Source organism: Lichenostomus cassidix, chromosome 2 (genome assembly GCF_008360975.1).
Source record: "Lichenostomus cassidix isolate B80296 chromosome 2, HeHo_3.0, whole genome shotgun sequence".
Classification (NCBI taxonomy): domain Eukaryota; kingdom Metazoa; phylum Chordata; class Aves; order Passeriformes; family Meliphagidae; genus Lichenostomus; species Lichenostomus cassidix.
This window is the reverse complement of record NC_139482.1, coordinates 138,531,972-138,603,245: the sequence shown is the minus strand read 5'-3', so window position 1 is coordinate 138,603,245 and position 71,274 is coordinate 138,531,972. Positions and strand designations below refer to the sequence as shown.

General features: G+C 41.4%; 3 protein-coding genes across 4 annotated transcripts; 1 reads left to right on the top strand and 2 right to left on the bottom strand.

The window, feature by feature from the left end:
- Positions 1-12,203: 12,203 nt before the first annotated feature.
- MAL2 (mal, T cell differentiation protein 2) lies at positions 12,204-23,090 on the bottom strand. The gene is made up of 4 exons (XM_085053452.1): positions 22,956-23,090; positions 20,583-20,753; positions 16,355-16,513; positions 12,204-14,123 (listed from the first exon to the last, which is right to left on the bottom strand). The coding sequence occupies exons 1-4, from the start codon at positions 23,088-23,090 to the stop codon at positions 14,043-14,045; spliced, it is 546 nt and encodes a 181-aa protein (XP_084909578.1). The 3' UTR covers positions 12,204-14,042.
- Positions 23,065-66,083, top strand: LOC146442368 (uncharacterized). 2 transcript variants are annotated; one of them, XM_085053451.1, is made up of 3 exons: positions 23,065-23,492; positions 63,055-63,190; positions 64,145-66,083. In XM_085053451.1, exons 1-3 carry the CDS (start codon positions 23,065-23,067, stop codon positions 64,283-64,285), a joined length of 705 nt encoding a protein of 234 aa, XP_084909577.1. In that variant the 3' UTR covers positions 64,286-66,083. The 2 variants fall into 2 exon arrangements, 1 of the variants encoding a protein (XP_084909577.1); XR_014850238.1 differs by lacking the exon at positions 23,065-23,492 and adding an exon at positions 55,332-55,608 and having other exon boundaries at positions 63,055-66,083.
- COLEC10 (collectin subfamily member 10) lies at positions 35,446-57,533 on the bottom strand. Its single transcript, XM_085053449.1, has 7 exons — positions 57,301-57,533; positions 45,272-45,343; positions 43,821-43,892; positions 41,670-41,723; positions 40,626-40,721; positions 38,097-39,176; positions 35,446-37,827 (listed from the first exon to the last, which is right to left on the bottom strand). The coding sequence occupies exons 1-6, from the start codon at positions 57,446-57,448 to the stop codon at positions 38,785-38,787; spliced, it is 834 nt and encodes a 277-aa protein (XP_084909575.1). The 5' UTR covers positions 57,449-57,533; the 3' UTR covers positions 35,446-37,827; positions 38,097-38,784.
- Positions 66,084-71,274: the final 5,191 nt, after the last annotated feature.

Below are 71,274 nucleotides of genomic sequence, written 5' to 3'. Positions count from 1 at the left end.
GCAAAAGCCAAATGGGGATAGAGTAACGTTGCAATGGAGAGTTGGTTTTGTTCTGACTTGTGTGCAGAGCTGTTGGTGTAAGCCCCAGCATGAGCACTTGGCAAGGAAATTGTCCAAAAATTACTTGCCAGAGGCTTGCAGTTTATGCCTATATACATTTCTGTGGTGAAATTTCACACCTGCTGGCCAAGCCAACTTGTAGTTGGCACTTCATTGGAAGACTCCTCACAAAGGGGTGCCTGTAGCCTTCCTGAGACGCCAGTGCTGGAGCCTTTGCCATTGGCATCCCAGTTCTGCTTTTCATTCTGGGACACTCAGTGACTTGGAGCATCCCAGAGTCAAATTCATAATCAAAAACGTCTTTTTGGTATTCCACAGCAATGTGATTTTGCGTGGGTTTGCATCATATAAAATGTTGTGGCTGAACCCCAGCCAGGAGCCAAGCCCCAGGTAGGCACTCACTGACTCCCCCACCAGCAGGATTGGGGAAGGACTGGAAGAATAAAAGCCAGAACACTTGTGGGTTGACATAAACATAATATAATAGGGAGAGCAAAAACCATGTACACAAGCAAAGCAAAAGAAGGAATTCATTCACCCCTTCCCATGGCCGGGCAGGTGTTCACCATCCCCAGGAAAGCAGTCTCCATCACAGGTAATGGTGACTTGAGAAGACAAATACCATCACTCTGAATATCCCCTTCTTCCCCCTGCTTTATGTGCTAAGCATAATGCCATAAAATATGGAATATCCCTCGGGTCAGATGGGATCAGCTGTCCAGGCTTTGTCCCCTCCCAGCAGTGCTTGTGAAGCCCCAGCCTCCTCTCTGGTGGGATGAGGAGCACAAAAGGTTTTGGCTCTGTATAAGCACTGCTCAGCAATAAAAAAACATCTCTGCATTATCAACCCAGTGTTCAGCACAAATCCAAAACACAGGCTCATAGCAGTCACTGTGACGAAAATTAACTCTACCCCAGCCAAAACCAGCACATATGTGCTGAGCCTTATGAAAAATCATTGAGAAACTCCATGTGCAAATATATTTTTCTAATATTTTCTTCTAATGACTTCTGATTAACCTAGATAAGGAAAAGGTTTGGAAAAGCCAGAATGCATAAATGATTTGCATGCCTGTTTTCTGTCCCTAATAATGAAAACTTTTCCCTGAAATGTCTAAAGGCTGTCTGTACAATACGAATTTTGCTCAAATAAAAATCACAAAAGGACTGCTACTGGGGTCTGCAAAAGAGCAATGAGGTTTCAGGGGACAGAGCACAGCAGTCTATGGAGAGAGCTTCTTCTCATCACCATGAGGTCCTGCAGCTGTCAGGGAACATGCAGACATCCTCCAAGATAGTTCTTTGGGATTTTATGGTCTGACTCCTAGTGAGACAACAAATAGAGACCTTCTGCAGAGCAACAAGGCAGGTGTGAGCTCACTATATAGAGCAGTATGTCTTTACTAATGCAGTAAGGTGAATAAACAGCTTGTGCCTTGTTTAATAGTGCAGAACTTCTCACAGCAAGTCTTACAACTCCCTGCAGGCAGCTTCTGAACTGTAGATTTGTTTGCCTTACAAGAATTGTTTCCAGTAATGGCTGTCTGCAGACACATCCCACAGATTGTCCCACATGGTGATGTAATTCTCTGACAGTGAGTTCTGCAACAGTTTGAGGGAATAATTCACCTCATTTAGCACTGGTCTCTGCTCCAGGTCTTCCAGTGTAGCACAAAACCACATAAAATTCAAAAGCTAGACCAGATGCCAACAGGAAGAATGAAACAGGATATTTCCTACTAAGCTGCACCTCAGCATCACTGCTGGGTGTGGGTGAGGGGACCAGAGCCCTGACAGAGCAATCTGCTCACAGTCCTAGCCTGCAAGCACAGGGTGATGAGGGTGAAGCACTGTGGTGAGTGCAGCACCATGCTGTGGGAACTCCCCTGGAGATTAAACTGAAATACTGCACAGGACTGGTCAAATTAGGAATAGAAAGGGAAGCACAAGTAGCAGGTATTGCCTTTTAGACATTTGACTGGTGCTTGCACCCCTTTCCAGTGTATTTTGTCACATGGTACCTTTAAAATGAAGTGAAAACTAGCTATGGGCACCACAGTGTTTCCTGTCTGTGAACTGGGACACCTTACCTGTCTGATTTGGAACCCAGTTAGGAGACTCCAATTTAGGCACTGACCACCCATATTTATGTATGGCAACAGTGGTCATAATTTTGGCCTGTGAGGAGATGGCCCTTCATGACTTAAACAGAAAATGGGATTTTTAGCCTTTCACATGCTATACATGGTTTAAAAATGAGCTCACGTGGCAGGTTGCTACAGCTGATGCACCACATTTTCTTGTCAAAGTTTTCTGTTCCTCTGTGGATAAAAGTTGTGAAGGACTACTTGAAAGCTGAACTACAATCTACTCACCAAGTGGCAGAACAGCTTTCTTCCAGCATCCTAGAAAAAAACAGCAGTAAATCTCAGGCCAAGTGTCATATGAGGTAAGAGAGTCTGTCTGACATAATTTCTTTCTTAGACACTTTCAGTGTTGAAAGTCTTTAGACTTTGGCATTTCACCAAAATCCACAATCCCTACCACAAAATTAGAAGATATCTCAAAAAGAGGTCCCTTTCCAGGAATGACACAAACAGAAATTAATACAGTGAGAGGAAAAAATCTCCCACTGTTCAGGATAGATTAGACAGAATGTTTCCCTTTTAAACTTATGGAGTGCTAGGGATTTGATCTTAGAGAAATGATTATTTTCCAATTACAATTCTCAGGCCTGAGTTCTGCTCTTCCCACAACTGCTTTTTTCCCAGAAGTCACATTTTTCATATTTTTTCTTGCTTTCTTTGATACTGAACAAGATGAAACCAGAAGTCTGAAGAGGAGAAAAAATTAAGACACTTAGCTCTAAAGAAAGTCCTTTTCCCTCTTCTGCACTTACCAAATTTAGTAATTTACCAAAACTGCTATAAACACAACATTTTCTTCCCAGACAAATTCTAGCAATATTGACCATCATTCAGTTTGGCTGAATTTTACAGTATCCTTTTAGGCCACTTAATATAAAAGAATTTGCTCCTGCAAAAAAAATATGGTGCAGCTTTAGTTCACATTTCCAGTTCATTTTCTTGTGGCTTTCACAGAGATGAGCTGTTTTTCTATTCTTTGGTGAAGTTTATTACACTGTGGGCAGAACATCAAAGGGGAGCGCTGGACTGAGCTGTAGAGTGAGCCACAAAGGACACACTAGTACACTGGAACAGTCCAGATTTTTCAAATGTTAAAGATAGGAAATATTTTAAATCCTTTTTTACCCTTTCTGCTGGATGCTGCTCAGTGTATCCTGCCCACGTCTGTGGAGACAGAGAGAGCTGCCGGCTCCATTTGGGACAGGTACCCTCTGTGGGGAAACAGCTCAGAGTGAGACATGCCAAGCATCCTTGAGCTGGAAGCAGCAACCAGAGTGGGATGTCCAAAATTGCTGTCAGAAGCAGGCTCACCTGAGACTACCTTTGGGGACAAATGTCAGCACACTGTGTGCTGTCAGAAAAGTGGAAAATCCACTCAGGCTGATAGTGGCTGTGGGTATTGATAATGACGTAATTGTCCAAGGATTTGACCATCTTCTACAGCTATTAAAATTTTAACCTTAGCCTGCTAGGGATATTCTACAGCTCTTTGGTAATGGATGACAAGGACATGATGGGAAAATGATTATCATCACCTGAATTTCACTGATGGCTGTCAGCGTGTGAACACAACACCCCTGTATTCACTGTGATACAAATTCAGCATGTGTGTCTATGTTTGTGAGTTATTCCAGCCTTGAGGAGATCCAGCCGTGGTGTTTAAGGATCTCTTTTGACAATGGAAGAGGTGAGTTTAAAGACCTTAGGGGAATGAAAACACCAGTCACTTGGGAAAGCTTTCATCACAGGAGGGTTATATGAAAATGTGCAAAGGAAAGGACTTCTTCTTAGTCCTTGTTTTTGGTGAAATTCTTCTCCCTCTAGCTACAGGCTTTGTTTATGTGTGTTACCAGCACAATAGCATGAGCTAGAAGGTCACTTGTCTCCCTTTGGACTTACATGACATTACTGCTAAAGCCAGCAGGCTGGAAAATGGAAAGCTTTCCAGGTCTGCCTCGCCTCCTGTTAAAGACAATCCAGGAAGCTGTGCAGCCTCTCTGCTGAGAGTTATAACCCAGAGTTATACAGCATCCTGTGATTACTTTAATGGATACCTTTAATGCTACCCTTTAATGGATATTCAAATAAAGAACACTTTCTGAGGGAAGCATGGTATTGTGAACCTCTGAAACACTGGTGCTGGAAGTTTGTCCCCTCCATCTGCCCCTATATGCTTGTATGTCTCTCAGAGAGCCACTGGCCTTATTGTCAATTGTCCCTCACCCCTGATTGCTAGGTAAAGAAAAAGCATAAGGGTTCCAAAATAACCTTATTAAAGACCAGGTTGGATGCTCAGCTGATGTGAGCTGGCAGAGCTGAACAAGCCAAGACAGCTACCCCACAGCAGTAGAAGAAGAGGTAGCAGTAGTAGACAAGCAGCTTCAGACCCTTAGGGAAGTGGTACATATGCTCAGGGAAGAGAGGGACTTTAAAAGGGGCAAATACTTCTCTCAGAATGAAAAGCAAACCTCAGTCTCATTTACTTCAGAAAAATGGCATCTAGATTGTAATTGAGAAAATTTGGTCATAACAATATAAGCATTTTCCAGTGAACAATATAAGCATTTTCCAGTGATGATCATACAGCTGCAATTTTGTCAAGAAAAGGCAGTGCTGCTTCAGTGTAAAGGGGGCTTGTTGGGGTGAAGTCTTTAAAGAGGCTATGGCCACAGTAGGAAGCATTGCCTATCATTAAAGAAATGTAACACTTTCCTTTAAAAGGCTTTTTCAATTGCTTATGAGTTCCCAGGTTTTAAACCAATTCTCCATGCTGGTTGCTTATTTTCTGCTGAATTGTCTGGGAATGATTTCATCAAAAGTCATTCAATCCTTTCAAAAAGAGTAACTGGGAAAAACTGCTTTGCCTAAAGTGAAAAAATAATCCTATATCCATATTACTAAGCAGCTTCACATTTTACAAGGGAATGGCAGATACCTGACCACCTTCGAGGTCCCTCACTCAACACACAAAACAGTAGCATGTCCAGCAGCAGAGTGTAATTCCTGGGTTACCTGAAGTCCCACAGCCCTGCTCAAGTCACTTGGAGGATGACATCCCCGTCTTGTGTCTAACACAAGTGATGAGTCAGTTAAGCCTGAAAACAAGGAAGATTAAAACATGACACAAGGACTGTGAGAAGAGGCAGGGATGAAATGCCAGCAAGGCATACAGGGCCTGAAAACACTACACAGAGGAAACTGGAACTGTGTTAAAAGAAAAACTAAAAGATGGAGCAGAGGGAATGGCTGAACCAAGAGGGATGAGGAAGTGTGTTGGTGTGTGTGTGTGTTTGCATGCATGAGCATGTGTGTACAGGCAGCCCAGCCCTTGCAGAATCATAGAAGAAAAGGTAATGAACTGGGGAAAAAAAACAGGCCAGGAAGTATCTAGGAGATAACATGGAAATTTCATTAGCCTTTTTTCAATTACTTTGTACATATAATTAGTTTTGACAATCAGCTTTCAGCTTGTCACTGCTGAAAAATGTTTTTGGAGAGAATCCGAGAAGCATTACTGAAGGGTAAGGCAGAACCTCTTCAGCTGACTTGGGCATCTTGTATTGTACCTATTTACTGCTCCCAAAACTGTGTAAGAGCATGACCTGATTTTACCTCTTGTTTTCCCATTGTCTTGTGAAGGACCAGGAGCCAACACTGTTATTCATTTATACCAAATCAAGCAGCTCTATTAATGCTAGTTGCACCTTCTCCTAAAAATCTTAATTTAGCTGGCTTGATTTTAAACTAGCAGCTGGCCTCAGCCTGAGGGTGAACTCAGCATTTTGGTGATGGAGCAAGGACTGAGTGTGCTGGTGAGGCTGTATCCCACAGGGGAACCTTGCCAAGGGGAAGAAGTCCCAAGCTGCATGTAAGAGACAGCCTGTTGGTCACATAATGAGGTCTCCCTCATAATGAAACCCACTGCTCTGTTTCCAGTGGTGGCAAGAAGAGATGCTGTTTAGGAAGACCATGTGAGGGGGGTTATGTGCAGTCCTTTCCCCTAATATGCAGCATTCATAAGTGTTGGATTAGGGATATTAGAGGGTATGCTCCTGCCTTATCCTTTTATCATAAGGACATATGAATTTGTCTAATCCCTTTTTGAACATGCTAATACTGTCTGCCTCCACAAGCTCCTGTGTTGGCAAGCTCTAGAGGTTCACTGCTCACTGTGTCAGCAAATACTTTCTTTTATCTCTTTTAAACTGATCTTTTGGTAGTTGCCTCAAGTGTCCCCTAGATCCCATACAAGGTCCTTGTAAACAACATTTACATGTTTGGCTTAACCAGCTTGTTCATCATTTGGTAAATCATCATTGTCTCCTTCAGTCCTGAGTGGAGTCCCAGACTTCATAAAGCAGCAGCTTCAACATCTCAACCATTTTTTCTGCCCTTTACAAGAACACACCATAGGAATTTTTGGAGTTTTGTTTGTTTGTTTTTTATGTAGCAGTAACATTACACCCTCTGTCCTGTTCCGAATAACCTTCTTATGAGTTCCAACATTTTATTGGATTTTATTTGCCATTGCATACTGAACTGATGATTTCAGAGAATCATCAGTGATGCCTCAGAGGTCTCTTTCCTAAGTAATAACTCTCAGTTCCAGGTCTAATGTGGATAATTTTTTCCTAGATGCATTGCCCTGGATTTATCTATATTAAAGTTCATCTACCACCTTTGAGCCAACTCAGTTTGGTGATGTCTTCATGGTCTGCACAGAACTTGACTGTCTAAAAGAACTTAGTATCACCCCCAAACTATGCAATGACAGCGACCCTATGGTATGAGCTGGTTCAGTTGTCATTTTATATTAGTTGACCTGGTTAACTTTTATAACTCCCTAGGAAAAAAAAGTCTCCAAAACCTCCTTAAGGTTTGAAGGCTAGTTTCTACTTCTCTAACCTAATGGAGCTACATGGATTTCAATCACAAATGATTTGTAGAAGTCAATAAAGCCAATTGTGTCCTGCGGGGAGAAGTGTGAAGGATACTGTCTCCAGCTACCTCTTAGCTTTACAAAAAGGGACTTTGCATCGTATTTGTGGCCTGGGATTGTTCTTGATAAATATGAAATTTGTAATACAACCATAATGACAGAAGTATGAAGTCATGTACAGAGCTAAGTTGTTGCTATGTCTTCTTATAATAAAAAGATGAAAAAGCAAGCCTGGCTCTTTCAGATGAATCACCTAAGTTACAGCGAGTAGTCCTAATTGCAGTGCTGGGAGCTTTGTTTATTCAGGCTGAGGGATGCTGGCACGGCTGCCCTGCCTGGGAGCGACTCCCAGCGCTGCGGCTCCATCTGCCGGCATCCCCCTGCGCTCCGCTCGGCCAGGGCTGCCCGCAGCTGCTCTCTTCTCTTCGGGGGTCTTCTCTTACCAGAAAGGTTACAGTATACTGGATGGAAGTAAACTCAGAAGAGATCTCTTCTCCTGCCGTCCCTTCAGCCAGCAGACATACTCAGATCTCTGACAGGCCCCTGTGACTTGATGATAACGTAGAAGTTTTTCATCTTAGGAGCTTTATGTGACATTGCACCTCTTCTACCCTGCCCAATAGTGCCGACCCTAAACCATTCCCATGCTGTAAGTCAGGTCCTCCAAAATAATGAGATTCTATGAGTGCTGGATTCTTATCTTAGAGTCTTCACACTTTCTAAGGCTGCCATGGCCACAAAGCCCATTTGTCCCTTAAGAGCACCAGCAACATATCCCAGCAGCAACTCACCCTAGCAGCAGGATCCCTGAGAGAAACAGCAAATGACACAAGGCCAAGGAATTTGTAATTCCATTTGTTTCAAAGGTCAGCTCTACTTAGAGCTGAGGGGAAATTCTGCTCTTACTTCTATTAGAGTTTCTATTCTAGACCTGAAAAGAAGTTGCATTTATATAACTAAAAGAACAATTTGGCTTCTTGTTCACCATTAAATTTCTCTCTAAGGTAACTGTCTTTATCTAAGAACATTTGCTCCAGCTAAGACTCAGGCTCGTTGTTTGAAAATTTCATGATTGAATTTTCATTTTATTTTTTTCTTTTTTTTCATTTTTTTCCATTAAATTTTTATTTTAGGTCTGGGTACAGATCTTGGACTTGGCCCAGGAACAGCTGTCACTGCCATGGGTAGGTCAGGTGTATCTTAGGACTCAGATTATTCTGTACAAGTCCTCATCCTTTCTGTCCTGCAGCTCATTCTGGGTCCATGGTGATTGGATATAGAAGAACTATTCCCGCCCTGCTCTTAACTCTTACAACTAGTAACAAGTTGGAAAAGGGACCTGCAAACAATTCTCTTTCTCCTCTGCTCCTGAATTTTGGGTTAAAGTATCTGGTGATGATTCACCTTGCCTCTTATTCCAACAGCCCAAAGCTCTAAGCTGGCCCTACAGGTTCCCCAGGGCTTTAGATCCCAGGCCAAGGTATTTACAGTTTGAAAAACAGGTATATTAAGCAGCTAAGTGCTGCATTCAATGCCAGATTTTATACATGAAGAAATCATAGCCAAGTACTGAGGTCTTATGCTCCTTTTCTATCTGGTAGGCCTTCCACCCCATTTCCCCATTTGCCATAACATTGCATTTTGGTGGAATCACCTCAAGACCATCTATGCCCACGAGTGCTACTGAAGAGTGAATCATATTCCAATACACCACATTAGTTTTTTGAGTTGTCCAGCCTGTCTAGATCATGCTGCAGCTCCCTTTTTGCTTTCCAAAAATGGGGATGAGGCAGGGAAAAGGGCTGCTTTGGGCCTTACAGTGGCACACAGATGTAACCTAACTGGGGTGTTCACCTGGACCCAGGAATCTGGAAATACTTCCAGGCCATGCAGTTTGTGAGGAGTAAGACCTGTGGTAACATTAATTGCATTATTAAGTTATGCTAAAGTATGTTTTCCACTTTCAAAATAAACATGAAGAAAAATGGCTGTGATCCTTGTGTGGGACAAAACATGAGTCAGCAAATCTTCAACACTTCTATTTTGTATGGAAATAAAACACTTTTTGCCTCATTAGTTTGTTTGGTAAAGCTTATCGAACCCAAATCACTTGCAACGAAGTAATGTTAAAAGCCAATCATCAGTGGGCACTTCAAGCAGAACTGCTCAAGCAGGCAATCAGATCACTTGGAAATCCCAGCACCTTTGTACAGGGCAACACAACTGTGAGAGGCCCCAGTTCTGCAGCAGGAGCAGTGCAGGACCTTTAAAGTCCCTTCCAAACCCAAACTATTCTATGATGCTTTTCTCTTCAAGGTATGCAGAGCTTTTCTCAGGTTTGTTCTGATCTACTGTTTCTTGTATCGCAGCACTGGTCCAATGACAGAGACCACACTGTGCTGAAACGACCAGGAAAAGGTGTTCAGATGAGATAAAAATCTAGTCATTCCTTCAAGACTACTAATAACGCTGCAACCATAATCAAACCCAGGGCACAGTTCGTGCTTAAGAAGAACTGTAGCCAGGCACAGTAACTCTGGACATAAGTGTATGAATATTTTGTCCACAATCTCCAGGATCTTTACTGACATTTGCAATAATCCTATGGCAAGAAAGATGTTAAAACCACACCTAGACATAATCTAGTTTGATCATTGTGTTCCCTTGAAAGGTAACCTGACAGGTTAGTTGCCAAAACTTAGCTCAGGTTTCTGTACTGAAGGGTGCCGTGTCCTGGCAGGCTCAAGGCAGGTAGTGTTTTGCTAGCACCAAGAATTTAGGGCTCAAACATGTTGCATGGCAGGAAGCAGCTGAAACCTACAGATTCCTGAGGACCTTTATCCTCTCTTAAGATGCAGAAGGTAGATCAACACCTCAAACAGGAACTCCATGTAGTCTATTTACAATTGGATAACCAAAATTGGTTAGAACACCCGGAAACTATGTTTGATCTAGGAATGCTGATTTGGCACGTTAAACCTCCCTTTGACTCATAATCCTCCACAAACAGTCATTTTACCTTTTAACCCCATGTAACTACTTGCCAGAGAAACACCACCATGACCAAGACAAGAGTGTGGTCAGGTCACATCCAACCCACTACAGTGTTTCCTTCTAGCCCACTGTGGGCAGCAGTAGGGGCTGCTGCACAAGGCACCAAGAAACTCTCACTTGAAAAGCCAGGTTTCCTCTTCCTGCAGTTTTAAGCTCTCAACATAATTTTTTGACATCCAGATGGAGAAATTATGAATGTCAAAATTCTTTAGAGCTATAAAACAAATGAAAAAATACAACAAACAATTAGAGGAAGTACAACAGGAGTCAGCATTGTCATCTGGTTTTGGAAGCAAAAGAGACAGAAGACACAGGTCCACTAATTATCCAGTGCTTTTTCTTTTATTTTTAAGGGCACAGATTTGTGTAGTCACTGGTTCTGCCTCTCTCTTTTAAAAGCTGTGGTTTACAGCTGTAATTTAAGGCAGCATTTTACAGCAGTACAATGTTTTTCTCATCAAGAGTTATAACCAATGTACAGAGCCAGAGAAATCATGAGAATCTGAACAGACTGATCCCATGCAGATCAATAATCCTGCAGGACCTGTGTCACTTTGGATTATTTCCAGACATTCAGCAGAGTCAGGACTTCTGTGAAGCACTTGCTGTGTGCATTTTCTACCAAAATTCTAACAAAAGTTTAGCTTTCTAACATGTGCACTTTCAATTCTCTTTAGAAAGACAATAACTGCAATAACTGTTGCTTATCTCTGCACCCTTCCAAGAAAAGTCTCCTTTGAGGCTCCTTATTTACCAGCAGCTACCACACAGTGGTATCCAAAGCACCATGAAATGTTTTCTCAGAGTAGGGACCTGCATGGTACCTTAGATACTGCTGCACTGCAGCTTCACATCAGAGATATTTGACGAAAATAGTATTTGGCATCTGTGGTCTTGTTCCTTTCACCTAAACTAAGATAAATTATCTCCCTATAGCTGCCCCCCCCCCCCATCCCCCATGGCCTTCCATTTTTTGGAGAGCTCTAAGCTTGGGTCCTTCAAGGTCATAGGCTTGGAGGAATTTTCTTTCAATGAGATTTTTTAGAACCAGCATGCACATTTTCCCTGGGAACCCTGGCTCAAAGATTACATATTATTCCCATATCAGTATTTGCATACAGACATCCAGCATGCACATACCATTTCTGAGCCACACCTACCTTTTTTGCTCCTAGTATAAAGTAATACAAAACTAACTACTGACTTTTTTCCTTTTTTTTTTTTTTAAAGAACAGAACTGCATGTTCCAGTTTGACCATCCATAGATCTTCCTCCAGGTACAGCAAACATCTGTCCATACTAACACAAAAATTCTGTTCTTTCACTCCATTTTAGCTGTGAAAGTTGTTCTTCATGATGGTTTTTACCTTTATCTCTTCTCTGTCCTTTGTTTATCTTTGATACTTAAGAGGGAAAGTTCAGTCTTTCCTCACTATGCAAACAGTTTCCATGCTACGCTAACCACACGCTGCTATCTGGACTTCCAACAACTAGATTAAGAGACTTGCATAGCACTCACCAATCATGGGTTTTACACCTCAGGTTTACACTTGGAGGTTAGATACAAATGCCAACTAAGCTTGGACAGTTCTTTCATCAACTCCACGTGTGGGATTCATACTCTGGAGATTTAAATAGGCAAAACATTAAGATCTGTCCTCCATGATCTCAGCTGGCTGCAGACACTGCAGCTGTGGCAGTCAGTCTGTAGCGTGCAGGCACAGCCAGGCTGCAGGATACAGGAGAAACCAAACCAAAGATTAGCATCTGTTTGAAATGTTGTGACTGACTTAATTCTTCTCACCAATATTGACACAGTGTCACAAGGCAACGTAGCTGTGAAACTAGTTAAACATATATGAAACTAGCCCCAGTGCAACCGTGCCTTCTCATGAAATCTTAGCCTCAATTTGGTATGTCTAGCATCAGGTAAGTCAGAGTTGGTAGGCAGTTTTTTTGGTACTTTCCAAAGACAAAATTAATAACCAGACTACTGCCATAAATACATTAAGTAACTTTAATGCTCTTAGTGCAAGTCTTTGTAATATACTTTCTTTCATATACTCCAGTGTAAATGTATTTTATACAAAATGAAGTATTTTTAAAAGTAAATGGCTCTAGATAAAATGTTCACAAAAAGTTTCAATGCAATTAGAGAATTAGGAGAAAAAAAAATAAATCAGCCAGAGTACAAAATCTCTGGAAGAAAAAAAACCTTCAGAAAACAGATAGATGACAACATCCCATTGTAGTAATTCAGGACTGAGTGGTTCCATAGTCAGAAGGGTGCCACTCACTCCTGTGTCACCCATAAAAACCTGCCCAGGGTCAGCAGGGCACTGCTGAGGGTGGGTGCCCCTCAGAGATCCTTGTACCTGGTAAGGCTGACAAAGTAACCTCCATGGCAGACACCCTTGTTGGCTCAAGGAGAATGAGTAGGCCTGGGAATGAAGGAAATCCTGTCTTCCCTTACGCAACCACTGCTGGTCTCTGCAGATTAATCAGGTGCACTGGCAAGATGTAGTGAACAAGTTGTTTTACAAATGACAGGGAGCCTTTATTGTCCCAGTTTATCTTTTTGGCACTATTCACAAAAGCAAAAATTATTTACTAGCAAAATAAAAAAAAGCTTCACCATGTGCAAAACAACATGAGTGTCAGGGAGCAGAGCACAATGCTATCATTCAGTTCTGCTAAATCAATTTTCTCTAATATTGCATGTCATCATGCACCAGGATATTCAAGAGAGGCTCAATTAAACATCATTTGTGCGAAAAGCAAACTCCATAGTGGGTGGACCGCTTTGCATTCCACTGCTTTCAGTAAGATGTTGCATAGGCATCTGTCCAAATAGAAACACCTTTACAACACTGCAGGTTTAGAATGCAACAAATAACACACTGCAAGAATTGAGGTCAGACATTATTCAGTATTTGGTAACATTCCATTCAAATGATATTGACTCACATAATACCTAACAAATGCAGCATTTGAAGTAGTGAGAACAAAGCTGTACTCCAACAAAGTTAAACAGTGCAAAAATTCCTGTTAAACAAAAATATACCATGTATATACACACACAACACAAATGCACTGTTTTGTTTTGTAGTATAAATAGATCTGATTAAGCTAAATTCCTAAAATGAACAAACTACTGATTGACAGTCCCAGTTTTCATCTAGTGGAACACAATAAGCTTTAAGGATCAGGTGACCATAGCCAGAAAGAGCTGTAAAGAGAGTATAAAAAGATTTCACTGGATGGTTTTTTAAAATATTTTCTCTGTACATCCAAGTTAATAACATATATATATATATACCAAGTTGAAATACCAACTTAGTGTATATATATATACACTAAGTTGGTATTTCAAAGTCAGCTTGGGCTCTGATCATGCAAAGGGCAGCACACAGAACACCCATGACTCTACCAGGAGCCCCAAGGCTCTACCTGCGTGGAGTGCACTGTAACGCTGCAAAACACTTAATCCCAAGACTGAACAAGGGGGGAATTTTTAGCTGCCTGTGCAGTTAACATCTTGGCTTGGTTTCCATTTTCTTCCTCTTCTGGTGTATCACTGGAGTTCTGTTGTCTACAAATGACGTGTCTGTTTATCCCTAAACTCTTTAATACCCTACAATGAATACACAGTAACAGTAAGTATTAGAAAGGGAAGAGATGGAAACTTGTTTTCTGTTGAGGAAATCCTGATTAGGGGTTATTTGCATTTAAAACAGATTTTATGCAGAAAAAAAAAAGTCTCTCTGGAATTAAATTACAGTAAAACAGACAAGTAGCACTTAATTTGATCTGAAGTGGAATACGTGGGCATGAACCTCTCTTCAGCTGTTATTTAGCCTCCATCTCCTTAATGCCAGGGCTGTGCTGCAACCATAACAAATAGCTGTTGCAAAGGCAAAAATCTAGAGGAGCAGCAGAGAAAAAAAAGAAAAGAAAAAGTGAATCACACATATTGTTCTAAAATATTTTTCTATTCTAAATGAATATAAGAACATAAGCGATTCCAAATTACCTCCCCCAACCAAAATGCTTAATAACGTAAAGAGAGGTTTGGGATCCTCTGAAGTTTTCTCAGGAACTTCTCTGTAATAACCCCATTTTACTACTACCTCATGTTCCTATTTTTCATTTGCTTGCTTCAGCAGACATTTAGAAACAGAATATGAAATAGAATTTCTGCATAAGTTATGGTACAAAGTGAACATGTGTATGTACATTGTGTATTTCAGTTCTCTTATCTAAACTGATCAAACATCACTCTCAGATGTGTCCAACTGGATGCCTTTACCAGAAAACATCAAAGACATCCTTCTAAACAGCAGAACTCTTTTCCTTGCAGAAATACAGAAACAACTCCACATCTGGCCTCCTTGACCAGATATCCAGCCATTAAAACAACTTCCCAAGCAATGCCAGGGAAGTTGCTCCTGTTCAAGAACTGAATTGGATAGATTTGAACTGAAGTGTTAATTTGACTGATTAGGAGTTTTGAATAAATGTTATACCATAGAACCATCACCTGTAAAAAATGAACATATATCTGTTTCTAATCATGGTATATAAAAGTAATTTTAAAAGACAGAATGTTAGCAACTTTTTTTCTTTTTGTCATGTAGCCCATGGGACTGTATCAATGAAATATTTAAAAGGATTAAATATTTTTTCTGTATGTTTTGACTTCCTAAATATAGACCTTTCAAAAAATGTAAAGACACTAAAGACTACGTTTATCTCTTTCACCATTTTCCAGCATGTCTTGATTAAGATACTGAGGGAAGTTACATAAGTATCTTCTCCTCCTGTATCTTGACAGGTATTTGAGGGGCTTGAAGAACTGAATTCTCTCTTAAAAAAGGCAATATGGAAGCAAGAACCGTTTCTTGGAGTGTCCAGTATCCTGCTGTCAGACAAAATGACTGAAGTGACCATATATTCAGTGGTATCTGAACACCCTGAACAAGGACTGAAGAAGTACACTTAAGGGTAGAATCTGAAACGTTTGCTTAGTATACAGAACCTCCCTTAGAGTTCAGGCTCAGTTGGGACACCACCTCTGTCCTTGTGCCACATAGCCACCCAGGGATCAGATGTGCTCCAGGGTGTTACTGGCAGGTGGGTGATGATGAGGAACTCTGGACTTGGGACTCTTCAGGGACTGCCCTGCCAAAGCAAAATGCTTCTCCTTTCTATTCTGCTCTTGCAGACAGAATGAGAACCATACACCTTACATTCATCTGGTTTTATCTTAAGATGAACTGAAAGTGCTTACTGTGCAAAATTTATGGTTCACACAGTTTTAAGGACAACAGATAACCACAGAGGGTTTTAGAAGCTTAATAAATACATACAGTTCCCTGGTATGTAATACCCTCTGGATGAAACAAAAAATTAAGAGCGGTAGTTTCAATTCTTTAAGTTAAGCCTACCTGGCACACCTCTGCTGACCCCTGTAGAGTCCAGCCAGGGAGAAAACTAAAGCCTGGTATATTTTCTGATTCAGCTATGCACACCCACATCACCAAATACATTGATTCAGTTATGAAGCAACTACAGTGAGAAAAATGCATTCTGAGCTTAGGCTATCAAGAAGAGCACTCTAATAATTGCAGTAAGAGACAGCAGGGTCCTGACAGACAACCTTTTTGTCTGATGTAGTAAGTACATATGTGCAACTTCACAAAGACCTAGTCCAAATTTTTTTTATCTCCATGGCTTGTTCACGACTATCTAAATGGTATAAAAAAAGCAACTGAAATTTTGAGCACAGGTGTGAATTTCATACCTCATCCTCTGATAAAGGCTCAGTTGTTCTTTTTCGTCTAATAACCAAAGCTGTTTTTACAAAATACCTTGTCTAAAAATTATACGCTGTAGTGATCATGTATTTAAAACACTACAGTGAAGAGTAGCAACTCTAGACTGTATGGAAGAGTAGCTATCACATTAGCACTACCTTATACCAATGTTTTTCCATGTTGCTGTCAGATACTATTTGCTGCTCTCAAAGGCAATTCTTTCTCTCCCAGATCCTCTTTCTATTGCAGTTTGCTGTTAAATTCCCAAGTTGAAGAGCTAGCTACAGGGGCTTGCTACAGACTTCTGTTCCCCTGACACAAACATATGAAACACATACCGAGGCTGCTATGCTTATGTTATATTCACGACCACTTAGAAGTCTCTCTTGCGTGGTAGAGTTGAATTTGCGGGGAAAGTGATGCAGAGATGTAGTTGCTGCTTGCAGTAGAAATGCTCCAAAATAAAAGACAAAAGTAGCCCCATGGAAAATAAAATCCTAAAAGGCAAACAACAGAATCAGTCTGGGCTCCAACACATACCTAATTCTTCTCATCTTAGTACAAATGAAATCCAACACTGAAACATGAAACTAGAACTGATAACACTAACTTTAGATAAGTAGTGTTAAATCCATCTGAGAGCTTAACCTGGACATGTTTTCACAGCTTCTTGCAATTATAAGCAACTCACTGACATTATTAGTGATAAAGGACAGTTCTTCCTCTCCCCAAACCTTGTATTCTTTCAAATTAAGAGGTATATTTGCATCTTCATGTACACATGCTGACATTTTAGACCACCTTAAAGTTACTGGAGTTTACAGAAGTCTCCCTTCAGACAGATAAAAAAGAAGACATATACAGGCCAACTTTATCACAATTCAAGCAGGGCAATACAATTTTGCAGCCCCAGAAGTCCCTTCTCAGCTACAACCAAAACTTCAAAAACTTTCCTCCATGCTTAAATTTTGCTTCTCTAAATGCCCAGAAGCACCTCAGTTTTGATACAGCTGAAACATCCAACTTCCCAGTACAATGAGATCCAAGAACTGAGACATTTCCACCAACTGTCTCTGACTTGGCTCTACCCAGTAATCAGTAATCTGACAGCTCTTCATGATACTGTGGAATAAAATGTCCGAGATTTGAGAGGACAGGTTTTAGGATTTACTTCAAATATGCTTCTCTCCTGGCCTTCTCTAAGCAATTCCCTCCTCTACGATGAATGCTAACTGAACTTAAGTTTTAAACACCTAACTCTCATTTCTGGGTTCCATTACTGAGACACATAAAAAAGGTTTGCTGCCTTTGCAGGTCCTATTTCAAAGTCCAGTGTTCCAGCAGCAAGATCTAAGGCATGTTCCAGTACAGTTTTAAAATGTCTGAAGTATTCTTCCAACATCTCCTACCGTTGTTCAGTCTGAAAAGCTGACATTTGTACTGCACACAATTTTTGATCTATACAACATATACTTTGTGCCTACACCTGTGCAGGTCTGCAAAAGCCACAGACACAATTTTTAAAATATGCACTAGTATATGGATGCTTTTTGATAATTTCCACAACATGCAGTCTATCTCCAGTAGTAATGAATTCTTTATGAACTTTTAACTTCACTTGAGTGCAATGGACTACCAGTATGCTTAGAGTGAGAACCCAGGATACTTCATGTGTGTCCAGCAGACAGCACTTGCCAGCACTGGAAATTACTGTGTGGCATCCTTACCTGCTGCCTGCCTAAGAGCAAAGTGAGAATGTACTGCATTTCCCTGTTTAGAGAAATGCCGTTTCTTCACAGATATAAGATTTTTCTTTTATTGAAAGAATTTTCTTTTCAAACTCATTACTCATTCCATATTTGACTGCAGCTAAAACTAATTAAATCACACCCTAGTCAGTTTTGATAAATTATGATATAAGCTGCTACTAGTGCGCCCCATTCCACTTAGATCAGGACTAACTGCATACAGGCGAGATGTTTTTCAGGAAACACTCTTTCATTTCCTTCATTCTCCTGCCAAACCCACTAATTTCCTTCTCCTGGCAGCAATTACAGTGAAGCTATGTAGCATCAGTAAGGTTTCACATTTACATGGTTATGGTTTGTGTAACCAAAATCCCCAAGATCTTACGAGTGACCTATCTTGGGTTTTAGTAATTGTTATCATGGTGCTTAACTCTCCCTCGCCTCCACACTTGTATAATCACTGAGACCTCATACAAAGTTTGAGGTAAACTCACAAAGTGGATGCAAAACACTATCAGAACAGCATGGTAAGTTAGTTCACATCTGATTTTGTAAATGAGTGTATTGTGAGTCAGGCTGTAAAGGGCAGTAGTTGTCATACCATCTGGTTTAATACACTGATGTACTTACTTATTGATGGAGCCCCACAAGGTCCATCTTTTCCACTGTGTACCATCTTATTTTTAAAATATCTCTAACAGTATGAGCAGATATACTTACAACGTAAGGTATTACTAAATGCATCGCTGCATTTATAGTAATAAAAACAATTTTTGTATTTCCAGTAAATATTTATGTGCAACAGGAGGTAAAAAATCCCCAACTTGTGAAGTGCTGCTAAAGAGTTTAGTGCCAACAAGTTACAAAACATTTGGGTACCTGAAAACAGTGGTAAAGTGTCTTGTCTTTGTTGACAGCTGGAAGAGGCTGTGTTTCAGCCACCAAGTGAGAGATAAAATGATTCCCTCTGCATTTATTTAAGATGTTGACTGAGTTATGACAGCTTTCTAGATGAAGTTACAGATGTAGTTTTTATACAAGTCATGTATCAATTTCCTGACATAAAAAGTTTTCCAGCAGTTTATTACATACAAGGGGACAAAATTAACAGTACAACAAATCACTGCCAGTATCAAGTAGCCAATGTGGAACATGCACACAATTGTTGTAAGATGAAATTTGTAGAGCATTTTCAATCTATAAAGGGCTTTCTCCTCATCCAGCAACTCTTTAATAGATGCATGATTGTAAACTGGCAAACAGTTTCAATGAAACCCAGGACACTATTAATTTACGCTAGTTAAGCACATGCTCAAGGGCTTTGTTGCATCATAATTTGTGAGGATGTTGCAGCATAAATCCCTGTAAAGGTCTCTGTGATTGTAACTGATTATTAGCCTAATTACTGCCTGTATTGTGCTGGAAAGCTCATGCTGTACATATATTTATTCACGATCAAAGTGCTAAAGTTTGTTTTTAATAGAAGCCAGTCTGTTACCACTGGTGGCCTTAGAAGTTATCAGAGCTCCAAACTCATCAACCTTTATGATTTGCTTTAAAGAACATTTGTTTCAAGGGCCTGTCTATGAATTACCTGAACAAGTAACTCTCCACAGATGTTGATATGGAAGTATGCAATTCCAGCTATGATCAATGAAGGTGTAAATAGGAAAACTAAGCTGTGTAGGAGGAAGATGAAGGTGATCAGCAGTTACAAACAGACATACTGCAGTATTTCAGAAGTTGTAGTCCTTTAGGGAGATTTTTTGTTTTTTAAATTAAATATTCTGATCACAGTTTTGCCACGTCTTATTATTCACTTCCAGTAATATAAGAGAGTGTGATATAACCTCATACTCAACTACTTGAGTGCTAAAAACTCAAAGTAAAAAACACTTAATGACAACAAAAAAGCACATAAATTACCAGTCAATAACCCGAGGTATCCAAATGGTTGACAAAAAATAATCTAAACAACTTCCCTTTTTTATCAGGAAGCTACAGTCTTTGACAACTACTGGCACAAGCCGTAACAATCAATTACAGCAAGGATTGGCTTTGTCTTCACAATGAAAAGCTAAGAAAAGAATATTTGTATCTGTAGTCTCACCAAGCTTGAATATTTGTATCTGTAGTCTCACCAAGCCTCTTCTAGCAAAGATAAAGACATTAAGTCTCCTAATAAGATGTTAAGCTGTATCATACTGCAGGTTATTCTATCTTTTACCATCTAATGTCTAACAGCCACTCACCATTGCTGCCCTAGCTTTGAGGAATTGACCAAAAAGTCACCAATAGATTTTCTTAGCAACGGGAGGGGACCTTCTGGGTGCTAAAGTCCAGTCTGTGCTATCTTAGACAACTACATCACACAGTGTGTTCATAAATGTGTCCTTTCCTTTACAATATTAGATGTATGTACATCCGATTATTCGTAAGGTGTTCCTACCACTTTAATAGTCAGAAAGTATTTTCTGATTTCCAGTCCATAATAATTTCTGGACATTTAAACCAATTTGTTGATACACCTTGTTAAACTAGTCCTCCTCCTGCTGCTCATGCATTTTATGTGCTCAGAGAGGACAAGTGCTCCTTCAAACAGCTTCAAAAGCTCCTTCAGCCTCCATCATAAAAGAGGTCCTGCACCTCTGTCACCTCTGAAACCCTAGTCTTTCTTTTTCCAGTTTTGAATTCCTCTGTTTGAAAAACTTTGTGCTAAAACAGAAGGCCAGGTGTTAAGACTTAGAATCAACACTTCTCATTAAATAATTTCAGTTTCTAAAACAAAGGGAATCCTTAAATAAAGAAAAAATCTTACCGCCTGGTTCCAGTTGACAGCAATTCTATTTGCATAACCAAAGAGGAACACAGAGAGGAACACAATGGAGAGGAACCATGCAGTCACTGCCACAAACATCACCCATCCCTGCAGCAGTGGCAGGGGAATGTGGGTAGACGCAACCAAAATCCAGACTATTGTTCCAAACAGCTGCAAGGAAAGGAATACAGAGAATAAACTGAAAGATAACTTTCACTCAGTCCTTTCTGCCTAAGAACTGATATCACACATTACACATCATCAGATGACTCTTAGGAACCAAGAGGAAACACTTCAAAAGTACTCAGAGAACCCAAGTCCTCCTCTCAGAAATGATAGGCACTAAATGGCAAAAGAACAAAGCCACTCCAAAATTCCTAAAAGCTCTTAAAATAGTCTTGAAAATGGGATTTACAATCCACGTGACTTCTGTGCTGCTGTTGAAAATTTTACCCATACTTTAATTTTGAGGAAAATATAAGAAATGTGAAAGCATGGTTCAAACACACACATACACTAATCTCCCTATATATACACAAATTAGCACGAAAAGGATGTACTTTGGTTTGGCTTCAATCTCATAGTTTAGATTTGTAGTTCTAATCAGATGAGATACAGAAAAGAGATGAAACAATACCCATTTTTCCAATGTTTTTGTAATAACAAGATGAAAGAGGACACATAAAGCAATAAAGTGAAAGAGACAGCTAGAATACAGAATAAGGTAAGTTGTAAATGATGCTGTAAGAACTAGAAAAATTTACAGCTTTTTTTGATTTACAGAATCATCGTAACTTGGAGAAGAATTCAGCAGTGCCAATTTTCATTTCAGCAGACTGCTCACAGGAAATGAGTGGTAGGGACACTGTGCCATGATGGGCTGATGGAGAAGATATGTATTCTAGGGCTTCCCTGGTTTAATCAACTCTTGGCCTAAGGAATGGTACTGTTTCTTCCTGCAAATCCTGCCACTTAATAAAAAAGGATATATGGAGTGAATCACAACTGTGATCTAAGTATGTTTGTTTATTACAGAAAGAGTTAACTTCATTATCCAAGCTGCTGAATAGTGACAGCTAAAATCAATTTCCAAGCAAATTATTTCTTTCCTGTTTAAATTCTACAGATTTACAACCAGGAATTCAGAGGTTACATTTTCAGATTCAGAGAGCTTTCTTTTGTATCAAGGCCAGATAAGAGATACCTTTCAAAAGATGCCTGCTATAAAATTAGCTGGCTCCTCTCTGGCATTACACTGCAGCAGCATATATGTAAAGATGCATTGCTAGTCTAAGCTCCCATGGGTCTATGTATTAGTGTTCAAGTTGTTCTCTAGGGCTCCTTTTTTAGCTGCTGTGAAGAACCAAACTTTCTCTAGTTTCACAAGACTGCAGGTGCAAGTCTGTTACTTGGTGACCAGAGAGTGATGGGCAGTGAGGAAGCAGAAGGGATAGCAGAAAAGTGTCTGTTAAACAAAAGACAGAGAGACATGAAATGTATTCAGTATTTTAAACGTGTAGACTTGCAGGGTTCCTTAAAAATAAATTTAGAACTGTACTGTAGAGACTGCTAATCTTAGCACCCACTGTTGTGCTATTTCCCTCGCACTACACCTGCCCAGTTCAGCTTGGCTGTCAGATGTACAATTGGTTGGCCAACCAAATTAACCTTTTGTCCCTACTGACTGTGGGCTGATTTAGTGCCTGGACTTGTGCTTCGAGCTCCTTACTCAGCTGCAGTTTTACACCTTCTGGGGTGGGGATCCAGCTCACAGGCTGGGACCCAAGCATTATTCTGCTCTGACCGTAAGGAAAAAAAAAATCAATAAAATCAGATCAGCTCTACCAAGTTGTTTTTTGGTTTTTTATCTCCCACTAATCAGTGGCACTGTAGAGCCTCATACCCAACCTCAGCTCAAAGGTCCTCAGTGCTGTGCACGCCGATGAGGTCTAACACACACACGACACTGAATGTACTTGTGGGAGTTTGCAGCGAACGCGGAACAAATGCGCACAGACAAAACCCGGTGTAACTCTCCACGGTGCGGCTTTGGGTCGGGGGACAGCGCGGCTCAAAGCCCTCGACAGCTCGAACAGCCCCGCGAACCCGTCTGTTTGCGGAGCCCCCGCCCGCAGCACCGGCCCGAGGGCAGCGAACCCGCCGGGGCGAGAGGAGGGCGCGGGGCAGCTCCCGGTGCCGCTCCCGGTGCCGCTCTCGCAGAGCCCCGGCAGAGCCCCGGCCCGGCCCGGCCCGGCGCCCCACAGCTCCCGTCACAAAATGGCAGGGGAGCGGCGCGGGCCGGGCTCGGCCGCCGCGAGGGGCGCGGGATGGAAGGCCCGCGGCCGCTCCCACCCCGGCTCCCCTCGCACTCACGATCTCCAGGAAGATGACGGCTCCCGAGAAGGTGCGCAGGATCTCCAGGCCGGAGGGCAGCGTGACCCGGGCAGGCGGGAAGTAGGGAGCGGGGTTGGGAGGCGGCGGCATGGACGAGGCTCCCCTGGGCAACATGTTGCTGCGGCGGCGGCTGTACCGAGCGCGGCCAGGTGGGCGCGGAGGCGGCGGCGAGGGCGAGCGCAGGTGCGGGAGAGCAGCTCCGCGCCTCCCCCTGCCCGGCCCGGCCCGGCACCGCCCCGCTGCCGCCGCGCCTCGCCCGGGGCTGGGCGGGGGCAGCGCACCTGGGGCCGGGCCGTGTCCGGGGCTGGGCGGGGGCAGCGCACCTGGGGCCGGGCCGTGTCCGGGGCCGGGCGGGGGCAGCGCACCTGGGGCCGGGCCGTGTCCGGGGCAGCGCGGGGGGCAGCGCACCTGGGGCCGGGCCGTGTCGGGCCGCTGCCCCTCGGCTTCCCCGGCAGCGAGTCCTGAATCAGGCCAGCCAGACGCGGGGCGTGATTTCCTAATGCCGGTTTGCAAAACGTTGTTATTTACCTTCTAGTTACAGATATTTGGGACTTCGAAATTACGTGGTTGCACTTTTTGTTTTTTTAAAGGAGCCTACTAGGCTGTCCATTCAGAATATTGAAAACATTTCATGTGTATCTTCGTTTTGTTCCGTCTGGCTCAACTGTGCACAATTGCTTAAAAGAAAAAATGTTCGTTTGTAAAAGTTCGGGTAGAGGAAGGTATATGTTCACCAGACCATTTATATTCCATTTTTTTCTTACACTTCTTTGTATAAGCATCTTCTACAGATGAAGCATATGCCATCGTGCAGCAGTTCTTGTATGTCTCCTGTTGTGACTTAGGATGGCATGTCCTGTCTCTGGGATGACCAAGTTTCACCCAATGTTATCCCATGCAGTGATTTTGGGTGTTTATCCTCCATATATACAGCTGCCACTTTAGAGATGACATATGAAGAAGGTTTCATGCAAGTGTATAGTTGCTCTGGAAGTTGAACTAGCCTGGGCATTGAAATTATATTTCTTTATTTTTTGATGCATGATGTTTCTTGGATATGCTTTTGTAATGACAAGAAATGCCACAGCCTGCAGTGCCTGCCTTCCCCACCCCAATCTAAGCCCTAAGTGGCGAGCAGTTGGCTCCATTAAACAGGACTCATCAGTGTTTCTGCCATACCTAGTACATAAGTAGGTTTGTGATGCTTTCAAAATGCAGTAATAGCTGCTTGGCTTTGAAATCGTGGCTTCTAAAGGAGGAAGAAGCAACAGTTTGCATTCTTTCTTGTGCTCTATCTTCATCACCATGCCTCTTGTAGTTGTATGCCTCTTAAGTAGGAGATGTAGGATTGAATCCCCATTAGGCTGAAGAAGGCACTAAGCCCAGCCTCCCTTCTTTTCTGAGTGCTTTACCCCATCAGTTATCCAATGAGTTAATTTTTTTTCCCCTAAACCTATTTTATAAGTGAACTTTGTGTTCCATCCTTTTATCTTCAGGGAAAGACTGCAGGCTCTGGAAATGCATGCCTACAGGACCTGTTTGGGATGTGTTTTGGAAAGGAATGGGATTCAGGCTTGTACCTAAGTGATCAGGTGTAGGTGGTTTATTCTTGGGGTTGCATTCTGGAGACTATATGTCCAAATAATTTCACAGTCTGGCCCTAAACTGTTGAGACTGCCCTGCAGAGGGAGAAATCTGAGTGGGTGGAAAACAGGGTTGATTAGTTTATGATTGAGAACAAGAAATGTGATTGTCCTTATCTTACACAAAGGAAGTACAAATAGCACTTGATCATAAACATTTCCAGTGCTATTATCCAGCTGCACAGTTAATCTGTGCGAACTCCAGCAGCACCGGATTTTATTTATGATTACATACCATGTGCAGTCACTTTTTCTTGATTGTAAATACAATTTCTTTTTACCTGCACATTCCTTGTAACACTTATTTTGTTGAATTTTAGTGGGTTTTAAAAAAAAAATCTAAATTTCACTTTCACAACTAAATATAGATATAATGAGTAGCTTTTTGTGCTTTTTTCCTAAATGCTAATAATTTAAATTAAAGTGGCTGTTTAAATTATTTTTACTGGGCTCAGGCAAGATGCACTGCAGTGCCATGTGGGATTGCTTTTATACTGATTCATGTACTGTTTGAAACTTTAAAGAACTGGATTCTTTAAGAGATTAGTGTCAGGATTGAATTTTTAAGTTTCCATGCAAAAGCACATGTTTGTGTTGGACTGCTTTTTAATAGCATTTTTATGTGACTAATTGCATCTTGGCATGTTACAAGGTAAACTAATGATGCAGCTTCCAGTCCACCAGAGCCAACAAGTAGACAGAAGTGTATTGATTCACTGTGTGTAAGAAGGTCTGTCTATACAACCACAAAGACTAAAAACTTTTCTTAAATGGCTGTAACAAGCTCATTCCCTTTCGTGTTCTTATGCTTATGGCAGCCTAATGTAAAGGTGGCATTGTCACAGAACTACCAAACCAGTTGCTACCAATTCTGGATTAAGAAAAAATAATTGATTATTTAATTCCAAGTACATTGATGTCCATATTATATATAGAAATTGAAATATATTTTTTAGAATTCTCTAATTGTTCTTCCCCAGGTGACCAGAAAAATGCAGTAAGTTATGAAAATCTGTAGTCAGGTATAATAAAAGATAAATTAGTATTTTGAAAAAACGTAGGCATACATCATACTGGATATGAAAATTACTTACACTGCAGTCCTATGCAGCAAGATTCAGACTACCTTTTGTGATGTATGGCTTGATACTTCTAAAAGAGCTGAATATTAGTAAGGGTACTAGAGTAATAGGTAAAAGTAATGTCAGTGTAAGAATTCATGGTCCTTAACACCTTATCTGAGTATGTTATCAGGAGCACTTCAAGAAGAGATGTAATCTCATCTCCTGTGTTACAGTGTGCACAAAGGTGGTCTGCCAAAATGGCCAAAGAGGTGTAAAATACAAAGCCAATAACTGACAGTAACCCTATTTTCCTGTGGCTCTGTTTATGCACAGGCAGATTTCCCCAAGCCAGAGAGGAGCTAAGCAAGGCTTTCCTGACAGTACTAGGCTCTGCTTCTTTCTTCCAGTTACTTTCTTGTTCTGGAGGAAGTTGCCCCCAAAAGTCATGTGTGTTTCTTTTAGATTTGCAAAGCTGCTCTTTCTTAAGAAGGAACACAGACTTTCCTAATCCTATAGTTACATATCAAAAATAGAAAGCCCAGAGCCGATCACGTAAAACAGGCTTTTTGTTTATGGATGAATTAATTTAATATGCTCCTGGAAACTGCATGCAGGATTCTGATCTCATACTGGTACAAACTCTGGAGTCATTCCCCTTTAGCCAGTGAAATTAAATCGGCATAAAACTGGTTTGCATAAGATGAGTGATAAGGAAAGCATTTAGCGTCATTTGTGTAGTGTATTTACTCAGTGGTAACAGAACTTCAGGGTCATGGTTGGACCTGTGCATACTTTGAATTGGTGTGCAAGTACCACCACATTGTTGAGGTTTCTTGGGAGGCAGTGCAACAGTTTTAAATTTTAACAGGCAGGGCCAGGCTTGTGAATGCATGCTGCCCCTTTTTGTATCATTACACTAAGGGAAAAACAACTGTTGAAATCTCCCACTTCATCCAGTTAAATTGAGCTTGCAATGTGTGCTGAGGAGAGGAGGTGAAGATAAATGTGCCACTGGTTTAGTCCACCAGTCTCAGGGGTGGCTGCTTACCAAAGCAGTCCCTGGAGTAACTTAAAGCAGTCTGACAGCTGCTCTCAGCAGTGATTTCTGGCTGGCTCATAAGGCTGCAGTGGTACTCTAGACATTGCCTCTTCCCACAGACGTGTCTTCTGTGCCCAGAGCTGTGGGATCAAAGGCATTGACCTGGCTACTTTGGCTCTCGGGGTACCCTATAAAGCCAGGAATCCTCAGCTGGCTGGTTAAGAGTGTTTGAGGGTCCCTTCAAAAGGGCACCACCCAGCTGGGAGGCTGGCGTTGAGCCAGGGGCCCTCCTTGGTGCAGTAAGTGTGTTACCTAGGACAGACTGAGATTCCTGACCTGCTTTCATAACACTGTTTCCATGTTCCTAAGGTTACCACCACTTTATTTGTTTGACTTGGTGGCGCTGCTGTTCTCGAGCAATATAGTATAAGGTGCAAAGGACTGATTTTCCTTTACTTTACTTTGAGAAATTCCTTTTAGATGTGTGAGGGTACAGCAAAGGTAAAAGTGCAGAATCTCATCATAGCATAGAGGATGATCCTGACCTGAGGTGGCGTAGGAGGTAAGGTGGGTAGAGAGGGACATGGCAGAGCAGAGCAAAGTCACCTAATGGGAAAATACCTCCACAAGTCAATGTGCTGCTCTTGGCACAGGTGAGCCAGCAGGAAAAGTGGTTTGCATGGATTGTCCTCAGAGGAGAATGTGAAAGTCTCGGAGGTACAAACTGGGAGCATAACATTTCTGTAGATGAGGGAGGAGTAAATAGCACTGGTTGTTTATGGTAGAATTGCCCAGGGAAACCAGTAGACAGACTGCACAGCAGCAATAATTTTTTTCCCTGTCACCCTCCAGCATCATGGTATAAAAGAGGACCAGTTCAGCCTGCTGCAGAGGAGCTCAAGGAGGTTGTGCTAAGTGCTGCTATTGCAGGATGCAGCACAGCACTGTGCCATTGGCACATGGGCCCCTTCTCAGTCTGTCATCACCCAAGACTTGATGTAGTAATCTTTACTCATAACATGTTGGCCATGATCTTATCTCTCGTTGGGCAGCAGTAGGTATCTATTGTTTTGATGAACCATCAGTGCTTTCAGGAAGTCACCTTTTTCCTCAGTTGCAGTTTGTTTACCTTTTGGGGACTGTTTGTTTTATTGAACAAAATCCTGGCTAAAAATCCAATAGAAGGTTAAGGATAATTAAGCAAAAGACAATGGTGACTTTATTTTGCCATGGATGAATTAAGAAAGGAGAAGCAGGGAGACATTAATATATGATTGTATAAAAAAGCACTGTAGAGGTTTGAAATAGCATAAAAATCCTGCTGCAAAAGGAATGAGTCCATAGCTTTCAAAGCACTCTGAGTTTATTTTGTTGTAATAAAAAGGATTTATCAATGTTACGATGTATACACATAATTAGGACTTAGCTGACGACTGTTAATAGGATGGTAAAAAGCTCTTTGTATGTAAGTATGGACATCTTTAAGGGAATCATAAATAACTTCTATATTTTTAGTTCGTTTCAGTTTGCTTAAAACAGGAGGGTCTTATTCTACTCATATCTGTTGTTTCTTACAGTAACTACTAGAGTCATAAGGCTGAGAGGGAGCTCTTCAGCCACCAAATCACTGGCAGACCTGTAATCCTTTTACTGACTATGCATCCAGTGCCTCTGATGTTCATGAAATTAATTAATTTCAGTACTAGTAGAACAGTTTAAAAATAGACGCAAAACTTATTGGTCAGATATACTGCTATGTTCTATCTTCTTTATGGAATGTACAGTGCATGGACATTTTTTCTTTTTTAAATGATAGATTGAAAGCCATTATTGGGATTTTTCTTTTAGATAAGAAATGCTGATACAGCTTCTAGAAGCCTTTGGGTGGTCTGAGCCATGGTTCTGCATCTTCAGACACTCTATTGCTGTTCCCAAATTAATTGAAGGGAAAAATTAAGTGATCACAGTTATTTGTTTGTACTGCAAGAATATTGATTTCATTATGAAATTCAGATTGTTCATTAAGAGTTGTTTGAATGTTCTTATGTATAGGCAATTTTTTAGATATTGGTACCTGAAGTGTAGTTTTCTTGAGTGAAGTTTGCAGCATTTTACATCCTGGAGGACTACAAGGTTCTCAACTGAGATGAATGATTCAAGATATATCAGCATTTCTCTCTCTCTCTCTCTCTCTCTCTCTATCTATCTCTCTCTCTCTCTCTATCTCTGTGGTTTTTTTTTTAGTTTTTTTTTTTTTTGACTTAGAAAAAGCACAAATGCATGTTCTCTAACCTTGAACTTTAGATTACAAGCTTGCCTATCCTCTGCAATGTTAAACTCCCATAGGACAGTCTGTTTTCAGGAACTGGATGCCCCTAACAAAACATGAACCTTCCTTTAATGTTTCATTTTCTTATGTCAGATTGAGAAATGCTGCCTGCTTATGTGCATAGATCCTCTGAAAGCCAGTCCTGATACTGATGGCAAGTTCTAAACAGTAACTGTTTCTGAGTCATCAAGTGCTGAAGCTACATCACAAACTAACATAACATGAGAACAATATCTTTGTTTCAGGGAATTACTGTGAATATATTTCTGCAGGCCTAACTCAACTATTTAGTTCCTACTGAACCCAGCCTCAGATTCTTTCACAATGTTTTGGTAAGTTTAAGCATTTGATCAAGTAGGTTTTGATTCACAGGAAAGCAAACAGGTTTGGGGTTTTTTTTTTTTCTTCCTTTCTTTCATAAATCCTAAACCAGTTAAACTGCATTCCTGCTGGCCTGACGTCCTTCATGAAGAAATAAGTGTTACACACAGTATGTATGCAATTTCTGGATAGAAAACAATCTGTGGTTCTACTGGCAGGGTTAGCTTAAGGAAGGTGAGGTGGTTTGTGCTGTCCTCATATTGAGGCACACTCTGCTAAGATGTGGCTTAGACTGTGAAAAATAAGTTAAAGACCAACTATCTCACTTTCCCTTCATGATTTTTAATGTGACAACCACAGAATCTACTTACACAAATAATGTATATTTTATTTCAATCACAGTTGCTGATGGTTTCTTGTAATTATTAGTGTCTGTCTTTGTGTTTTGTTTCCTGACATCTTTCCACTCTTGCACATGCTTCTTTTATGTAGTGGGTGTTTTCATCTAGGACAGTAAATAATTCCTGACAAGTGAAGTGGACTTGCATGTTGTTCTCAGAGGTGCTGGATGAGGGGAGAGAAAGGGATGTTGAATTGGCTACCAGGAAAGTTTTCTAATTTATTTACAAGGCAGTGATTAAAAAATAAAAACAAACAAACTTTAAACAGCAGACTACCTGCACCTTCAAACGAAATTATTTTTCTACCCCAGAATCTTATTTAGAATGGGACCTTATGTTCACATATCCTTCAGAGTGTTTACAGTCTGTAGCAGTACATTTCAAATACTTAAATAGCCTTGCCTTTTTCTGCCTACTAGTAGTTTTGTGGAGCTATTTAAGTAGCTTAAATTTTAAGCCACAGGTATTTGGAAGAAGGATGAATCAGTGGTCAAAAAACACAGCTCATTAATTTTACATAATAGCAAAAGAATAAATAGGTCAGTATTCTGTGCATTATTTTACTAATAGGATAGTTTAATTGTGTGCAGTTAATGTTTACAGGGTACTTTGAAGATGTAATTTGTTGTACATAATTTGTTGTACAGGACTAATGTATTCACTCATTTCTACATCTAGCTATACTCAAAAAGAAATACTTAACCTCACGTGAAGTTCTTTTGGGTTTCTGGTGCACAGTGAAAGAAACCAGGCTGGGAGTCAGCTGGCAAGGGCCTATGTGTACCTCCAGTTACCTGGCTGGACCTGCACTACAATCAGGAAATAGCCACATTTGAGGAACAATTTGTTTTGTACTAAAGTAGGTATCTGGATATAGATGACAGGAATCACTTGTGTCTGTTTTGTGCTTGGTTTTGCAGAAAATGTATTTCTGCTTCTTCAGGTCCCGAGAAAGTTCTCTCTCCCGCAAATTTGGACTTGCAGAAAGCTCTGGTATTCCTGAGCTATTGAACTGAAATTTCTTGTTGGACCTACTGACAACATTTTAGATTTCCTCTGACAAACTTTAAAGCATTTTCAAGACCTAGAAATTAGTGCACAGTGGGAAGTAAATGCAGTAGCTCTCATGGTAATCATCCACCAACTCTGTCTTCACAATTTTCTGCACTGTGGTACTTAATCTTCTGACGGACTGATCATCATTGTTACTCCTTCCACCCTCCACATAGCAGAGTGTGCTCAGGGAATGTTGTGGGAAACTGATATAATGACTTCTATTGTATGAAGTTGGGAAAATTAGCATCTCTTGCTAGACAGCTTATTGCTGAGAGGTTAGCAAGACAGCAAAACTTGCAGCATCTGCTGAGTGAAAAAAAAATGAACAGGGGATTCATCACTGAAATCTGCTTTCAAAAGGGTATTACTTGCACTTTTTAGGAGTCTTTAGGATTGAACTATGTCCACTTCAATAAAACCAAAGTAATGATTGACATCTGGCTACTTTTATAAAGTTTTGTTTGTTTTGCAAAACACATAAGTAAAGACAAATGTGACAAAAGAGAGGATATATAATGAAATTGCATAGTTTGAGGTTATGGCTCTGCAGATACACCCATGATGTACTGCCTCATACCAATGAGAAACTACAATCCCTTGACTCACCCAGCATCTGCAGGTCTGCACTTGATTAGGCACAGGACCTCCACGGGATTTAAGCATAGATTTAGCACTGAGGATGCTGAGGTACAGCACTAAGGGCCTTAGGGATCCAGAACTCAAAATTCACATGTTCACACAGACTCCCCAGCCACAGACAGCTCTGTGAGGTCAGCTATTGTGCCTCAGTACGCTGCTGCTGCTGTCTGCAAAACAGAGTGATGTGAGTTCCTGGTCCCACCCACCTAAAAATCAATTGACACTTTTTCTCTGTGTTGAGAGATCCGCATGGAGAAACCTTTCCAGGCCTGGAGTGGGTGGGGCCCGGGGCTTTAGCTGGGCACACTGCACACAGCAGGTAGGCAGGAATTCTTTTACAATTTGTTGTTCTCCCTTGCTACACAAGCATGAAAGAAACACAGATTAAGCGACTGCTTTGATCTTGCTCATTCTTTTTTTCCTGTTTTGCGTAGGTTACGTGTGACTTTATTTCTTTTCTTCCTCCCTCTTTTCTTATTTATTAGCAATTCATGGCTTCTGTACCTGTGCAAACCTATTAAATCAAGACAATCTAGAGCAATGCTTTCCAAATAACCATGTTAATCCCTCTCTCTGTGACACATTTACTATTTTTGTCATCTCACATGGTGTCAAACTGCATCTCAATAACTATTTCAGCCAGTTGAACTACAATTGCAATGTGCTATTTAAGACTGTTTATAAAACTACAGAGATGCCTATATATTCTTGTAGCTGTGGTCAAGAATGTGGCAATCTATTGCTATAGTGCTAAATTGTTGGTTTTTTTTTTAATTATTAAAAGCAGAGAAAGAAAATAATAGAAAAGAAAAGAAAGAAAGAAAGATCAGCTGAATGTCCATGTGAGATTGTTTGAATTGCTTGAGGAAAATATATTCTTAATGGGATACATTGATTCTGTGATAAGTTTTATTACAATTAGTTTTTAAAACATTATATTTATCATAGATAGCTCTACCTTATATGTGTTATGAGCGTGGGGAGAACAGGATGATAATGCTTGTACTGAATGACAGTCTTCAGAATACAGATCATAAATTCCTGGTTGTCCAAGAGCAGGAAGCATGCTGAAGTATTCCTGCTATCTTAGGCAGCATTCTTGTTTTCACTGTACATCTACAAGTAAGTGTATCAGGAGGTTGGTGTGGATAAACAGGGAGCTTGGTGGGGCTACAATGCAGAAATGTAGTATAGAGGACATGGAAGCAGGGACAGGCTACAATGGAATAATTTAGAAACATTGCCTGAGTTTGTAGGAGTAGCCTTGGGAGATCCAAAGCCTATATGCAGTTGAGACTTACATGGGAGGCACAACAAGAGCTTCCAATTCTTTGTTAGTATAAAAATGATGAGCAAGGAATATGTGGAACCACTGCAGAACGGAGGAGGTGATGTAGTGACAGCAGATGCTGATAAAAGGGAGGCATTCCAAGGTTTATTTGCCATCTCTACCACCAAACTATCCCATGCATCTATGCTTAGGGAAGGGGTCCAAAGAGAGCTACCAGCAGTACGTGAGTGTTCAGCCAGGAATTAGTTGAGAGAGTTTGACCAGAAAACACCATGGGAGGGGACAGACCACATCCAAGGTTCAAAAAAAAAAAAAAAAAAAAAATTAGATGTCTCTGCAGAGCCACTATCACATCATAAGGGTTATGGAGATTATGGAAGGTTCCTCATAGCTGGAAATAGGTAAATGTTGCAGCCTTTCTTCAGAAAAGCCAAAGACAATCTAGGGAACTATAAACTGATGAGCAGTGCTTTGGTGCCCATGGAACTTAAAGGAGTGGCTCCTCTTGAAGCACATTTCTGGGCATGTGAAGGAGAAGAAGGTTGTCAGAAACAATCAGCATGGACCTACCAAAGGTAAATAATATCTGACTGCCTGATTGTATTTGATTCTGTGACTGGATTTGCGGATGAGGGGAGAGAAGTGGATATCATTTACCTCAAATTTAGCAAGGCTTTTGCAATTGTCTCCAACAACATTCTTGTGTCCCAGTTGAGATGGATGTTATGGTCTGTATGGCTAAAAATTCATTGATTTGGCTCAGAGGAGAATGGTTGAATGAGTTGTTCTCTACCCAGAGAATGTTTTCCTCTTTACCTAGTAGAGTGCCACAGGGATCTGGAACAGTCTGGAACAGTCCTATTTAACATCTTTACCAGTTAATTCAAGGAGGTGATAAAATTAAAATCAGTTTCCTCAGGTTTGCAGATGACACAAATTGGAGGGGACAGTGAATGTGCTGTGGGTGGGCAGTGCTACCATGCAGAAGAACTGAGGCAGGCTGGAAGAATGGGCCAAGAGGAACCTTATGAAATTCAGCAAGGACAAATGCAAAGCTCCTGTCACCCAGGAATGCTGGGCCCTTGCATCAATACATGCTGGGGCTGACTGGCTCTACTGCAGAGGCTCTAGAGAGTCCTGGCAGGCAGCACATGGCCTGTGTGTCAGGAGTGTGCCCAGGCAGCAAAGAAGATAACAGCATCCTGACTGTGCTAGAGGGAGCACAGCCAGGAGCTCATGTGAAGAGATTATGCTCCTGCTCAGCATCTGTTTGACCACATCTAGGCACTGTGTCCTTCTGAGCCCCTCCAGGAAAGGCAATGAAAAATTGGAGCCAAGTGTAGCTGAGGCCCCCCCCGTATAGTTGGAGTCAGAGCCATTTGAGGAGGAGTTAAAGGAACTGGATTTATTCAGCCTGGAGAAGAGGTGGCTTCAGGTGAACCTGATAGCAGCCTGCCAGGACCTGTGAGGGTGTCTTCAAGAAGACAAAGGCAGGCTCTTCACAGTGGAAAGTTAAGTGGTGAGAGGAAAAGAAACAGCAGGCGTAAATTGAAACAAGAAACATTCAGCCTGGGAATAATGGAAAGAAAAATATGTGAAAAAATTATACTGGGATTGGGTAAAACAGTTTAGGTGTCACACATTAGCAGCCCATAAGTTGTGAATAGTCAGACACCATTTCCTGTGTTCCTGGCTCCATCCACCTAATGTATAAAGCTAAGATACTTTACCCACTACAGTGAATTTCCATTGGCTAGCAGTGAAACCTTTGATGTAGACCAAATTCTTAATTATAGCAAGAGTATTTTTCCTGCAAAACATGGCTATAGTATTTCAGTTAGTGAAGGCTCAAGCCACATGGCATGGGCCAGCACCTACGTGCCAGATTTCCTCTGTGGGATAGGCATTTTTGTTTGGCCTGGCCTATGAGCTGAGCTTCTTGGCAGAATTTATTAACTGGGACTAGTGCTGCAGGATTGGGCTGCGCAAGCACCTGCTCACCCTTATGCCTGGCTGGCTTGAGCTTTGGACCTTTGCTGTCCTTCTCTAGCTAGCAAAGGAACTGCCATCCCAAGTCTGCTTGTTTCAGCCAGCATAGCTCTGCCCAATGTTCCAATAATACATAGTGGGTAAAAGGATTGGTTTTGTTTATTTTTTTCTATTTAAGAAAGGATAAAGCTGGTGTGGTAGGAGAGGATGGAGATGGAAGAAATGGGAAGTCCCACTCTTTCCTTTGTAGAAATCCAGCACAAGTTCCACACTCATTTTCTCACTCAGCCATGCAGCCAGAGGTTGCTCCTCTTTCACCTTCTCCCAGCTCTGAGTTTCCTCCTAAAGAACAGGAAAACGGCCTGTCTGTGATGGTTGTAGCGTTAAGGGCACTTCTAAATTTTGTAAGCCAGTGGTCTCAGTATGGCCAGAGAGTTTTGGAATATGGACCTCCAGTCTGGTAAGCATATTTTGGTGGCTTTTTGGGTCAGAAGTAAAGATGAAGTGTGCAGAAGTGATTGTGCCTACCCACAAGGTTGTAACTTCTCCATGACTGGAAGGAACTGACCAGCTGTGAATGAGGCCAGCAGCCTTGGGCTTGAGCTTCTAAAAGGCATTATTTTTCCTCAAGAAACTTATTCTTGAATTAGTAATGAATTTTTTGTCATTACCCATTAATGCTTCTAAAACCAAAGTGTTTAGCTTAATGAATTTATTACAATATATCCTAAAAAATGTAATGCTGCCTAACTTTGAGGAATATCAATTCCCAGAGAGGGAACAATTCAGGCTGAGTTATGTCACGCAAACTGAACCTGTTTGCCCAAACACTCTCATAGCATAGAAGGGGAGCAATGACAAGAAATGTGGTCCCACCCCTTTATTCACAGATCTGAATAGTTTCCTGAAGGGTGTGTAGCAACACAGATAATTTACTGCTGGTAGCAACAGGAGGTTTTCTGGAGGAACAAGTGTGGAGAAACCAGATTACAAGAGTGGTTCTGAGTCACAGAGTCTCCTTGGATGCTCCTGTGTTGGTCCGAGGTGACTTCTGAGTCAAAGTGACAACCAGGTAAATGGTTTGGAGAATTTTCCTGTTTAAGGTGAGATTGAGGACATATGATTGTTTGGTTGCCTTTGCAGTGCTGTACTCAGCAGTGGAAGGGAGACTTGGAGCTGACCCTCTGCATTACCAGCTGATGGCATGTCCAGCTTTTTGTATACCCAGAGGAAGACTATATGCAGCTGGTGCCCAGAGTGACCTGCAGGGAATGTTGCTGTCTGGTGCCTAGTGTCTAGCATTATCCTTAGCTTCCAGATACCATTCCTTAATTTTTGGTCAAGGGTGAAAGAAAAGCTACAGACTTGCATTGCAATGGCCCTGGGATTTCTCTTGACATCTCCAGCTGTGAGGGAAGGCAAACCATGACCAAGCACTTGCTGTGTCTGAAGAAAAAAGTTCTGTCAGTATTCTCCAAGATATGAAAATGTGATTCTTTGTGGGCATTCTGACATGGAAGATCTAAGTAGCCAGGCAGTGACATCAGAGCCTTCATGTTTGGTACTCATTGTTTTTAGTGAGTCCCTCTGAACTGCATGACTGAGTTGTTCAACCACACCTGAATCTGGGTTCTTGGGGGATAAAACCTGTTCTATAGCTTCTTCCTGTGTTACAAAAGCACAGGCCATTTTAGCATTAGACATCAAATGTCACTGGCTTCTGAGTTAGGGAGTTAATATGTTCCTAGAATCACTTGTTAAACCAGCAATACACATGGTATAGCCTATATTACACGTGCTTGCTCACAGCCTACAGGAATGGTGTTGCTTCCTTTACGCTGTTCTCTTTCTGCTAGACTTTTGTATGTTTGTCACAGATTTTGGGGACTTCAGACACTAGAACTTCTCCAGCTATTATCAGGTTGCCTACAAAGCTTGTGCAGGCTTGCATGCATATGTACCATTATTTCCTCTCACTTCAGACCAGCCTGATGGATGATGGAGTTGAAAACAGAGATAAGCGAGACCTCTTCTGAGTAGAATCATGGAATCACAGACTGGTTTGGGTTGGAAGGAACCTTAAAAATCATCTAGTTCAAACCCCCGTGCTGGAAGCAGGGCCTTTTTCCACTAGACCAGGTTGCTCAGTGCTCCACCCAGCCTGGCTTTGAACACTTCCAGGGATGGGGCATCCACAACCTCTCTGGGTAACCTGTTGAAGTGCCTCACCACCCTCACAGGGCAGAATTGCTTCCTGATATCTAACCTACACCTACTCTCTTTCCATTTAAACTCAGTTACCCTTGTCCTGTCACTACATGTCCTTGCAAAAAGTCTCTCTCCATCTTTCTTGTAGGCTCTCTCCAGGTACTGGAAGGCCACAGTTAGGTCATCCCAAAGCCTTTCTTTTTCCAGGCTGAAGAAACCCAAATCTCTCAGCCTTTCCTCATAGGAGAGGTGCTCCATCCCTCCAGTTATCTTGGTGGCCTCCTCTGGAGTCGTTCCAACAGGTCCATGGCCTTCCTGTGCTGGGGAACCCAGAGCTGGACACCGCACTGCAGGTGGAGTCTCACTAGAGTGGAGTGGAGGGGCAGAATCACAGGGCTTTGGATGCAGCCCAGGACATGTTTGGCTTTCTGGGCTGCAAGTGTACATTGCCAGCTCATGTCCAGCCTCCTATCTAGCAGCACCCCCAAGTCCTTCTCTGCAGGGCTGCTCTTGATCTGCTCATCCCCCACCTGGACTGAACCTGGGGGTTGCCCCAGCTCAAGTGCAGCATCTTGCACTTGCTCTTGTTAAACTTTGTGAGGTTCCCATAGGCCGCTTCTCAAGCCTAGTCCCTCTAGATGGCATCCTGTCATTCAGGTGTGTCAACTGCACCCCCCAGCTTGATGCCATCTGCAAATGTGCTGAGGGTGCACTTGATACCATTGTCTATGTCATTAATGAAGATATTAAATAGCACTGATTAAACTGAGGGACATCCCTTGTCACTGATGTCCATCAGGATTCTGAACCATTGACCAACACCCTCTGGATGCACCCATCTAACCAATTTCGTATCCACCTAACAACCCACCTGGGGCTAGCACAGGTTTTTCCCATGAGAAATTTTCTTGTGTTTTATAAATAAAGATAAAGTTTGGATGTTGTTGGAACAGTGTCCCAGAACTTGGGCAGTGCAGGCCTGGCCAATCAGGCCTGGGGGAAGGCTTCTGACCGACCAATCTGGGTGACTTTTGAGAACTCTATATATGTGATGAAATCAAAACAATAAAGGTCATTCCTTCTTGCCACTGAGAACTGGTGCCTTCATTACTCTGCTAGCTGCTCAACAGCGACACCCACCCACTGAACCCATCCCTCCAATTTAAAGAGAATGTTACTGTAGAGGACTGTGTCAAAGGCTTTACAGAAGCCTTTACAGATAAGTGCCTATCAGGCAATAAAATGGCACAGCCAAATTAAGGAGAGTATAACAACTTCTAAGTTTGAAGTTAGCCCTACTTTGCATGCAAGATTTATCCAAATGACCTCCAGAGTTCCCTTCCACCTCAAATTATGATTCTAACAAAAGAAGGATTTTTTCAAGAGATACTGAAAATCTTTCCTCCCAGCTCTGAAGTCATTAGGGAAATTACTGGGACTCCCTGTGCAGGTCAGAGATTAATGAAGGTCATGCTCTTTCCATCTGTGGACTTTGCAAATCACATCAGTACTTCAAATACCAATGAGTTTACTATTTCTGGAACTGGTGAAATTATATTCACCTCTGCATGTTTTAAGTTTATCCCTAAATTACGCATAGAAATGCCCACCCTAAAAAGTCATAACGGGCTGGATGCCCCCTGCAGACCTGTGCTGACTTTACAGCCACTGATGACTAAACAGTAGTTACTCTTTTTTAGCCCAGTGATGTGAAGGCAGGATTGAGCCCTATCCCTGGTTTCCTATCCCTGTTTGCTCTCCCTACAATAAATGAAAGAGGATGGATTATTGTATATACAGCAGGTGCCAGGCACATTCTCTGGCACTTTTATTTCCTCTTCTTGGGGAATTCACAGACAAAGTAGATGGTGACTTGGCACTCAGAGTCATTCCACTCTCCTGTGCTGAGCATTTCCACACAGTCCTCGTGACCAGCTGGGTCATGAGGCTCCCCTTGCTTCCAGTTGCTGTAGTTCTGCAGTGGGCTGTTGTCTGCATACACAAACTGTCCTTCTCTTTCCATGTCGTTCAGCCCAATGAAGGCTCGGAACAGGCCGCTGGTGGAGATGTAGTCAGCAATCAGGGCATTGGTTGCCTCGTCTTTAGGCATGGCCAGTGATCCTCCTCTGTCCCTGCAGTGGATCAAGGCTTCTCTGTAATTCTTCTCCTCTTTCACAATGTAATAGAATTTCTCATCTGTCTCCCTGATACCTGCTATAACTTTAAAGGGGAAGAAAAATTGCTTAATGGCATGTCAACAGATGCTGAAGGTTATTCTATTCCAATATGACAATTAGATGATTTTTACTTTAGACTTAATAAAAGGGAAGGAGGAAAAGTATTCCCACCACTGTATTTATGATGAATGATGAGGACATAATCAGAGACTGATGTGACTGATGGGACTGTCAAGCACCTTGCCCACATTAGGACAAGAACTATTCAGTCCTGATTGGCATGTCTCCTGTGACACTTTAGTTTTATTTCCTGGATATCTAATACTAATTAACTTAAATGGTCAAATAGCAATGTCTAACTCTGGATCACCCTCATTACTCTGCATGTTTTTTATTATAGATTATGAAAGAGTTCCCAGGGATGGAAACACAGGGGTACAGATAGCTTTTCAGGCCCTTTCCATGTAGAGGAAAATAAATGTGACTGCTAAGATAGGACATTTTAAATAGAGCCTGATATTCAGAACTGCTGTAGCACTATGTGACATTGACTAGGAAGAAAATTCTGGTTGCTCAGCAGCTTTAAAACACAGACCTCTCAATTAATGTATAGCCTAGTGAATTAAGCAGTGCCAAGCAGCGTGCCTGGGTTGCTGGAAGTTGTCTCTGCTGATGGATTGCTGGAATGGTCCTGAGTAGATTTTGGCCTGGGACAATAAACACTCTTGCAGACAATTCAGGAGTTACCCCAGGCACAGCTTAGAATTTAGTAGAGGGATACTTTTTCACAGTATGTCATTCAGCTTTGTAGTATTTTTAATATATATGAGTGTTTTTCTGTACTTGGATGCCCACAGTGAGAAAGAACAGTCTCACATTTGATTTACTAATACAGCTCTACTCCTGGAAGCAGTGGTAGAGCTGTCTCAAAATCACTTTTATACCAGGAAACTCTCTTCCTTCCTTTCAGTGGGGTGGTTTGCACTGTCCACCTGACAGTGCTGCCTGCAAACATGGCTTCTGATAACCCATGTCCTTGAGTTTGGTCCCTTGTTACAGGAGAATGGTGCATGCACTGAGGGAGCACTAGGAGTACTGCAGCCTTCCTGGGCAGCAGAAAGATCAAGAGGTTCTTATTGCTCTTACTGCCTCTCTGGAGCAGATTAGCACAAACTTTGCCTTATATTGCCTGACTGGCCACTGAACCTGAGCAGAATGACAGTGCACAGGTGGTTAGCAAATCATTCCTTATGCTTTTCATAATGCATTCTCTTGTGCTGTTAATAATTTCTGTATTGTTTTTGGTTTTAGTCATCTGGCCCTTTTATTCTTACAGATGGAAGACTGTCTCTCCTTTGTAGGTTTTCAGAGTGCCTGGAACAGAGGACCCTCTCTCTGTGGACACTGCCATAGAGCAACAGTGGTAGAAGAGTTGCAATGATATCTGTCATTGGAGCCAAATATATCCCTTCAAATACATAAGGATCCTTACCATTCTTTACAAACTTGATGGATGTGTTAAGACGAGCAACATTGATATTCAGTTGTCCAACAAATCTGCGGTATCTTCCACAGTCACAGACTGTGCCTGATGTAAAACAAAGGATAGAGGATTTATCTGTTTAGAAGCATTTGCATGTGTGTGCATGGAGAGTCACCTGTAGCCCACTTCCAAAGCTTCTGAAGATCTGGGCTCCACTTATGGAGAGCCAGTTTCACCTTATCCCACTGGCTTCTGTTGATCAAAGTGTTTAATATTTTGGCTCTGTACACTCTGTACATTCCCTTGCTAAATGGCTTAAGCAAGTTAATACCAACCCAAATAATCAATAGCTTTCAAGCACTGAAGTCTCAGGGGTTTTGTTTTATTTTTTTTGTTGTTGTTGTTTGGGGGGGGGGGTTGTGGGGTTTTTTTGGGGGTTTTTTTTTTGGTAGAGGTTTTGTTTGTTCTTCTGTTCTTTGCAGAAAGAAAATAAGATGCTGATGGTTTCCCATTAAGAACCAAATGGTCATTTTATATGAAATCTCTTAAAAATAAACACAAGTTCAACGTGGGTAACCTTTCAAGGTTACTAGGACTGAGAAGAACTTTCTAGTTCATCAGAGTCAAATTCTCCTCCATTTGCATCAATTTGACAACAGATTATGTTCTGTCTTAAATCATTTACTTCTTTCATCACCATGCTCCTATTAGGAAACTGTTAAAGGGCTTAATTCCTTTGATATTAAGAAACTTTCTTCTAGTATCCAGTATAAATGCATACTGCTGGTCTTTGTGTTAGTTTTTATGATAACAAACACTGCCCATGAATTTGGGTGGCTTTATATTTTGTGTATGCTGGTGTATTCATAGGAATCAGTCATGTCCCTACACTATCCTTCGTTTTGTTCAACAAAACATTTTCAGTCTCTTCCTTTTACCTATTCTCACATTTTCCTATGGGCCTCAAAATTTCTTGAAACACCAGAGAAACCAATCCTGAAATCAAAGATCCAGCAGACTTGACCATTCTGCACAAAAGGATGCATAGCATACCTGCTTTTCCTTTTTTTCCTGAAACCCCTGGTAAGCCTTTGGCTCCTTTGTCACCTGAATAAAGAGGAAAATATATTCTCAGATCTCAGACAGTGCACATGTCAGGGAAGTGTATTCAAAAACCTGTTTAATAATATATTAACAGTGTGCTTTTGATAGGAAGCCCTGATGGACTGTACTGGAAGATGTGCCAAGTTAAACAAACCAGGATTAATTCTGGTGCATGGAAATGAGAACCCTTTAATAGCTAACTCTCTGATAACACAGGCATCTTGTGTGCTGCTGGTTCCTGGTACCAGCTACTTTAAATATAAACTGCAAAATGATCCTGAGAGGCTGAAAGCACCCAAGAAATCTTAAAAAGATGAGAACTGGATTCTCTCATGGGCTGCAGGACAGAGTCCTTCCCCAGGTTCAGTAGCTCCATGGTGGGATGAGGCACCAGATGTGCTCTAAGTCACTGAATTCATGTGTGCCAGAAACTGTGTGTGTGGGCAGCAGTTGGCACCTGCATGGAGGGAGGTCATTAAGGAGCAGAATTTCACTTCAGTTGATGGAAATGTGATTTATTTTCATCCAACTGCTTTCCTCTTCTTTTGTAAATTATAAAACATATAGAAATACTTCTCCAAATGCTCTGCTAATATAAAAAATGGAGGTGACTAGCTCTTTAAAAACTCTCAGCTGTAATTTGGGTCAGAAACAGCTGGACTTTATCTGAAATTCATTTCAGCTCTTCTTTTAGGAATTAAACCTTCAGAGGTCAAAAAATAGTAATACTTGGTCTGCCCTACTGATGGCCATGTTTTGATGTATTTTTTGCTTTATATGGTGGTGTTTTTTAAAAGAATTTAGATGTTTGCTGTCATTTTAATTAGCACTGCTTGACACTGCACATTTGCAAGCTGGAATTTCAGGGTTGCTTCATTAAGAACTCGAATGTTTAATCATAGATTTAAACAGTGACTTAGTGACCTTTGCTTCTGCAAATAAAGAAAATGAGAAAAAACTGTAAGGGGACAATAAATTGTGCATTCAGATTAAAAGAGCTTGATTCAAAGGCTCAGAACACTGGTTTACTTTCAGATAAAGAAAAGCAACTTGTGAGATTCTTAATTTTTGTCTCTTTTGAGGATTGAAGATGTCCTAGGAGATAACTCTCTGAGTTTTCAGTTGTCTAGGTACTTCTGAAAATTAATCCCTCAGGTTAAATTCTTTTCTTTTTGCCTGATACTGAGGTTGGCTAGAGGCCATGAAACATTTAGTAAAAACACTGGTTTGAGAAGGTCCCCAGAGAGACTGTTTCACCCACTCACCAGCACACCCAGGTTGATGTGCTGGTTAGAGACCAGAGTTCCCCTGCAATGATGGTGTCCCTGATCACCTTTCAATGCAGGTTTTCTTGTGGCAGAAGTAATATTCCTTCCTAAGTAGCTCTTTAGGAATATCAGAAAGGAATGCCTGAGCTTCTTCTCCAGACAAATAGAGCACAATTTCATCAAATTATTGTCCAGGCAGATTTGGAGTCTACCTTGATTTGCAAGTAGTTGCCATCCCTGCTTATGTGAGTGCCTTCTTTAAACTCCTAAATTCCTTCCTTACCAGGGTGTCCTGTGCATTGCTTGCTCACAAGACCCACAGCAGTGCAGGTGACAAGGTGTGGCATCCTCAGCAGCAGCTGGACATTGGCTTAGGCCTTCAGCATCCAAATCAGAGGCACAAATTTTGTCTTTTAGAGTGTTCAGAGGATTTACTTCACAGGAACTGGATTACTTCACAGGAACTGGATTTCTCCCTTCCTCTTTTACCACAGAATCATAGAATAGTTTGAGGTGGAAGTGACCTTTAAAGGTCATCTAGTCCAACCCCCTTGCAATGAGCAGAAACACCTTCTACTAGTTCCATCAAAGGGGATTGATGTCTTAACTCATAGAAGAAACTTTTTTAGCCAAGTAAGTTGGATATATTGCATGTGGAAAATAAAACTAGGATATCTCAGTTAGCTCTCATCACCAATCTTTATGCATAACTTTATTTGGAGAGCATTGGTCATACCTTTACCTAATATTACTCCATATCTGGAACTCTCACAAAGCACATATTTACCTTGAGGGAAAAAAACCCCAAGAAAATTCCCAGATGAGAGCTTACCCTTTCCACCAATTGGACCAATTTTACCAAGCATTCCTTGGTCACCTGCATCGCCCACTGGTCCTTTATTTCCTAGGAGAAGAAATGAAGGGGAAATGAGTATGGGTGGTTGCTGTAATTTCTTTTCTGAGGCACTGTTTAGGTCTCTCCTGCCGCTGTTTTTCCTGAGTGAGGCCAGTGTGCATGTGTGGCAAAGTGAAGTGAGCACAGCCCTGAGGGTATTTGGAGTACAGCACAGATCTCTGCTACTGTAGGGTACAACAGTAGGACATTGCAAGGAACCTTAATAGAACTGCCTCTGGAAATGCCCAGAAACATCATATTTTCTTACAGAAAATAGAAACTAAAACTTCTAGTGATTTACTTCCCAGTCAAACCAGGCTGACAGTTTTTATTTTTCTCCACCCCAGGCAAAGCGCTTTCCTTCTTCCTTGAAGGTAAAATCCTCGCAGCTTTGCTGGGAGCCCTTCTCAAAGCAGGACTGCAAGTAGGGAGCTATTAATTTTGCTGAATGTGTTTTCCCAGTATTCAGAGCACCAAAATAACAAATGTTGTTTTTAATTGATTAAAAAATAGTTTGAGTTCTAAAATAGATGTCTAATGATGACAGGTCAATCTAGGGAATCTCAATTTGCAAAATGAATTTAACATCAATGAGATGCTTTGTAAATGGTGGATTCCCTGAATTCCTTGTACCACACCTGATGTTCATTTTAAGGTAAGAAGCGAAATCATAAGAGTGTATTTAAAAATGGAAAATTTTTTAAATTATAACAATAATAACTGAGTGATTTTGAAGTTTCTGTTAAAGTAAAATCTTTCCTGATTAGTCTTAAACCACAGTCAAGGAAGAAAGACATTGGATATGCATTATCATTAAACTCTAAAGATAAATTAAGCTTTTGAATTAGAGTATGCAAACAAGGCTGACACCGTCACATCGGGTGCCTCCAAATGATCTGCCCAAGTCCCACTGTGGATATGGGATATGTTTAATTGAGCCGAGTCCTGAAACATCTGCGGCTCCTTGTTCTTAGCTTGGATGCTGTTTGATCAAAGGCAGTTTTATTTCTGTGTATGATTTTGTTTGCTTTTCTGCAGAATACAGACAACTGAAACCAAATTTTATTGAGCATCCTGATGTATTACTGGGCAATAACTCTCAAAATTCAGTTTCAACTAAAGGCTAATTTCAGTAAGAGTAATATTTCTGATTATATATATGATCTGGGTCTTCTCAATCACAGTCATATATGTGTGTCTTAAGTATCAGCAGGAATTGCAACAAACTCTCTAAGTATTATGTTCACCAATTAATGTTTGACAGGATTGTGAAATCCACTGGTGCAACAGGAATGAAAAGCATTAAACATCACCGATCATATGCATCAGTACAGATGTGTATAACAATATTCATATACCCATAAGGGCCAACAAACCATCATAAATACCTTTTGGTCCTTTTGGTCCAACCTTTCCTTGTTTGCCTACTTCTCCTCTGTCTCCCTTTTCACCTCCATCCCCTTCCAAAAAACAGAAAATAAAACATCATGGTATGTTTCTCTCAATGCAGTAAGTACAACTATACACACTCAGAAAGTTCATGGGTTTTTTTTCCTACTGATTTCTTTTTATTTCACATTGAAGGCACAGTAGCCATGGGATAAATTTCCAGAGAAGAGATGAAGAATCTGACCATCATTATGAAAAGCTAAAAACTTTCCCTTTCAGAGACGCTGTTACAACATGAGAATTATACAATGCCAATTTCTACTCCTACACTTCAAGCATTATAAGCTATAAAGCAGATAAATAAGCCAGTCTTTCAGTACTGGGAAACTTGTGCACACAGGGGCAAACTGCCAGGGGAGGCAACAGGTGTTTTTTAATTGTTGCTAGTGATTCCATTTCTAGTGACTCTGTGTTCAGGGTATGCAGATGTGTTTGGAATGAGAGGAATGTAAATATGTTGAAATAGATCTTGACATAGACCTTGGCACTTAATATGACACAATTCTTGCCTTCAGTTTTTGACAGATGGCATTTGTATGTTGATACAAGAACCTTGTTTTCCAATTACTCCAGTGCTTTATTTCGAAAAGGTCATACACAGAGTGTGAGAGGCAATATCATTGCATTTATTGTAGTAGTGCAGACAGTTCTCTACGTGAGATCAAGGCCTTGTTACACAGGTTTCTGGATAGTTCTGTATAAGCATTTTTACTGTTGTAAGAGACAGTCTCTCACTGTGCAGCTTACAGTCTAGAGGTGCAAGGCAGCAATTAGTCAGAAAGAAATGTTATGTCCTTCTGGAAGTGGCATACAATGTTGCTCTGCATTAGGCAGGAAATTGGAGGCACAACTAAAGTTGATTTTCTCATCTTAGTATGGAGCCAAATCCCAAGATTTTATTTTTTTTGCTCAGCAGAGGTGAGGAGGGGACACAAGTCTCCCACACCAAGTGGCCATCACTGAACACAGGCAGCATTCCAAAGCCTCTCCCGTTGCTCCCTGCCCATGTTGGCAATGAGCCTTGCCGTGCAGTGGGAAGCAGTTCCACGATCTCTTGGCTCAGCCAGGATTTCCTGTGGTAGTGGCAGCCAGTTGTGTCTGTGCCTGCTGCCCAGAAGGGGAGAAGAAGCTGTGGTTCAGCATATGGAGAGCTAAGGGAGGGACGTCTGGATGTCAGCCAGAGAGGTGAGGACAGAACAGCAGTGTGTGATGAGACCAACGACCTGTCTCACCAAGAATGGTACCTCCAGCCCCAGCAGAAGGTGTTCAGGGAACTGGATGCACCGAGGGTGACTATGGCCCAGGCAGCCACTTCCATCTTCTAACAGCAATGGTTTAAAGGCTCACCTGAGCCAAGTAGTGCATCCTCTCCTCTCATGAACAGTCACTAGTGATTCTACGCTCTACCAGTTAGCCTTGTGCCTTTTAAACCCATTGATACGTTTGGCTCTTAAAAGAAATATCCTGTGGCAAAGAGCTCAATGATTTTTTTTAATCACTGCTTCCCGTGATTGCTTTAAGAATTATCATTACAGTGGTCTCATTTTTTTCTGAAAAATACTGCCCACTCATTCCTCATTTACCTTCTACTTCTGTAGTTAGAGGTGGCATGTAATGGGCTGTTCTGTGGAGGGATAGCAGATGAGAAGTGCTGCATATTAATTGCAGCATATAAAATGTAGTTTTAGATCTTTGTCATCTTTCCATTCCAGTTATATGGACTGAGCTGGGTCTGTCCCTTTGTGCTGAAAAACCCTTCTGTGTCGGGACTCTCTTGTGAAGGACAGACTCACCCTGTTGGCCCTTCGGGGGGAAGGTCAGTGGTCCAAGCTGAGGAAGATAAAGGAATGAACTTCAGTTCACATTAAAGGGAGGAAGCAGTCACTAAAGGGATGGACAAGGAGTAAACAATGTGGTGTGTGCTGGCTCAGTCAGGCACTTTGTTTTTAACACTAGCTTCCACAGGTAAAGTAGGAAAAGACTATAAGCAATAGAACTTTTTAACATCTCTATTTTCACTGGGTCTTAAAAATACTTTAAGTTAGTGTATTATTCCAAAAGCCAAACTCCTTAAATATTCAGCTGAAGCTGTGGGTCTGAACCTGGAGCTGATGAAAGGATGTCTGTTTGTACTAGGTACCATCCCTGCCAAGAAGGACTTGGGGGTGCTGTGGGTGAGAGGCTGGACATGACCCAGCAATGAGCACTCACAGGCCAGAAAGCCAAACGTGTCCTGGGCTGCATCAAAAGCAGTGTGGGCAGCAGGTTGAGGAGGTGATTCTGCCCCTTCATTCTGCTCTTATGAGAGCCCATCTGCAGTGCTGTGTCCAGCTCTTGGTCCTCGACACAGGAATGACATGAACCTGTTGGAGCAAATCCAGAGGAGGCCACCAAGATGATTAGAGGGATGGAGAATCTCTCCTGTGAGGAAAAGCTGAGAGATTTGGCTTTGTGCAGTCAGGAAGAGAGAAGGCTTTAGGATGACCTAACTGTTGCCTTCCAGTACCTGAAGGGAGCCTACAAGAAGGATAGAGACTTTTTGCAAAGACATGTAGTGACAGGACAAGGGGGAATCAGTTAAACTGAAGAAGAGTAGATTTAGATCAGATATGAGAAAGAAATTCTTCCCTGTGAGGGTGGTGAGCCCACAGAAGTAGTGGATGCCCCATCCCTGGAAGTATTCAAGGCCAGGCTGAATGGGGCTCTGAGCAATCTGGTCTAGTGGAAGGTGTTCCTGTTCATGGCAGGTGGATTGGAACTAGATGATCTTAAAAGTTCCTTCCAACCCAAACCGTTCTATGATTTTATGATTGTACTGACCATCAAACAGCAGACCTAGAGTATGTATGGTTTTATTTTGCTGTTTACCTTGGTGCTAACAATAGCAAATTGTTCTTTCCAAACCCATGATGTGAAACCCTGAGAAAAGTGCAAAAGTCACTTCTCAGTAGTTCAGAACTTCAGAAAAAATTCCCAGAGGTGGATAAAGGGCTTGTGAAATTAAATTCTGTGTGCAGGTTAAGAGCTGGTCTCATCATGGTACGCAAACCCACACAAGGGGAAAAATGTATAATAGAAAGGAAGCAGGGCATGATTTAAAGCTGGATGAATCTTGACTAGAAATGCAACATGGGGATGTTTCACAAATGGACCATCTTCTCTGACAAGGATGGGAGATGGGGGAGGCTTTACATGTCCAGCCTTTTCCTGTGCAATGAATTCCTTTGTGTAAGATATACTGTAATTCTGGGTCTGGGGTAGAAGCTGCTGAGGGAGGTTCCTTGGCCTGTGGAAAAAAAACCAGATTCCTGCTGACCTTCCAAACCAGGTCCTGTCTTCCTGGGAGTCCTTCTCACCTCTTGCAGACCAGCTAGTTACATTCTCTGCAGGCTGCTCTGTAGAGTTAAAGGCTTTGGAGGGACTGTTGTTTGCTGCAGAAGGAAGACCTCAGTGCAAGATGCTTGCTTGCTTGCTTGCTTGCTTCCTTCCTCCCTTCCTTCCTCCCTTCCTCCCTTCCTCCCTTTCTTTTTCTCTGTCTCTCTCTTTCCCATTTCTGAAACAGTTAATCCTTAAAATAGAGCCCAGGAAAGAAAGTCAATATACAAGTGGAGAAGCTGTGATTACTTTCCAAAGATGTTTTATTCCTGTCTCAGTTTCAACATTGTGAGCCACTGAAAGATCCAGTGACTTTTATCTGAGGGATGTTGGAACAAGCTTTTCACACTTGGGGCTGCTGGAGATGAAGCTACATTGTCCTGTATGGACCATCAGCCCCAGAGCTGACAGGTGAAAGGAGTGAAAGGTGTGGGAAAGTTTGTTCTGGAGATTTCCAGAGACCAGGAAGTGCTTCTACTTTTATTAACACCTTGTATGATCCAATTTTTTCTTATGCCCTCTAAAAGCCTAACGGAGAGGGAAGTAAGTTCTATCACCTGTTTCATCTTGGTGTAAAGAATCCTGACACACTCTGTCATGCTTTTCATATCCAGGAAAATGGGAAGAACAATAGTTTGTCTGTGTGTAAGACAGGGTAATCCTGCTTTTCTCCCTGTGTCATCTGAGAATAGGTAGGCCATTACAAAACAAGGGTAGAAACAAACAGTATTAATTAGTCATAGCATTTTATTGTTAATTTAAGACTGGATTAAGCCTACTGTCTGCTGATGTGGTATATGCTATGTCCTCTTTCAGCTGCTGTGTGCTGTGATCTGAAATTTTGGCACGAAATGTGAACTCTTGGGTTCTGCTCCCCTCTTGTGGTCTCGCTATGATTTGCAACCACATAGGAGAGATTGTGAGAGGTTAACTGACTGTTTTGGGCAAGTGTTGAGTTGACTTCATTTCTATTTTACAATAAGTATCCTTCCCTTTACTCTGGCACTTGATGTGGACAAGCCATCCCACTGCATTAACCAACTTAAAAAAAAATCTTCAGAAAATATCTGACCTGCTAGTACTCTGGGCTGGGTTTTTGAATTTTGTAGTACTATGCTTTGTGCAACATGAATTTTCTGATCCCTGACCTCATATGCTTGTTATCTATACCTAGAGGTTAACCTCTCCTTTGTGCTGCTTTGCACTTGGGGCAGTGTCAGGTTTAATTTAAACCTAATTAGCAGATTGTCACCTTAAAACTGTGGTTGAGGGGATGTCAGATAATGTACTGCACTGTCATCTGAAGCATGGGTGAAGAAGCACTTGGAGTCATTAAATGAAGTAGACCATTTCTCAGCCTTGTTAATATTTCCTCAAGTTAATTTGTTTCTTCTGGGTCACAGATATGAAATACCAGATTGCTAAAAGGAACACCTGAAGCAGTAAATTACTAGACTCTTCCAGCTTAGGACTGTGCGAGGCAGGAGAGAAGCCATAAGGAAGTAACTTTTGCAGCCATTAGAAAATTTTAATTGTAATTTAGAGGGAATTGTATTTGAGAGGGAACCACAGACCTTCTATAAACAAGCTCAGGAAAATGCTGAAGGGCTAATCACCAGCAGGATTTTTATACAGTTGAAAGGGGCTCTGTCTTTTTTGGAGTTTCACTAAATAACATAATGTTGAGAGGTCACCTTTGGTAAGAATTTAATTAGTAAGAATGTACTGACCTTCAATTGACTTAGATTTCCCTGCTGAATCTTTTGAAGGCAATTTATCTGGTTTGTATTCATGAATTGAGGATGTTTTTAGGTTAATAGGTATTGTTCACATATATTTAGTGACTCTCCAAGTCTTGTAATCAAGGGCTGACCATGGCTCTTGGAGAACCAGGGTGTAATTCCTGGAGGCTATGGAGCCCACATTTATCTACAGAGACAGCTCTGCATCAGGGTCAGAGCATGTCTGCAGCTGCCTGAAGGCTAAAGCTGTGAGGAGACTCCAAGCTGGGCTTATGCATGAGTACCTCTCAGCACACTTGGAACTATGTTAAGAGACTCCCTGGGACCCCTTTGTCAGGTATGCTGGCAAGCCATGGCCTCAGGTCAGCTCCAGTTCCTGTCTCCTGAGCAAATATACGACAGAAATGTTAATCCTCTCTCATCCTCTCTTTTGCACGTATATCTTCCTCCAGAATCCCGGGCATGTCCACCCTTTCAAATGACAGAAACATCATGTATGCTGGGCTACAGCACAGTTGTCCTCCTATATCAGATACTCTGCATTGGAAAAATCCCACAACCAGACAAAAAGTCCTTGAAAAGCCCTGGGCCTAATGACTAATTTGCTGTGAGGGGGGAAGGATGTTTAATATTGCTGAGAATACCATGTGAGTGGTATTTTCAAGCAAGGCAAGCAGCTTTGCACTGCTTGCCTTGGATGCATTTATCACTGCTAGGCATAGCCAATTGGCATAGCCAATGTCCCACCACAGAGCTTGGTGTGGAATTTGTTACATGTGTGACACAGTTCTGCTGAGCTCCATGTTTCATGCTCCTAGTCCTACCTGAGGTGACAGAGGGATCCTCCCCACCTTCAGAGACTGAGTGTGAAGAGTACAGGTGATTTCTGCCTCTCCTGGGCATTACACTAAAAGGATAAGGAGAGGAATATAATTCTGAAGCCTTGAGAACCCTCCAGGAGCAATTGAATGCCTTGCCCTCCTGGAATAACCTTACAGATAGCCACAGGATTAGCTCTGCAGCTTGGGACACTGAGAAGCCCTGAGCAGGGAGAACATTTGCAGCACTTGTGCATGCACAATATCTACAGAGAGGGTTTGTCACCAGAGGGAGTTGCAGACTTTAAGAAATAAGCAAACTCAGCCCAGTTTGTATTTCCAATGTACGAGCGCGTCACAGTTACGTCAATGGAAAGACTCAAAATTTCCTCTAATTTCACTTTCAGTGTCTTTCCTTAAGAAAGGATCCTTAGGAAATTTCCCATAACAGTGTGCATTCTTGGTTTCCTGCTGTATATGGCTAGTGAGGACAGGATTTCTAGACATCAGCTGCCTATCTGACATGATGCTGCTCCCTTCCCTGTCCTTCCTCTTCCCTTCAGTCCTCAGCACTGTCCTGCACACCTCCATCCCCTCTGCCTGGTGTTGACCCTATTTTGAAGAAATTCAGCTCCCTAAACAGAAGAATAACAATAAAGCAAATACACATTTTTAGTGAGTAACCTGAAGCAGCTCAGTGAAAAGTCTGGTTTGGTAAGAGCCTGGTTCTGACAATGCTGAGGTCGTGGTTTGATCCCTAGATGGGCCATTCATGAAAGAGTTGGATTCAATGATCCTTGTGGGCACCATGCCAACTCAGAATATTCTGTGATTCTGGGAAATAGCTGAGCCAGCACAAGGTGAAGGTGGGACCACGTGGTCAGGGTGGAAGAAGAAGATGTTTGGACCTCACTTTTTGTCAGAAAACCTGAGTTGAGTAGTATGTATAGCTGTAGTGTGAAATTGCATGCATGGTCACCCTCCCAGGTGTCCTGCAAGAACATGCAGGGCTCCCACATATTCCACCATACTTACACAGGTTATCTTTCTTCACCCAGGTTCAAATTAGACAATACAAGCCCTTCCCTTGTGAAATAGAAAGAATCTTCAAGAAAAAACAGAATTCTCTGATTGCTTTCTACTTATAAATATGTATTGATTTCATTAGAAATACCTTTCTCTTCTATTGCATTGCATGAGGCATAACTAAGCCTTCGGGAGGCTCAGTGAACCTGTGCTGACTTGTATTATTTGAAAGCATGGGGCTTTGTGCATTAATGGAACATGCTTTATTTCTTTAATAACAGAAATAATTTCAATCATTCTTGATTCTCCTTTTACTTGGTCTGCCTGATTTGATTTTCCCAGCCTATTGCCCTGCTGTTCTGACATGATCTCGTAGACCCATGAATTATGGTGGTTTCAGTGAGGAATCAGACAGCCACTGGTGAGAAATACAGACTCCCTATGTTTTGAATTTATGTATTTAAGTTCCCAGATACATGCTTTATAGCTCAGGCTGATAATCTCCAGAAACTCACTGTATGCTAAAATGAGGAATTCTAAAAGCCATGAAAAATAGAATTATGTGTTGAAATTAAAGGATTCTTCAGATCAAACATGAGGCACTAAGAGGGAAGTTTAGTTATAGATTTGAACAGCTATAGGATGTGGTAAGGCATTTTATATTTTTGGAAGGCAATGTGTATAACAGCGTATCTGGTTTCTGAGAGTTTGAGATTTTCCTGGAGTGGAACTGCGTAAGCGCAATTAAAGCTGAGAGATGGACAGCTACACTGGTGACCACAGTAAATGCTATTTTGAGGTACCAGCCAGTGTCACAGAGTTTATAAGCATCATTTGTCAGAAATAATGATAAGGAAACATTTTGCATCTAAACTGCTATGGGAAACTCCCAGTACTCTTCAGGTTTCATCTCACTCCAGTTTCTCAACCTGGATCTGATTCAACACTTTTGAAGTTCTTGTGTCTGGATTTCAAAGGAAATGAACTGGGATCTGGGACAGATAGCAAGGTCTAAAGCCAGTCTTCTGAAGTGCTGAGCTCCCATGAATCCATGTGAAATCAGCTTCTGCAGTGCCAGCCCTACTCCAGTCATCTCCCCCTACACACATTTTTAATGGGAGCTCAGGAGTCAAAGTTTTGGGTCCTCTGCTTATTTCTACCCTCATGTTGTTGCTCATTGATTTACTCAGAGCAGGTCAACTCCTGTCTCATCCATGTCAACAGCCCACTTACAGCTTCCTTTGCAGATCAGACAAAACTGAGCTTGCAGTCTCCAGGGGACAGTAGGCAGGAAGAAAGGACAGAGCTGGGAACACCACAGCTTCACAGCAGCCCCACAGTCCCAGATCCTTTCTCAGCAGCAGCAACAGCCAGCCTGCTTCCAGGCTTGGAAGGGTAGCAAGTAAGCAATAGGACCATGGCTACTTTTGCTTGGCCAATCACTTGGCTGCCCTGGAAACTTCATTGTTTTGTTTATGCTTGATCTCTTCGTTCTCTCTGGACCCAAGAAGTTGATGAAGTACAGAACTTGGTCTTTATTGCCCCAGTTACTCAGCTGTGGATCAGTATCACCTAATGTAAGATTTCAGAGCTCCTGCGCCACACAGCCCAGCTAGAACCAAGTTGTTCCTAACATCTCGAGTCAAACATCAAAAATCACTGGTTTATGAACACTGAAAAGCTGTACTTTTGGGGGAAAGGGGGGGGTGAGAGGGGGTGGGGGGTGCTCCTAAGGTATTTAAGAATAAGAACCTGAGAAAATGCCTCACACATTTCTATTTTTCACTGCCATATAAGCCAGCTGGCTGTGTACCTCAAATCGTTTTTCAGGAAGGCAGTACAAGACAGACATTGCAGTGGGCTATTTTCATTGAAAATAATCCCCTCTCTTTGAGAAGAGACCTGAGTATTGCCTAGAAAAGGAAATGGAGAAGAGTGCCAGCTTTTGCTTTTCTCTTTTTTTTTTTTTTTTCATTTAATTTTCCTTGTTTCTGGAGTGCTGTTTGGCAAGTTTCTTTGCCCAATTCTTTGCAGACAGTTCAGGTTTAATTTGCTTGCCCCAGTGAGGGGGATCAGCAGCTGGATGGAGGGACAGCAGCTCCTGGCGAGCAGCGCCCGAGCCAGCAGAGGTCAGGCTGGAATTCCGCAGGGCTCATCACCCTCCTTGAGGGTGCATGCAAAGGCTGGCAGAACATCTACTGCATTCCTTCTGTTCCTGGGAGACTGCAGGCTTCCAGAGTATTTTCTAGCTCTTACTTTCATACAGGATGGCCTCTGGTTGTGCCCCATGCTTTCTGGGAGCTGGTGGGAGTGTCACAAGCAGTTTGAAGAATTTTCTGATAATGAGCCTGGAATTACCCTTTTTTTCTTTTTATCCCACTGCTCATGTCATATTTCTCTTGTATTCTCTCAGGCATGAGCATAAGAGATGTTTCTGAAGGGGAAGAATACAGCTTGCACAAAGTAACTTGGATGAGTTACATGTGGCTTATGTAAGTGGCCTGTCTTCACAACCATTCTTGACCAGGTGATTTTCAGGGTGAGTATGTGGAGAGGTTGGGAGCTTGCTCCTGTAGCAGCTGTGAATGTCTAGAGGATTAAGTGAGTCATGCAGCCTCCAACAGTGCAGGCAATAAAGGGTTATGAATTCTGAACTCTCCAAACACCCCTACTTCTCCCTCAGCGCTCTCCTCTCTGCTCTACTGTGTGATGGAAGCAACAGCATCTCTGCTGCACAGGACTGGAGTCCATCCCACTTGTAGCACACAGATTGGATCCACACTATAGGACAATTTATGCCTTGCACTGGGATAGGTGAGGTGGGACAGTATAGGAAGTCTTACAACTATTGAATACCTTTTAATTCCTTGCACTGCTGGTTGCTTTGGCCCATTAGACACTTCCATGTTCTCATGGAAGGAGGAAGTTGCCACAACAGGAATCTAGCCTGTAGTGGTAGAAACAGCAGGTCAACTTACTGTGAGATTAGCACCTCTGTCTTGTGGGAGCACCACTTTATTCTACCATAGTTGAGATACTGAGCAGATGGAGGTGAGGGGGTGAAACTTGTGCAGGGTGGATAAAAACCCATTTTTTTGAGAACAGTGGACAAAGGAACACAATGGATGTAGCACAGGGAATAAAAACTACAGCAGCAGAAGTCAGAGGCATGGCCATTGTTAAGGTTAGAGTTCAAGCAGCAAAGTGCTGTCTGCAGCTGTGGTCATAAGCTTGGTATCATGTGCTCTGAGTCCATAGACATAGGATGGATAAAGGAAAACTGACAGCAGGACAGACTTTCTTCAGACATATTAGGTAAGCATATTTCATCCTTGACTACAAGGGATGCCTGAGAAGAAACAGGGTAGTTCATATACCCAGCCTTCTCAGTCTTTAATTGCCCAGATGACTGGCAGTTAAAACAACCAGTGCCACTGAAGGCTGCTTGTAACTGTCCTGGATGAGCTCAGCTCTGGTGGAAACTGAAATTTATCTACAGAATCATATCTCATTATCTCCAAAATGTATTTGATGACCTGCAGTGGATATGAGCCAGTAGTTTGGAGGTAATTTACTCAATACTCCTTCTACCTACCAATCCTGGATCTTGGGAATGGTGATCTAAAGTACTAGTTTGAGCTTGTGCCAGTAACGTGCAGTCTCATCTTGTGTCTTGATGTCAGCCAGGAAGAATAGGACTGGTAATGACTAAATCCTGACTTTCTCAGTATCACACTTACAAAGAACCATAATATCTAACCTTCAAATGCTCCCTATACAAGCTCGACCACAGAAGCCAGCTGGAGTCCCAGCTACTCTGTTGTCACAAGACCCCCTCATTAGCCTTGTGACTTGTTAAACACAATTCTGTCAAACTTTGTTCTCCAGCCTGCCATTACTTAGATACTAACTAAACCAACACCCACTAGCTCCTTGGGGATCATTACATCTCTCTGCATTTATGCTGTGGCAGCAAAAGTTTAAGCTTGGATTGTAATCGTAAAGAAATTAATTTCCTGATTAAAAATGGTCTTTAAGCAACATGCATTTGAATAATCCATCATAAAAACAAATGAGTCTCTAGCAGTGCTCTTGACTTGATAATCTTTTTTCTGCTTTAAATTTAAATCAGCTGCATTTTTTTCTCTCAGTCTGTAGCCTATAGAAAAATATTAATGAATGAATGAATTACTAAAAAGAAAGCAATAGTTTGAAGCTGCAATAGCCATGGTGTGGAATATATATTTTAGATCTGTCTCTGCAAGATAGATTTGTATGTCATGGACCTAATAAGATACCCTTCAGGCAATTCCATTAACGTTAGTTGTGTTACAGAAAAAGTAAGTTAATGCAGAAAATTTGGTTTCAGATATTTGCAAAGTGTTTTGAAGATAAAAGACCTGTGCATGCCAGGGTTGATATAGTCCTTGTAGAACTCTGTAGCAAAGGTCCTGTTTAAGTCAACAAGAGCTGGATCAGATCTGATGAATGTAGCAGAGATGTTCTTACAAGTAAACATTTGGAAATAATGGCAGCTCGGTCATTTAGAGTATTGCATAGCTCTCCCTATCTGTAGATGCAAAGCAGACCATTAACAGTTCACAATAGATGCCTACTTTTAGACAAGTCCCTCTTGTTTTTAAACAAGACTTGTTTAAAAGTCCCTTTAAACAAGTCCCCAGTTTGTATTACTTAGCAGTTTTCATTGTGTGAGGAACACAAGGAATAAAAGAAGATTTATGTGGCTGGAGAAAGATGACAAAAGACACCTCTAACTTATATGAAAATACGTGATATGGTTCCTGAAACTAAACAAAAGCAAATTTAAATTTCCTTGCTTCTGCATTTCCACCCTTTACAGTTACAGTTTACGAGATGTTTGTACAGTCTACAGTATTTCACATCTTTCATGCCCAGCCCATGCTACAAGCCCTCCATGTCAATAGTTTTTAAAAATCAGCCCTTATCAGTACTGGTCTCAGCATTAGCAACCTGATAATTCCTCACCTTTTGGTCCAGGTAAAATTGTGTGTGTTGAGCAGACATCTGTTGTAGGTCGATTATCAACATCAAAACCAAAAATCTGAACTTGCAAGATAAAAAACACTACAAGGGTCCCGTATTTCCTTAGCTGTTGCTGTTTCTTGCTGCTCATCCTTGCAGTTTCTCAGGAAATGCCTTTCGTTGTTACAGTCTTAAGAAATGCAGCTGACTCAAAAATAAATGCTTCACTAACTGGAGCAGTGGAAAGATTGGGAGCTACATGCAAGAACAGCTAAATAAAGTGAAGAAAAGAGTTTGACGATGCTGCAGTTATTTCTGTCCTGCACATTATCCAGGATATTTATTTAACACTGACAGCTGTTTATTCCAATTTATCTCTTATCTGTGAGACATTTAGCTGCTTTTGCCATGGAAAATGTCTCTAACATATGGGAATATCTCTCTTCCAATTCTTTTCCTTTCGGCACTGATTCTTCATGCCCAGCTTTTCACTTACTCAGGGACAAAAGACTTTGGTATTGTATCCAAGTACTAATTAGTTATAGGATACATTTGGCGGGTTGTGTGCTGGAAGAGTGATGCAGACTGCATATAACATGTAGAGATACTTTTCCATAAAAGCTTTTCTTGAAGGAGAGTGTCAGTGACAACGGACAAACTGCCAGTCTGCTGTGGGTGGAAATCACTAGTGCTATTTCACACCTTTTGGGTGCTAGGTACCCACAGTCCCCCGAGTAGCAAATGAAAAGTTGATGTTATCCATGGGTGTTTTAGCCTGAAACCCACAAATGGTGGGTTTTTGCTTACAGATAGTTCCACAATGCTAGCCCCAAGCCCAGATCATGTTGATAGACACAGTGTAGAAGGGACACACTTCAGGACTGAATATACAGAACAAGATGAGCTTGAAATGACTGCAGCATCTTCTCCCACATCACTTTTTCTATGCACTAGGAGAAGTCATATATCGGGACAGTGGTGTAGCATAGATCCCAACAGAACATTATCTTTGTGTTGTCCAGGAAGTCCAACTGATTCAAATCCTGAGGTAGCCTTCACGTTTTCAGCTGGGTGCTGGGACCCTGAAACCAGGGTAGGAGGCCTCTTGGATGGAGGAACAGGTTGATGCATCCTTCCTCTTTAAAGGAGCTATGACAGAGACCTATCTGTGGGCAATCCCTTCCTAGGAAAAAGCTCTAGCTTTCTCTTATGGAGAGCACAATGATCAGGGATAGGAGGATGTTCAAGGTAGCCTGGCAGAAAAGAAAGGGAAGATGACTATTTGTAATATTTCCAGGAATTTTGTTAACTTCTGGTTTCTCACACAATGAGACAGCTACCAAAAAGCTGAACTGGGCTTTTGAACTATGTAGTGTGTGAGAGTGTGTTTGCTTTCCATTCTAGGAAAAAATGTATTTGCTATGTTAATAGCTTTTGAGAGTCTTTCCTCATCATTTAAGAGAGTATTAGTTCCCTAGTCCTACATTTCAGCCTTTGGGTGTACAGAATAAGTAGCAGTACTGATGTAAAAGTGAGTATCTTTTCTTAAAGGCTTAAGGAAGGCTCTGACTTCAGGCTTTCATCTGTGATAAAATGTTGGCCAAAGTCCCAAGCAGGGTCAAGATACTGCTCTGTCTTTTTCTTTCTAGCCTGCTCACATACTGTTCCCCCTTTCAAAACACTTTTTTTTTTTAAACTATATACAGTGCTTTTCAGAAATAAACAGTGGTCTCTGTCCTAAACAATGTCATCTAACTTACCCCTCAAATGTGGCCTTGATAATGGGTACACACAGCTAGAGGGGGAGGAAAGACAAATCCAGGATTATAGTTGAGTAGAGTCATACCAGAAATAAACTTGTTCCTCTGTGATTTGCATTGGGCACTGTGCCTCTGACTTGTACACTGTGAATTTGTTTTATTTAACTTTTTCTTCACTTTCCATTTTGTGAGCAGGAGGTCAATGTAAGAGCAAGAATAGAGAGCGTAGGAGTGGGAAGCTAGTGTACTTAGGTTTGGAGGAGGCATTTTCGGAAATGTTGCCAGACTGACATGAATGATGCTATCTGTTCCACAGTACTGAGAGACTTACAGTGACTTGTTTGTTATTTATCAGGGATAATGAGAGGTAAGTGTAAGTGAGAGAGGAAACCATTTGTTTAACTACTTCAGCCATTATTCAGTCACTACTTCCGACTAAGCAGGGAACATTTTTCTGATGGTGGTGTGATAATTTACAAATGTTTTCATTCCACATTAGAAAATAAATGAAGACCCTACTCTTTCCCCCCCCCAGCTTCCATGACAGTCACAAGCCCCCTGAAAATACTGTCAGAAATTAGATTAAATGGATCTAAAAACTTGGTAAATTAAAGCATTTACTTTAAATGTAGGAGATACAGATTTGAATTATTTCTCTGCCTAGTTCAAACCAGTGCTTGCACTAGAGCCTTAAGGTTATACTGCCTTATTACAAGGGTGTATGCTAATCAGTTATGTCTTCTCATGTGTTGGACCAGAAATGCTGTCCTGGAGCTAGAAAACCTGCCGTAAGAGGCAATCCATCAAAACTGATATACTACCATGAAAAGCTTGGCAAATCAGTATTTATCAAACCAGTTTCACTGAAAAATCTTCAAGCAGCTTCATTGCTGATGGAGATTTAATGAAGCAGAGTGCTTATTGTGCATGTTAATTCTCATTGAATCAGGCTTAAAGAAATTACTGTAGGCAAGAGAGAAAAACAAACTAGGCCACATTGTCCAGACACAAAAGTCACAAAACAAACACTTCCAAGGGCTTGAGTGTTTTAAAGGAAACCCTGAAAAGACACAAAAAATATGCAGAAAAATTCTGTTCTTTGAGACGAGCATTAGTCAGACAACCTTTGTGTCATGCATTGTCTGTTTGGAGCCCAAGTAACTTCCTTGGAAATTTGTACAACCTTCATTTGCTTACTCTTCAGATGTTAGTAGTCAAACGTCAACAGACTGTAAGGAGTACAGACAACATGCTGAAATACTGTTCATCAAAAGGTGGCCAGATATACAGCTAGTTTTCATCATCTAGAGAGTTACAGATCCTATGGTTGGACTCCAGGTTAATACATCCTGCTTGTAACCTTGGACTGATTCAGCCATACGTGTTGAGAGTCTGCTGGTGTCCTTTCTGACCCAAATACAGTGTTAAGGACAATTTTCCCCTTCTGTACCTTACTGTATTAAATAAACTTGGGAGCACCTGGGGGGAAAAAAATAGAATATTTCTCTGCTTTGCTTTCAGATCCTGGACGGTTACGGTTTCTGTTCTGGTGTCAGGGGTCATGATGATTTGGGGTATTTCATTCTGTCATGCTGGACACATCAATCACAGTGGCAAAGCTTAGAGAAAATCGAAGAGGAAGAGCAGAGTATTGTGGTTTGCAATGTGTAGGGAGGAAAGTAATTCTAGGGCTATTTTGTAAAATGCCATTTTTGGTTTTGACATCATGCAATGGCTGCTCAAGCCCATAAACACAATCTCCATCAGTTGTTCCTCTGATTAAGATATAAACAATGACTAGATTTTGGTATGCCTGCAAATAACTGACAAAAACAACCAACCTAAGTACAAAAATTCTTCAAAATCTTCTGGCTAATATGCTTAGTAAACTGAGCTTGTAGGACTCTAATGATTATAGATCATTCTTGTGGGATGTTTGAGAAGCTTCATCAACCTCTGCTGTATAGAAATAAATGCTCCACTATCAGCTATGATCTCCCTGGTTTCCTACTGATGAGTTTGGCTCTCTGTTGGGTCAGATACTTTGTGGGATGGCTGTGAGCTTTTTCTGCTCTGACACAGGGATGGCACTCTGGGAGAGCCTTAGGTCTGCATTAGAGCGTACAACCCCTTCTTGGGATGCTCCTACCTCTCCTTTCCCTCTCCTATTCTCCTCAGCTTTTAGCCATTAAACAGAAAAGCTGACACAGATTCCAGCTGTGCATATCTGCAGTGAGGCAGGGGGGTTTGGAGACAGCTGGTGCCCAGGGAACAGAACAGCTGGTCAGCACTGAAATCTCGTAAGGAGCTTGGGTTGCAGACCACAGATTCAGAGAGCTGCTGGATGCTTTATGAGGTGCAGTACTGAACACTGTACCCCATTTTGTAAACAGACCTCAACTGTGTGTAACTTCTGTTCACTTAGGTAGCACTGCATTACAGCTTTTTGTTTCCGACTTTTGCACTTAGCAAGAATGTCCTGGTTCACAGTGAGTGTGTTATAAGCACTTTTATTGTGAACACTTGGATTGAGAATACTTCTCTGTTAGCCTGCAGGCTTTCAGTTCTACTGAAGACACCTTTGACATAATGGCACCAGCCTTACAGGGAAGCCTAAGACAGATACTTATTACTATTGTTTTCCATGCAATCACTCAGAGAAGCTATCCAAAAATGTAAGTCATTCACATATGCATTCAGAGATGTGATAGAAATTAAATACCCAATGTGGTTTGTAATTGTGTTTATCTAAGTGCAGCCTCTTCCTGTGTCAGAACAGATTTTTGCAAACAAGAGGGCAATGATTCAGTTCCAGGGGAAGACTGACAAAATAAACCCCAGCTTCTACTGACCTGATGCAGTGCTGAACAGTGTCCTACCCTGGGAAAATATTTCCTGCTTCATTTTCATAAATATTTATGTAATTCCTTCTGGGAAACATGTCTTCTTCAGAAAACTAAACATGCTGCTCCCTGACATAAATTTAACTGTTTGTTTACACACGAGAGATTATGGGCACGTACCCAGCCTCAGATTTTTACATTCTTATCTCAGGCATTTCTCTCTTTTAGAATTCTTTACTCTCCTTCTGGAGATTACATCATGTCTTGAGCTATGGAGCTCATTTCTGGCTCTGGAATTTGAACATCCCTGATGCTCTTTGGAGAATTGTTATTTTGGGCAGCAGAAATAGGAACCAAATATAATGTTCTGCCTGGAATCACACTTCTGTCCTGTCTAGTTATACCCTTCCTATTCTGAGGCTCCTTTCTAAAAAAAAGAAAAAAAAATCATGTAAGCAATTAAACAGAGGATTGCATGGCTAATGAAAGTATTTCTATTTAGAAAGAGACCTGGACACATAGCTGTGAACTGAAATAGCACTGTTGTGCAGTCTTTTGTGTTTCTTTCTAAGTTTATAGTATGGATTAGTGGCAAAGCAGTGCACATGTTGCCCCAAGAGAACAGATGTACTCCCCACCATGACAAACTGAAAAAGGTTGATTCGGCTCTCTGTACCATTTCTTAAGAGAACAGAAAAGTCACTGACATTGAAACATGAGCTGACAGAATCTTGTACAAAGCCTTGGATTAGAGCAAAGCTGAGACTTTGCTTTCCAGCATGCTCACAAACCCTTCCATGAAGTGGTGATCTGTGTGGGGTGCTCCGGAAAGAGCCATGTGATGGTGGCAGACACAGTCAAAAGAGATGGCAGATGTTAGACTTGTGCCCAGGAGAAAACTCTAAAATGATGAAGTGGTACATAGGTGATGTGCCAGCCTGTGGATCTTACAGGAAACCTGTTTATCATGCAGAGCAATGACAAAACTTCAAACCTCAAGCTCTAACAGTCCTACTTGATCTTAGTTTCCTGGTCCTAGAATTCAGCTGATGTGTCTTGCATTATCCACCTTACAGGTTAACCTTATAGGTTATTATTATACAGATCGTCTAGATTTGTAATTTTTTAGTTTCTGTTTTTTTCTTTCTTTTCAGTTCAAACTCTGCTGCATATTTTCCAAAGACAGCTAGAGCCAAACAGCTTTTAGCACTTCCTTCAGCACTCTGCAGAAGAAACACTAACAAACCGGGAGTCAGCTACCTACCCTGCAAGATCCAGCAAAAAGAAAAGGCAAGGATGTGAGGAAAATGAGAGAGCAGGAAACCAAAGAAAGCTTGCAAACCTCCCTCCAAGCCCAGAGGCTCCTGTCCTTGGTCACTGCCTGAACCCTGCTACTAAATGTGCCTCAAGACGTCTGTCCTGCCCAGTGAACTCTATCTTAGGTCCTAAGTTGTTTCCCTGCTGTTTGGGGACACACAGTGTTGTGTAATGTGTTGTAACGTTGGTTTCATGTCTGTGTGGGTGTCTTTCTGGCAGGAAAAAGAAAGTTTTGAACCTCATTCTCCCATCTTCCTAGTTATTGTCTGCCAGACTGTTTGCTAGTGTAAGGGAGGCAGGGTGATGGTGGTGGCTTATTTTCCACTTGACAGCATAACAAAACTAAAGGAAAAAACTTCTTCACTCAGTTCATACTGAGTTTTGTTTTGTTGTGTTCGGGTTTGTTGGTTTTTTTTTTATCCTGTTAATGAATTAAGTATTTTTACAAGTCCAAGTTTTGTATAATGAAGAAAGGTTTTAGAATTGTGGGGGTTTCCTACTCAGTGCTGATTATTGCTGGTACTTGTGGAGCTTTTGACATGTGATTTGGAAACAGGAAAGCTGGACTCCATTCCTCAGTTCAGATGCATGCCTTTGAATTGTGGATGCTTGCTTAGGTGTACAATGTGATGTCACTATGGCTGCTTTTTAGTTTAATAGTGGTTTAACATACAAAGTACAGCACTAGCACAGACTGGATAAAAGGACTGCTGTGACTTCTACCAATTTGGAGTAATTCACATCACTTGGAATAACTGCTGAGCCACCTCTGGCAAGGAAAAAGAAATGAGTTACAGGGCTTATAAAAAGATTTCTGAATAGTAAAGACTTTGTCATTTTTGGAAACTGTTGAGAACCAGAGCTTTCAGCATTTTTCCCTGAGGATTCTCCTGACTTCAAGTTTTTGTTTGTCTTATCCCCACACAGGAAGTGACACCTACTTGGATGCTTTGCTTTTTAATCTACCGGCTCTCTGGCTGCAGCAATATAAGTATAGATATAGAAGAAAAGTTCATAAATCAGCACAATAAATCTCATCACCAAAAACTGTGGCATGGTTTTGTTTAATGTATGGAATTTTCTGACAGCATTCAAAAGAATTTATGAGTTTACAAGTCAGATTAAATCAGTTCCAAAAACAGTGTCAGACTTTGTCCAACAGTATCAGTAAAACATTATGTAGCACTGTCATTTCTCCAAGTGTTTTGGAGATTCCAACTTTATTCGTATGGGTTTCAGAGTCACTTTCAGTCTAAGGGACAGAAAATAGCCACGATCTGCTAGGTGCTTGCAATTTGGTTTGAGCAGCATGTGTTTGAGGAAAGAATAGATCCTGGCAGGTTCTTGTACTGTTCTGTGGCAAAGATGTCTTACCCCTTGGCCAGTTAAAAGCACATCCATAAATTCTTACCAGCCAGAAGAAGTTAAGAATAAACCTGAACTTGTGAGCAGGTGGGTTAGTGGTAAGAGATTACCTCTTGTCTTAATTGGTCCTTGGCTTTATAACACAGAAGAGGTTTGCCATGCAAAGCATCCACAGTGCCACATCACATCACAGGTCAGTTGTTCTTTTTCCAAAGACCAACAACCTAACCAAAAGAAAAAAGGCTATGCAAAGAGTAGGCAGAGGATGAATGTACAAGCCATCATAAGGATCTGACTGCTTTTCTCCTTCTTCACATCTTTTCTGTGCAGTATATGTCTTGAACCTTTGGCAATGAAAATTACTTCAAGCAGTGGAGGAGGCTGTTTGGCTGATATCAGAGGCACTTCCAGCTTCATGCTGTTGACACGGCCCATTTACTGTTGAATCTGTGCTTACACTCCAGCCATGCTGTTGCATCCATTCCTGGGCTTGGATTTGTGCCCTTCCTGCCCAGAGTCAGTGTGTGCACATGATGGCTTGGCTGCCCACCCTCATACTCATGCAGCAGGATGGCACAGCGCCTGCTCAGAGAGGTGGGAAGCCAATTTCACAAGGGTACAGATGAGCACTGGAAATAGATTTTGACTAGCATCCTGCTCAGTGCTGCCTATGCCAGTTCCCCAGCTGGAACTGGCTTATTTTCAATGACGACTTAAAAAAAACAAATTCTAGGCTTAATCAATCTGAAAGTGAATTACTGCCAATTAGCACTAGGAAGATATTTATGTTTTGCTTTAAAAAGGATTTGTGGCAGGGAATGAGCCCAGTAACTGAATGCTAAGTGACAACTTCCTCAGATGTGATGACAGTACCTGGTGTCATGCTGTGCCATACTGACATGCACATGTCCAGTGAGTGCTGCTCCATGGATGGGCAGGCAGTGGAGTCACAAATGGAATGCTGAGCTGCCCTTCTTCAGGAAAGCAAAGGACAAGAGATGAGATTTATTGACAAGAGCCCCTGAACATCGGGACAAACATTATGGCTTTATACATCCAAAGAATTGCATCAATCAGCACTTAATAAATAGTAAGTAACAGGGACCCACAGCAATAGAACAAGGAAAGAAGGGAATTAAGCAATCTTAAAAAGAAAGCAGAGATGAGAAAATGAGAAGTTATGATTTATCTGTTTTTCTAATTACATGAGATTAGAACCAGACTAGAAACATCTGCTGCTTTGATTTTGCTGCTCCTGGGATTCCTCAGTCCTCTCCTCCTAAGTGGAAGATTTTAAGTGAGCAGGATCTGGCCTAAAGAAATCCATAAAGCTGTATTCACTACTTAGGTTTTCTGTTTGTGCTGATTTAAAGATTTGGCCGTTTTGATTTTCTTTGGATTAGATTAGCTCAAGGGAGCTCTCCAAAGGAATGTGCCATTGGTTTTCTGTTTGTGATTGTTTATGTGATGCAATTCAATAAAACTTCCATGCAGGCAGTCATTAATTGTCAAAATCAAAAATACTCCTAAGCTCCGGTCTGCAGTTATCCATACTGTGCTATATTTGGGACATGTTACGGTTTCTATCATTAAGAAGGCCTCCTTGTAATGCCCCATCACGGATAAAACATAACCACAAAAATTATGCATATGGACAAAATATAAAGTGAAATTATGGGTTTCTATACTGAAATGGAACTAGGGATGATGCATATGCCAGACACGAATGACACAGAGAACAGAACTGTTGGCAAACAGAGGGAAAACTATAAATATGCTTAAGACGAGACATCACACATTGTTTCAAGTGACAAACTTTGTACTAAAAGAAAGAAAAAGATCACAAATCTAGACAGACAGCACTGCTAAAAGTTATATAGCTGCATGATTCATTCCCCAAAGAAATCAATGTCAGGATGATATTTTTCTTCAGGCAATACTGGCAACTGCTCATAATTTGGGTAAACTTTCTCTGCCCTATAAAATCAAACCATCAAACCAAAAGGTAACCACTGAAACAGCTACCACTCAACCAAAAAAAAAAGTGTTTTGAACTGAGCACAACATAAAACTGCATGAGTCAATCTACCGTAAACTTTCGGCAAATAGAATGTGTCATCAAGATCAACTTCGGTGTTTCCAATGAGCATAGGCTTATACAGCAGGCTTTTTAGAAACACACTGTGCTCCAAATAGTAATTCTCTACTTTCAATAAACTCTGACTGGCTGCAACTAGTTATTTCTTCTGATACATACAGCCAAAATAACTGACTCATAAACAGGAGCCTATGGAGCTAGATTAATTACAGGGATTATGTATAGTATTCAGAGCTTTTAAAAACAAGGGATCATTACGGTGATCCAGGCTGCCTTCCTACTCTTGTGGTGGGGGTGATGTGAGTGGCAGAGAAAGCCTTGACACTGTGTAAGCACTGCCTAGCAGTAGCTAAAACATCCCTGTGTTATCAACATTGTTTCCAGCACAAATCCAAAACACAGCCTCATACCAGCTACTGTGAAAAAAATTACCTCTCTCTCAGTCAAAACCAGCACACCTATTATTGTGGTTTAACCCCAGCCAGCAGCCAAGCCCTGGGAAGTTGCTAACTCACTCTCCCACCAGCAGGATTGGGGAGAGAATCAGAAGGGTAAAACCAGAACACTCACAGGTTGAGATAAAGACAGTTTAATAGGGAAAACAAAAGCTGAGCACATAAGTAAAGTAAACCAACAAATTAATTCACTGCTTCCCATGGGCAGGCCATCTCCAGGAGAACAGAGGCCCATCACATGTAACAGTGACTTGGGAAGACAAACACCATCACTCAAACGCGTCCTCTTCCTTCTTCCTCACAGCTTTTTATCCTGAGCATGATGTCATATGGTCTGGGATATCCCTTTGGTCAGTTCGGGTCACCTGTCCTGGCTGTGTCTCCTCCCAGTCTCCCAGGGACCCCCAGTTTCCTCGCCAGCATGGCAGTACAGAAAGCAGAAAAAGCCTTGGCTCTGTGTAAGTCCTCCTCAGCAATAACAAAAACATCTCTACATTATCAACCCTGTGTTCAGCACAAATCCAGAACACAGCCCCATAGCAGCCACTGTGAAGAAAATTATCTCTACCCCAGCCAAAACCAGCATACATACATAACAAAAACCTGGGAATTTCACGGAATGATTCCTGCTCAGAGCTGCTAATGGTGATCAGAAGATATGTCATCTCATCATCTCTGTATTACTACTTCAAGTGAGTGAAAATACAAAATACAAGTACCGTGTTCTAGTGGCTAGTTAACATTGTTTCGTAACCTGCCAGATCTTCTGCAATGCATAATTAGTTAAGTATATTAAATATGTTTACCTGATTAAATAAACAATTGTATTTGAAATATTTATAATTTTCTATCAATTTTAGACCCAAATGCCAACTAGTTCTACATCCTTTATCCTAAAAGGTGATTTATCTCATGATGTATTACAGTTTGAGAGCAGCTTTCTTCCTGAGGTGTTACACTTCTTGCCAGTGAAGTTTTTCAGCCCACAGCAATGCATGTTTCTTGGTCTGCTTCCATTAGATAACAGTCCCAAGGCCCACTGATTTAACTTGTTGCAGCATACAGTGTTCTTGTCAAACTCCACAGCTATTTTAATTTGAGCCTTTAGTCTTACCTCTGCCTTTCATTTAGAGAGGTGGCTGAGATGTTGCCTCACTTTCCTAGTGGCCTTGGTTGTTCTCACATGATGCTCCATTGTGTCTCTCTTGAAAAAAAAAAAGGAGTTAAGATATTTGCAAATATTTTTATCTGAGGTTAAAACCTCAATATTTTGCCTGAATAACCTTTTAGATGAGAGAGCCAATTTGCTTGATAAAGGGAAGAGTCATGCCCCCCCATTATGCAGGGGAAGACAATTTGGTTTGCAGATCAGTGCAGAGGTTACAGAGAGAGCTAAGATGATCCTGTGAGTCACTCTACATCCAGCAAAGCTGAGGAGTTTAGGCACAATGCCACAGTGTTGCTTATGCAGTTGTTCCCAAGAAGAGTTCAGGTCCAGAAGTTGTGCCTGTGTTCTTCCCTTGGCTGTATCCCATAACTCCAGGGTGCAGAGTTGATTCTATTAGATTTCCACAAAGCATTTGACTTTGTACCTGTATGTGGGAGAAACAAATCCCACCATGAATGAGAAGTGCAGGTAGCTCTTTCAGACCCACCTTGTTATACCTGATAGGCATGTCACAAGGGTTGGGAAGGATGCATGATGCAAATGGAAAAGACATGGGAGCAACAGAGACTATCCCATTTTTTTTTTGTGGAAAGAAAATGTAGGGTAAAGAGAGAAAATAAAGGGAAGGTTCAAAACTGGAATGGGATTCTCTAGCATATCTTTGAATGCAAATGAATTAAAAACTCCCATTAACTTCCCTGAGTTTTGTACCCAATCCTTGAATATAGAATGGAAAAAGGAGAGTTTAAACATGAGGAGCTCAGTTCACCTCTTCACCAGGTTCATTTCAATACAATGACATAAATTCACAGTGGGAACAGGTATATGTAGAAGAACATAAGAATGGACATATCAAAGGTCCTTGCATTCCAAGTGACTTAATTTCACTTACTTTGGAAAGTAAAAAAATGAAGAGTTGTTAAATTTAATGTAGATGAACAGCTTATCCATTATCAACATCCACACAAGGAAGCAAGGTAAAATTAACTTCATCTCTACTGGCAAGGCAACATATTAAATTATTCAGTGAATCACACTGGAGGGCAGTGAAATGGGCCAGCATTCTCAGTATTTATTCAAGTTCACAGGATTTTCTAATTTTACTTGATTTTTTTTTGTTTATTTTTTGGTGGTTTTTTGTTTGCTTTTTTTTTTTGTTTGTTTGTAAGACAGAAAATCAAACAAAAAATAAAACTGTCTAAATGTCAGATCTCAACCAAAAAATATTTCTGAATATCAGAAGACCAAAAATTTGGTTCTGTTTCTTCAAGTGAAAGATTTTTTCATTAAGTCATAGATGTATTTGCTGACCATCTGGGCTTTTCAGCTCTAATGGAAAATTCCTGACTACCTCACTAAAACTGTTACAGTTGGTATCTGTCAGGGAATGTGACAAATGCTGCCAATAATCCAAAGAATCACCTAAAAATCAGTTGTTGGTATGACCTTATAGATACAAATTTTACAAATCATTAGCTTCTCTGCAATTTCACAAAGCTGGGCTGTGTCTTCCCTTAGCTTCCTGAGAAAATCTGTTATCATCTACAACAGGGACTGAAACTGCATGCTCTTGATAGTCACTTGGGAATTATTAGCATAACCTCTGTTTTTCTGTCCTTTATTTTTGTAATGCTCACTGACTGGAAAAATGAATAAACATGTAACTGTAAACGGCCCTTCGGAAAATCCAGAACTTTCACAGAAGAGTCATGTGGACAATCACTTGCTCCCCATGTCTCAACTTTGTGGTGGTCTGGGAGGCAAAAAAGACCTTCTTCTGGCAACCCCCAAAGATGAATAAGTTAGAAAAATAATTGTACTTGCGTATTTTGTTTCCTGACATCAAAGCTTCTTGAGAGAGACAATATTCTTTTTTTCTTCCTGTAATAGCTGTGGCAGACACTCAGCTTTTACTTTGCACATTTAAAATTCTGATTCATTCAGGAAGACCAGACAAGAAACCTGCTGAGGATTCCTCTCATTCCTCTCAGTTGTTGGTGATAGCACTTTTATTGGGATAATCTAGACCAGCAACTTGCAACTTATACATGGGTATGGAGGAAAGGAGGAAATTTTTCTCCAGCCTGTGTTAGGCTGTAGCTTATATTGCTTTAATGATCAGGGTGGCAGTTGTTCTACCTGCGTGCCTGGGAGCCCTGACCATTTCAGCATAAAATGTTCTTGTTCATCCTGAGAAGTTTTAACATTTTTGGCATCTCCAGAAGAGTTTTGAAATGTGGTTTGGAGTGTGCACACATGCATGTGGCAGGAAAAAGAGGAGGAGCTCTCAGTGTAAAAAGAAATACATAACTTTTGTCTTGCAAAATTGCTTTTCCAGAGATGTTTCTGCCTCTCCCTCACAGAACTCAGGGAAGCTATGGCAGCTTGTTAGCACCACAAGCTGATGCTGGTGTATCTCCACTGCAGGCAGCACAGCAGGAGAGGTTATAGGGATGCTGGAGCTGCTGTCTGGGGAATGGAGGCTGGGAAAGGCTCCCTCCTTTGCCCCACTTTAGGAGCCCTCTCCAACCTGATTTCCATCAGTTCTCTCCACTGGCAATAAAGTGTGTGTGCCTTGTGGCTGAGTGTGTAAATGACGCTCAGAGAGCTGGCTTATTGTGTAGCTATCACAAGCTGTAAGCATCAATGTCCCATTGGCGATTAAGAGGTGGTTAGGAAGTGACTTTAAAAAAACAGAGTAGACTTAAAAAAAAATTAGCAACATACATTTGAAACTCACACCTTTTTTAGGTGGAAAATCAAGTCCTCTGAAGTGGAGAATTTATAGATATTTGCCTATCTGGCCAATCCAAGTTTAGCCTGGTAGTTTTGTGCCCTGCTACAATCTTCAGTTGCCTTTTTCAGGGAATCTTTTTTTCCCTTGGGTCCTGATTCAGATGAAGTTAGATCTGGTTACAAAATCAACACTTCAAAAGAAGGAAGTACCAAACCTGGGGTTTCCCAGTATCCT

Excerpts from the sequence above, each read along its gene's own strand:
- LOC146442368 (XM_085053451.1), top strand. The coding sequence starts at position 23,065 with ATGGACGAGGCTCCCCTGGGCAACATGTTGCTGCGGCGGCGGCTGTAC. Across the intron at positions 23,493-63,054 it reads CTAATGCCGGTTTGCAAAAC|TTCAAACTCTGCTGCATATT; the intron begins GTTGTTATTTAC and ends CTTTCTTTTCAG. Across the intron at positions 63,191-64,144 it reads AGATCCAGCAAAAAGAAAAG|GAAGTGACACCTACTTGGAT; the intron begins GCAAGGATGTGA and ends ATCCCCACACAG.
- MAL2 (XM_085053452.1), bottom strand. The coding sequence starts at position 23,090 with ATGTTGCCCAGGGGAGCCTCGTCCATGCCGCCGCCTCCCAACCCCGCT. Across the intron at positions 20,754-22,955 it reads CCGTCATCTTCCTGGAGATC|CTGTTTGGAACAATAGTCTG; the intron begins GTGAGTGCGAGG and ends CTTTCCTTGCAG. Across the intron at positions 14,124-16,354 it reads ACATAAGCATAGCAGCCTCG|ATTTTTGCCTTTGCAACAGC; the intron begins GTATGTGTTTCA and ends CTGCTCCTCTAG.
- COLEC10 (XM_085053449.1), bottom strand. The coding sequence starts at position 57,448 with ATGAGCAGCAAGAAACAGCAACAGCTAAGGAAATACGGGACCCTTGTA. Across the intron at positions 45,344-57,300 it reads AATTTTACCTGGACCAAAAG|GGGATGGAGGTGAAAAGGGA; the intron begins GTGAGGAATTAT and ends GTTTTTTGGAAG. Across the intron at positions 41,724-43,820 it reads TGGTCCAATTGGTGGAAAGG|GTGACAAAGGAGCCAAAGGC; the intron begins GTAAGCTCTCAT and ends CTCTTTATTCAG.